The sequence below is a fragment of the Nicotiana tomentosiformis genome, chromosome 8 (genome assembly GCF_000390325.3).
Source record: "Nicotiana tomentosiformis chromosome 8, ASM39032v3, whole genome shotgun sequence".
NCBI lineage: Eukaryota > Viridiplantae > Streptophyta > Magnoliopsida > Solanales > Solanaceae > Nicotiana > Nicotiana tomentosiformis.
In genome coordinates this window covers 75,823,647-75,895,735 of record NC_090819.1, presented here as the reverse complement: position 1 = coordinate 75,895,735, position 72,089 = coordinate 75,823,647, and the positions used below count along the sequence as shown (strand labels likewise).

Here is a 72,089-nt window from a genome sequence, read left to right as displayed (position 1 = left end):
CAGAATTACTCGTGTTTGATCTTATTGGCATGCTTTCTAAGTGAATAGCGATATTTTATAGCTAGGTTCTAATAGTCGGCAGTTGAAGACAGATTCTGTAACACTTCATACCTATAGGTATGTTTTCTAGGCGATTGATAGATATAACAGTAGCTGATGAATCAATTAAGAACATATGGACATGATATCTAGACGAGGACCAGTAGAGCATAAGCTAGTATAATCCTATAGGCATGGTATCTAATGAACATGCTGTCGTTATGCAAATTGATGGATGGTTATAGGCATTTGTTTCCTATAGGCATGTTGTCTAGTGACACATAGCAGTAGACATGGGAATAAATAGAGTAGTTAAGCTCATGCTTTCATAGTAAACAAGTATTGTGAGTGTGTGATTCCCTTAATGGCATGATTTCTACTAGTGTACATGGAAATTTAAATAGCGTATATGGCAGGTTGGATAAAATAACAAGTAAATCATAAGAACCCTATAGGCATGTTTCGACTGTTTCATGCAAACATTAGAATATACCGTTTCCCCAATTTCACTAATACCCCAATTGTTTATTACAAAATTATTACACACCAGATGAGGAATATAAGTACAAATTTAACACAAGAAATTATAGTAGGCCTACAGGAGGCCCAAAAGGAGATATCCAATATTGCCTGGGCCTTCAACAAACTCATTCTTCGCAAACAGCATGCCCAGATCCAAACAGGGGACTATGCCCATCAGCACAGCCCAAAAGACATAGAGAAACTCAAGCCAAACCAAACAGTCACTAATTGACCATATAACCCAAATATTGAATTACACAAAAATCACTTACACAACCCAGTTTGCAGATTATACAAATAATGCGAGGAAGAAAAGCTAAATGTTAGAGCCAACTCAAGTTCCAGCAACAAAGAGAGTGATCAACGAATCCCAAATTCTAGTGTGTCAGAGTTCACAAGGGTCTCAAATGGACCCCGAGCAGTGCTCACACTAGGGAGGTCAATAGAGAGAGCTTTGGTGGCCTTGGCTTTCAGTCGGCCAAGAGTTATAGATTCAGAATAGTATAGGTAACAAATGAGAGTGAGAGAATAGTGATCAAGTGATAGAATTTGAAGAGGTGCACTTATATTTTAAAAGCATACATAGCAGGTGTGATTAAAAAAAGAACATAGAAGCAGAGAGAATCAACAAAAACTCAAAGGACATGTTGATATCACAAGTTCAAACACTTAGCATATTGGACAGAAAACATTTTGTAATAAGCAAGGGAATCGGGTTTTCTGAGACTTCAAAATTAACATACAAAGGTGCGCAATGCCAAACGAGTCTAAAGTAGAGCACTAACTTAAAAGATTTAAAGCCTATGGGTCCAAATTTATCTATCACAACACCAGAAAGTAGACATGCCAACTTATATCACTAAGACAAAACAGTATCAAACATTATAAGGCAACACACGTAAGATGGCTACTCTAAAGGTCCCAACTAATCACCAGGGGATACATGATTAGGCAAACCGAAGACATAATGAGTGACAAAATAACATGGTAGAAGGTCTTAGCTAGAGTAAAGGTCTTAACATAGTTTAGGACACATTATAGATACGAGTCAGTCATTAGAGGAACCCAAAACAAAGCAGGGAAGCAAACTCATGCCAAGCAGCAAATGTATACATTCAGGTACCAACACATTAGTCCAAACAAACTTAAGAGAGTCCAAATTATTCAAGTTAAGCATAAACATATCTCAGAACTGGCAATTTTAGGTAAAATCAAATACTAAAGAAGTTCAGATCATAAAACGAGTGCCAACAAGGTTGCACATAGAGATGGTCTAGAAACACATTAGGTCATGAAATTTCAGAGTTATGAATATGAAAATCATGAACACAGAAGAATAAAATTGCAAAAGCTAAGGAACTTATCAGTTATCACTTGACAAACAGACAAACAAGAAAGTATAAACTCCACAATACTCTGAACGTCAGCAAAGAGCAATAGAACCTAGAATCATAGTGTGTTAGTGTTCCCAAATTCTTCAAACGAACCCCGGGCAGCGCTCGCACCAAAGAAAAGCTCAAAAATCGAATTCCGGCGGCCTTGACTTTCAGCAGGCCAAGAGCCAAAGTATAGAACAAGAGAATGAGAGAATAATAGAGTGACAACCTTTAGTTTTTAGTGAATGTCGTGATTAAAAGTCTGTTTCAAAGGGGAATGGGGAGGGATTTATATAGTAGTAAAGATCAACACATGCAATAAGGAAATACAGTAGATTAAACACAAATAAGGAAAATATTGCATGCAAAAATCAATTAGAATCAGTTTTAGGGAAAATCCAAGAAACCCTAGTTCAGTCGAGGAACAAAAAATGGTAAAACTCTCACTGAATTGAAGTCATGGGGTCTGATAGTGAGTGTATCGGGTCAGAAACATAAAGATGATACAGAGTTGGAGTCAAACAAACACCAATGACTCAGCTTCCATAAATAATCAAGTACCGAGTACTTGTAACGTTCAAAATATGATAAGTATCTCCGTGTGTGCAAGAAAGGAAAGGAATCATAAATGATTTTCATGTAATATCGGATTGGGGCTGGGATTTGAGTTTGGCGGCTAGGGTTTAGGTATGAGAGATGAGAGAGTGTGAGGGTGGCTGGGGAAAGGGAATGGTCTCTAGGGATTTGGGGTAGGAATATAAGGAAAGGGAGTGGAGTGTTGTGAGTCGCTGATCGCTTTTGATCAATGGCTGACATTTGAGGAGAGCTGGGTCGGATTTTGGACTGGGTAGGATTATTAGGGTTTCTTGGGTCTGGGATTGAGGATTGGGCCAGGGGTTTGGGTATGTTTAGTCCGAAAATAGTTCAAAACATTTGGCCAACTTTTTAAATAAGAGATTAAAAAGGAAATAATTTAATAAATAGTTCAATAAATATATAAAAAATGCTATTCATGAAAATTAATACCATAAAACAATAGTAAAATATTATAAAAATATAAAATATTATAAAAATATAAAATATTATTTTGACCTTGAATAAATGACAAATGCAATAAAGTTGTAAAATATAGGCTATTATTGCAAGGTTGTGCAAATAGCATAAAATACTAGTGTAAAAAATGAAGTAAAAATATTTGAAACAATGTATTATGGATGCAAATAATAATTTTAGATGATAAAGTCATCACAAAATGATTTGAAGCAGTAACTAATAAATATTCAAGTAATTTAAATGTATGAAAATCAATTTTAAAGATCTAAAAATTATGAAAAATTATAGAAAATGCTTGTATAGATTTTTTAAACTAAATAATGATGCGAAATGATATTTTAAAAGTATATATACTATTTGAGAACATATGAGGGCAAAATTGGGTATCAATAGTCGGGACACCATGGCCGATCTCATTGAATTGGGGATGGTTGATTTTTGATGTAATAATGGGGATGGATTGGCTTTATTCATATTTCATTAAGCTTGACTGTCAAACCAGAACCGTTAGGTTTGAATTTCCAACTGAGTTAGTGATTGAATGTAAGGGGATAATGTGGTGCCGAAGGATAGGTTTATTTCTTACTTAATGCCACGAAGATGATTAACAAGGGGTGTATCTACCATTTGGTGAGGGTTACGGACACCGATGTTGAGGCACCTACACTTGAGTCTATGCCTGTTGTGAATGAATTTTCGGAGGTCTTTCTGGATGAGCTACTTGGGATCCCGCCAGATAGGGAGATTGATGCCAGGCACACAACCTATATCTATTCCACCATACAGAATGGCACCAACAGAATTGAATGAGATAAAAGAACAATTGAAAGAGTTGTTAGAGAAGGGTTTCATCCGAACGAGTGTGTCGCCTTGGGGCGCACCAGTTCTATTTGTAAGAAAGAATGATGGGTCGCTAAGAATATGAATTGACTATCGGCAGCTCAACAAGGTTACAATAAAAAATAAGTACCCACTGCCGAGGATATATGATTTGCTTGACCAATTGCAAGGTGCTATGTACTTATCCAAGATCTATTTAAAATTCGGGTATCACCAATTGAAGATCACGGAGCAGGATATTCGGAAAACAGCTTGCAGGACCTTGTATGAGCACTTTGAAATTCTTGTAATGTCTTTTGGGCTAACAAATGCCCTCGCAACTTTCATGGATCTTAAGAACCGAGTTTTCAAGACTTTTCTTGACTCATTTGTGATAGTGTTTATTGACGATATCCTTTTATATTTGTGAAGTCAAGAGGACCATGCCGATCATCTCAGGGAAGTTCTACAGACCCAATATCAACACAAGTTGTATGCGAAGTTTTTGAAATGTTAATTTTAGCTAGAATCTGTCACATTCTTGGGTCATATTGTCTCCAGATAAGGAATTGATGTTGACCCCTAGAAAATTTCAGCTTTGAAGAATTGGCCTAATACCCCAATAGAGATTTACAGTTTCTTGGGCTTAGCTTGATATTACAAGAAGTTTGTGGAGGGGTTTTCTACTCTTGTCTCCCCGTTGACTAAATTGACGCAGAAGGCGGTTAGGTTCCAATGGTCATATGCTTGTGAAAGGAGCTTCCAAGATTTGAAATCAAGATTAACTACGACACCGGTGTTGACTATACCAGAGGGTACGGATAGGTTTGTGGTATATTATGATGCTTCGAGGATCGAACTCGGGTGTGTATTAATGCAACATGGAAAGGTGATAGATTATGCTTCTAGGAAACTCAAGAATCATTAAAAGAACTATCCAACACATGACTTAGAGCTTGGGGCGGTGGTATTTGCATTGAAGATTTGACGTTATTATCTGTATGGGGTCCATGTATATATATTCACGGACCATAAGAGTCTTAATACATTTTCAAACAGAATTAATTGAACCTGAGGCAGAGAAGATGGCTTGAGTTACTTAATGATTACGACATCAATATCTTATATCATCCGGGGAAGGCTAATGTTGTAGCGGATGCTCAAATCTATGGGCAGTTTGGCTCACTTGGCGGCATACCAAAGGCAGTTGGCCTTATGATGGAAGTCAAGGAGAAGCGTTACAACGATCCAGTGTTGGTACAATTGAAGGAGGGGATTCATAAGCATAAGACCATGGCCTTTTCTCTTGGCATGGAGGATGGTACGGTAAGGTACCAAGGGTGACTATGTGTTCCAGTGGATAGTCACCGGGAAAGAACCATGACCGAGGCTCACACTTCTAAGTATTTCATTCACCGGGGTCCACAAAGATGTATCATGATCTTAGGGAAGTCTATTGGTGGAACGATATGAAGAGGAATGTAGTGGAATTTGTGGCAAGATGTCTGAACACCAAAGGCCTGGTGGGTTGGCACAGAACATAGAGATTTCGATGTGGAAATGGGAAATGATCAATATGGAATTTGTGGGAGGTCTACCTCTCACTCCTCGCAAGTTCGACTCGATTTGGGTGATTGTGGATCGACTCACGAAATCAGCACATTTCTTACCTATTAAGGCTACTAACACAGTAGAACAATATGCTCAGTTGTACATCAAGTAAATAGTCAGGTTGCATGGCACTCCAGTTTCTATTATTTTAGATAGAGGGGCACAGTTCATGGCTTATTTTTAGAAGAAATTTCAGCAAGGTTTGGGTACTCAGGTGAATCTTAGTACAACCTTTCACCCGCAAACTGACAGGCAGGCAGAGCAGACTATATAGACACTTGAGGATATGTTGCGCGCTTGTGTTTTGACTTCAAAGGTTGCTGGGATGATCATTTGCCGCTAATAGAGTTTGCCTACAACAACAGTTATCATGCTAGAATTCAGATGGCACCGTTCGAGGCATTATATGGTACGAGATATATATCTCCCATTGGGTGGTTTGAAATAGGGCCAGACCTCATGCATCAGGCTATGGAAAAGGTTAAGATCATTAAGGAGTGATTGAAATTTGCCCAGAGTCGTCAGAAGTCCTATTCAGATGTTCGTTGTAGGAATTTGGAGTTCAAAGAAGATGATTGGTACTCTTGAAGGTTTCCCCTATGAAGGGCATAATGTGGTTCGGTAAGAAAGGGAAATTGAGTCTGAGGTATGTCGGACCGTATAGAATTATTCAAAAGATTGGTCAGGTGGCTTACATGCTAGAACTACCTTTAGAGATGTCTTTAATGCACCCGGTATTCAACGTGTCCATGTTGAATAAGGTGGTTGGAGATCTATCACTTATTGTTCCGGTTGAGACCATTGAGGTTAATGAAGAATTGACTTATGAAGAAATTCCAGTTTCCATCCTTTATGGGCAAGTCACAAAGCTGAGGAACAAAGATGTTGCCTCTGTGAAAGTACTATGGCAGAACCATTAGGTTAAAGAGGCCACATGGGAGGCCGAGGAAGAAATGAAGAAAAAGTACCCTTATTTGTTTGGATAGCCATGTATCTATGAAAATGCTAAGAGTTACCTTCTATGAATTATGTATCATTTATACAGTTGATGTTAAAAGTGTTCCTTTTTGGTAGTAGACTGCTCGTGAGGCCACGGTTGGCATTGTTTTAATGTTATGTTGCGTCATTGGTTCATGTACATGTTGTTAGGGCTGGTTTTGGGATTGTTTGGCAGGTGAACCCAATTACAGGGGAGACTAGCGATTGTTTGGGAAATTTAGGGAGTTAGTAAAAAAAATTGGGACTATTAGTGTGTGTTGTAGCAACTGAGTCACATTAGGTGCTAATGGTGAATTTCGACCCTCATTTTGCTATATCTCGAAATGGATCAAAGTTGATAGGATTCTGAGACTGTGTAGTGAGTTAAAGAAAGCTAGAGGCAAGGTATGTTAGATAAACTCTTCTCTTAGAATTGAACCCCACGATGTCCTTGTAAGTCCCGTGATGCTCATTATAAATTGAGTTTTCCAAATAAGAATTGTGTCAAAATAATTATGCGTTCAATATGTATTCCAAAGATTCTTGTTATGTTGAGTTAATGTTTGAGAATATGGCTTAAGTATGGTCTGTGTGTTATTATGATATGATTTGAAAGCGTGATTCTAATGAAAGCTATCATGTCAAATTGTGTAATAAATAACACGTGCCTAAGACCCTAAATTGCTCAAGTATATGTTTAAAGTCGTAATTTGAAGGGTCTTGTTGTTTATTATTCATGATGATGTGGAAAGTGAAATAGTGGACATGAATTATGATATACGGCCAACGTGCCGAGGATGATATTGCACTATGGCCAATGCCGCCAATAAAGCGAACGACATGTAAAAGAATATGAAATACGTGGTAAATCCTTTTAGTAGTAAATGTCTTGGGAGTATCAATTAGCCACCGAGAAAGGGTAGGTCGAAATAACCTAACCCTGAAACTACACGTGTCGGTGTTGGAGTGATTGAGGGGTAAATCCCTGTGACAATGTGATAAGGTTTTTTCCCTTTTATGTGATGAGATTGATGTGCTGAGTTGTTTCCCCTCAAATGGGATGAGATTATTGCTAGCGAGATGTGATGTGATATCGACCCACACGTCATTGTGGTGAGACGACTTAGCCAGTCGGGCTGAGATCGGATGCCATGACACGCACATGGTGGTATTGCGAGTGCATGTCTAGGGGTGAGATGGCTTAGCCGGTCAGGTTGAGATCGGACTCCGTGCTTAAACACGGTGGTTTATCAGTGCTAAATATCTTCCAACTTAAAATACCGAAATTTACTTTTCCATAACTTGACACCTTGTTACCATTTGATCCTCTTATTAATCTCCTCTTTCCTTCTCTGTTTACTATTATTCGTTCTATTGAGAGGGTGCTTAGTTTTACATACTAGTACTATTTCATATGTACTAACATCCATTTTTGTCGTCGATGCTGCATCTTTAATGGATGCAGGTGGTCCCATAGCAGGTGGTATTGATCCGTGATAGCAGCACACCCTCTCATTAGCTGACTTGGTGAGCCAACTTCATTTCAGGGTCATGTATTTCTTATCCTTTGTACATAGCATTATGAGGTATAGACGGGGCCTTATTGCCGGAATTGTCATAGAACTCTTTTGTTCCTCTTAGAGGCTCCGTAGACATAGTGTGGATTGTATATATTTTTTGGGGAAGGTTAAACTAAAAATATTATAATCGTGTCATTTGTTCCACTTTAACTATGATTGTACAGTGTAATATTTTTGAGATTTGTTAATGGCGTAACTAATTGAAATGAACTGGTGTTATTCACATGAATCTTACTGTCAAATTAATGGAATGTATTCTTCTTTTTATTCATGGATGAGTTGGGTAGAAGGTATTGTAAAGGCTTGTTTGTCCGGAGTATCTCGGTTGAGCGCCAATCGTGCTCCCCAAGGTCGGGGCGTGACAGATTTATGGATGGAATTAGTTGAAAATAGCATGGTTGGACTTGTAATTGAATGGGTGTTCGGAATGTTTTAATTTTGTCGGGTTTCGGGGTGCATGCCTGAGGTTGACTTTTTGTGTTAACTTTGCATATTTGATTCAAAAATTATTTCCAATAGCTATTATTGATGGTATTAAGTTACTTTGGCTAGATCTGAGTCGCTCGAAGGCCGATTCGCGAGGCAAGGGAGTTTTGGAGCATTGATTGGCGCGTTTTGATGTAATAATACATCTAAGCTTGGATTTGAGGGTATGTAACCCTGAGAATTACGTTATATGAAAGGTATTGGGGTGAAGTACGCGGTAGGTGATGGGCGTTTGTACGTACACCAGTCTGTTCATGATTTTAGATGACTTTTAGTCTATTATGGGATTTGTTGGCCATCATGCCTCATTATATCCATGTTTCTAAACATATATGTTTATTTGAGTTCTGATTCATGTTAAAAATCATGTCTTGTCCATGTACTATTCGTTTGAGACTCGATAAGGCTATTTTACTGTCTCTGAGATATTTGCCTTATTTGTATCTATATTCCCAGTCATGATGCAAAATTCGTGTATGATTTCTCTGACTCAGTACTTCTTATTTGATTCCTCACATGTCGTTGATGCCTTATATGTGTAATACTGTAAAATAGAGTATTGTGAGATGTGTTTATCTGATACTTGAATGGTAAGTGACTAAGTTTGATCCATAGCGCCGATTTGGTATTGAATTTGACATGACATGTACTCCAGGACCATATTGGGCTAAGTGTTATAGATTTGGGGCGACGTGTGCACCAGGCCTCACTTTTGGGCTATATGATTATGATTAGCGCTTGGGTAGTATCCGCCCCTCCGGAGTTTGACATGCCATTAGTGGGCGCAAGCACAGTGTTTTATATACGTGCTTGATGATGGGGAGTTATGCCAGAAACATGTACAGTGCTAAGTGTGATTATTCTTGATAGATCCACAATGATATCTGTTGATTTGACATCTATATTTGACATGTAGGCATAGAGATGTACTTTCCTCATGCTAGTAGATAAATAAAATGTTTTATCTCTGTTGGGTTTTGACTAATATAAATGAAAAACATGTCTATATTTCAAAAATGTGAACAGAATGAACATAATATCATTGAACTACCTGTTTCTACGGTTTCCTTCATATTCTGAAATATTTCTTGTTATTGATATGTTTATCAGACTATTGTTGCCAAGCTCGTCACTGCTTTTAGCCAAAGGTTATTTTTGTTACTTATTGAGTACCCGGGGTCAGTGTTAGCAGATTCTTCACATAACGGGTATTTTGGAGACCAACGGAGTTGCATTTACCACTTTTCATCTGGCAGGGGCAGCTTACAGATGGTGGAAGGCATATGGGTTGAGCAGGGTAGTTGGCATAGTGCCACTTATGTGTCATGAGTTCTTAGTTCTCTTTTAAGAGAAGTTTGTTCCACATACTCGTAGAGAGGAGATGTGTAGAGATTTTGAGCAGCTATTTTAGGGGGATATGACTATGACTCTGTACGAGATGATATTCGTGGATATGGCCCGTCATGCTATATGGTTGGTTTCCACTAAGAGAGAGAGAGAGGATCAGGAGGTTCATTGATGGCCTCAACTATGGTCTATATTACAATTTGCTCGAGACGCTGAAATAGATGCTAAGTTTGACTAGGTAGTCGAGATTGCTAGGCTTTTAGAGTAAGTTCACAGCCTTGAGCGTGAGGAGAGAGAGGACAAGAAGACTCACAGCTCGGGTGGTTTTAGTGGTACCTCACTTAGAGGCCAGTCACATTACAATTGAGGTTATCCTTTCGGGCCCGCTCAGATGGCTCACCCAGATGATCGTGGTGCATCAGCTAGCCACGGTTCACATAGCACTCACCTGGTTCAATCATCTTTCTGTGCACTTCCATCTCAAAGCTCGTACCATGCTCCATCAGTTCAGGGCTCGTCAATACCGAGTTCTTCCAATAGTTATTCGAGCTCTCGGGGTCTAATTTAGGCCCACATACATTTCTAGTTCGAGGTTGCTACGATTGTGGAGAGTTGGGGCATGTTAGGAAGTATTGTCCCCATCATTACAGAGGTCCAGTGCAGCAGGGAGGCCAGTCTATGACCCCTACATCAGTCGCTACACCAAACGCTCAACCAGCTCGGGGTGGAGGTCATGCGGGTCGAGGTCGCCTTAGAGGGGGAGGTTAGTTAGGTGGTTGTCATGCTCGTTTCTATACATTTCCCGCTAGACCAGAAGCAGTTGCTTCTGATGTTGTGATCAAATGTATTGTTTCTGTGTGCTACTGAGATACTTCAGTATTATTTGACCCACATTCCACTTATTCATATGTGTCATCATACTTTGCTTGTTATTTGGCTATGCCTCGTGATTCCTTAGCTATGCATATTCATGTATCAATGTCGATGGGTGATTCTATTATTGTGGATCATGTATATCGCTCGTATATGGTGACTATTTGGTGATTTGAGACGAGAGTCAATCTTTTATTGCTTAGTATGGTTGATTTTGATGTAATTTTGGGCATGAACTCGTTGTTTCCATGTAACACTATTCTTGTTTGTCACGCTAAGACTATGATGTTGGCGATTCCAAGGGGTGCCGAGGTTAGAGTGGAGAGGTTCCCCAGATTATGTTCCTAGTATAGTGACTTTAAATTTGAAGGCTCAAAGGATGGTTGAGAAGGGATGTTTGGCATATTTGTCCTTCATGAGAGATGTTAGTGCTGATAATCCTACCATCGAGTCAGTTCCGATAGTGAGAGATTTCCCAGATGTATTTGCAGCAGACCTGTTGGTTATGTCACCTGACAGGGACATTAATTTTGGCATTGATCTGGTACCGGGCACTCAGCCCATCTCTATTTCAATGTATCGCATGGAACCTTTTAAGTTGAAAGAGTTGAAGGAACAGTTGCAGGAATTACTTGATAAGGGCTTCATCAGGCTTAGTGTGTCACTTTGGCGTGTACCAGTTCTATTTGTGAAGCAGGATGATGGGACTATGAGGGTTTGTATAGACGACAAGCAGTTGAACAAGGTTACTATTAACAACGGGTACCCACAACTGTGCTTTGATGATTTATTTGATCAACTTCAGGGTTCTAGAGTGTTCTCGAAGATTGATTTGAGGTCTTTGTATCATTATTTCAAATTCACATAAACTAGGTATAATAATCAATGGGTAATCAATGTCTAATGGTCACACCTGCAATGCCGCTTCGGCGGTCGAAATTCCTCTTCTTCGACAATCACTTACTCCCCAACCTTACGCACCCGCAGGACCGCATGTGCGCTCCATCATCCGCATCCATGAAAACCCAGACTCTGACCAAACTCCGATTCAGCGCACACTCGTCCGCATCTGCGGGCTTGAACATATGAAAACTCCTTGCACATGTGAAAACTCCTCGCACATGTGAAAACTCCTCGCACCCGTCCACACTCGCTCCAGCCTATCCCGCATCTGCACTTACCTGTCCGCTTCTATGACCTCGCACCTGTGGCCAAAATTTTGCGCGTGCGATATCACCAGACCTAAAACCATCAATTATTACTCTAAGTCAAAACATGATTCGTCAACAACCCGAAACATCCCCGAGGCCCATGAGACCCTATCAAAACATACAAACAAGTCCTAATATACGATACAAACTTACTCGATGCCTCAAATCTCATCAAACAACATCCAAATCATGAATCACACCCCAATTCAAGCCTAATGAAACTAATGAATCAAACAACATCCAAATCATGAATCACACCCTAATTCAAGCATAATGAAACTAATGAACTTCCAACTTCTAAAACTAATGCCGAACCATATCAAATCAACTCCGAATGACCACAAGTTTGGCACTTTAGTCCCGAATGACAAAACAGACCTATTCCAACTCTCGGAACCAAAGTTCGAACCTGATATGAACAAAGTCAACTCGGTCAAACCTCTCAACCTTCCAAACCTTCAACTTTCCAACATTTTCCAAAGAGCCTTAAACCAAACTATGGACCTCCAAATCAACATCCAGACATACTCCTAAGTCTAAAATCACCATACGAAGCTATTGCAACCATAAAAACTCCATTCTAGAGTCGTCAATACAAAACTCAAACTCCGATTAACTATTTCAACTTAAGCTTTCAACCTTAAGACTAAGTGTCCCAATTCATCCCAATACTTCCCCAAAACCAATCCAACCACTCCGGCAAGTCACATAGCCACAACTGAACATAGAAGAAGCAATAAATAGGGGAACGAGGCTACAATACACAAAATGACCGGCCGGATCGTTATATTCTCCCTCTTAAACAAACATTAGTCGTCGAACATGTATAGAATCATATCTGGAGCCACAAATAGGTGTGGATATCTGCTCCTCATTGCATGCCCTATCTCCCAATAAGTCTCCTCGATCGGTTGACATCTCCAATGAACTTTCATTGATGCTATATTCTTCGACCTCAACTTTCGAACCTGCCGGTCCAAATTGGCCACAGACTCTATCTAATCTTACCGTGTTTTAAAGTCCAAAACATGTGAATGGTCACCATAATACCGACGGAGCATCGAAACATGAAACACTAGGTGAACACCCGATAGACTAGGTGGAAAGGCAAGTCTGTAGGCCACCTTTCTAATCTTCTCAAGTACCTCAAAAGGGGCAATATATTGACGACTTAACTTTCCCTTCTTCCCAAACCTCATCACACCCAAGGGTGAAATTCTATGCAAAACCTTCTAACCCACCATATGTGCAACATCACGAACCTTCGTATCGACATAACTCTTCTGTTTGGACTGTGTTGTACGGAGCCACTCCAGAATCACCTTACCCTTCTCTATAACATCATGGACCAAATGAATGCCCAACAACCTATCCTCCCCAGGCTCACAACAACCAACCGGAGAATGAAATCTTCTCCCATACAATGCTTCATAAGGAGCCTTCTGGATACTTGACTAAAAGTTTTTGCTGTAGGCGAAATTTGCTAATGGAAGAAATGGATCCCATAAACCTCCGAAATCCATAGCAGACACACGTAACATGTCCTCCAAGATCTGAATGGTCCGCTCAGACTATTCGTCCATCTAGGATGGAATGTTGTACTCAACTCAACCCATGTGCCCAACTCTCGCTGCACTGCTCTCCAAAACTCCTATGTGAACTGTGTGCCTCGATAAAAAATTATGGAAATGGGCACTCCATGCAAACGGATAATCTCCCAGATGTAAATCTGAGCCAGCTACTCTGAAGAATAAGAAGTCACCACCAGAATGAAGTGTCAGGACTTAGTAAACCGGTCCAAAATAACCCAGATTGCATAATATTTCTTCAAGGTTTGTGGCAAGCCTACCACAAAATCCATAGTGACGCTCCCACTTCCACATAGATATCTCCAATATCTTAGTCAACCCTCCCAGTTTATGATGCTCATACTTCACCCGTTGACAATTCAAACACCGAAAGACATACGCAATAATATATCTCTTCATTATCTGCCAACAATAGTGCAATTTCAAGTCACGATACATCTTCATAACACCTGAGTGAATGGAATAGCGCGAGTTGTGAACCTCCTCAAGGATCAAATCTCTCAACCCATTAAAATTTGGAACACAAATCGCCTTTAAGTGGCATAACTCCATCATCACCAATTACAACCTCCTTAGTGCTACCCCACTGAACTATGTCTCTCAACACCATCAAGTGAGGATCATCAAACTGGCGTGCCTTGATACGCTCCAACAACGATGACTGAGCCACAACGTAAGAAAGAACCCGGTGGGGCTTCAAAATATCCAATCTCACAAACTAATTTGCCAAAGACTGAACATCGATGGCTAGTGGCCTCTCTGCAATCGATAAATATGCCAAACTGCCCATACTCTCAGTTTTCCTACTCAATGCATCGGTCACTACATTGGCCTTCCACATATGATATAATATAGTGATATCATAGTCTTTCAGCAACTCTAACCATTTCCGTTGCCACAAATTAAGGTCCTTCTACTTGAATAGATGCTGGAGACTCCGATGGTTAGTAAAGACCTCACATGGAATGTCGTACAGATAATGTGTCAAATTCTTCAGCGCATAAACAATCGCTGCCAACTCTAAGTCATGCATATGGTAATTCTTCTCATGAACCTTCAATTGCTAAGGTGCGTAGGCAATCACCCTATTGTCCTGCATCAATAATGTGCCAAGCCCAATACGCGATGCATCACAATACACAGTGTAAGACCCCGAACTTGTAGGAAACACCAACACTGGGGGTTGTAGTTAATGCAGTCTTGAGCTTCTAAAATCTCTCCTCACACTCCTCAAAGCATATGAAAGGAGAACTCTTCTGGGCCAATCTAGTAAAACGTGCAGCAATGGACGAGAAACCCTCCAATAAATGGCGATAATAACTTGCCAAAACTAAGAAGCTCCGAATCTATGTAGTTGAAGACGGTCTAGGCCACTTTTGAACTGCCTTTGTTTTCTTTGAATCTACCTTGATCTTATCACTAGACACCACAATATACAACACGTTCTCCGCACCGGTAGAAAATATCCGGTTCAAACCATGGTAGAAACTATAAAGAACACTTTGAAATCCATTTGCACATAACCAAGCTATCAGACTGAATTTCTCTAACTCGACCAAGCCACACATGTCACCAAACCCAAGAATATTTCAACCAAAACATCTGTAAAGTCTCATCACATCATAATTAACCTCCATAAATACCGCAACCGAAACACCCACTCTGAAAATACCTTATGTGAATTTAAAATTATTCTGTTTACCTTTCTTATACTGAAATGTAGAATCCATAGTCATACAGAATTACCGCAAGTCCCAGAACCATCTAGTGTAAATAACTGATTCTAGCGATATACAAATTCCGAAAATTTTTCAAGAAAAGCTCAATCGAGGTATGTTGGCTAAACTCTTTCCATAGAATCGAATTCCATGAATTTCCTATAAATTCCAAGTACGGGTTGACCAAGCTCCCATCCTTATTATCCTAAACGTCACAAATGTTTTGATGTATCAAATGTCTAAATATTAATGAAGTTACTACAAGTAATGAGACTTGGTACTTTACATTCTATCCTTATGTGCCCAAAGAGCGCCACTGAATCAATACAAAACTCACGTTTGGTAATTTAGCATATATCGTCTTCTCCCTCAAAATCTGCAGTACGATCCTCAGATGCTACTCATGATTCCCCTGGTTGCGTGAGTACACCAATATATCATCAATGAATACTATGATAAAATAATCATGATATGGCTGGTACACGCTGTTCATCAATTGCATAAAGGGTGATGGGGCATTGGTCAGCCCAAAACACATCAGTAGAAACTTGTAGTGACCATAGCGTGTCTTGAAACCCGCCTTCGGAATTTTTTGCAAGATCATTACTACTTTCAGCTCAAGGTTAGTTTTGTTACTTATTGAGTACATGTGGTTGGTTGCACTCATACTACACTCTATACTTTATGTGTAGATATAGGTACTTTCGGACGAGGTGATCGCTAAAGTTATGTTGCTACCAATTTTTGGGAGACTACGAGGTAGCTGCTATACCGACTGCAGAGCTTGAAGTTCTCTTTCAATTTTCTATTATTACTGTTTTACTATTCAGATAGTTGTATTTATAATTTGGCCTTGTATTTTGATACTCGGTAGTGCACATGTACTCGTTGATACCAAATCTTTGGGATGGTTGTAGTAGTATTCTAGTTATTTGTCACAACTCAACCCCCACCGAAGCCATGACGACGCCGAAAACTATTTGCCAGGCAAGCCAACAGTCACATAGTAACTAAGCATTCGAACAAGCATGGTTTAATAAACTCAACAACGGAAAATATCATAATTATCTAATTAAACCAACAACAATATTTCTACAACCATCCCAAAATCTGGTGTCAACGATTACCTGATCACTACTGAGTATCAAAAATACAAACCAAATCCTTTGTAGAACTATCTGGACACTAGAAGAGTAATAAAGAAAATATAAAAAGAGATCCAAGGTATGTGGACGACATAGCACCTACCTCAAAGTCTGCAAACAATGATACCGACGCGGATCTAGCAATCACCATGTCCATATGTACCTGGATCTGCACACAAAATATAGAGTATAGTGTGAGTACAACCTACCCCATGTACTAAAAAAGTAACAGAACTAACCTTGGGCTGAAATTAGTGGCGATCTCAAAAGAAGACAGTTAGAAGCCAATATTAAGAATGACTCAGATATAATGAGGACAATAAAATAAGTAATTCAATTAAATTATCATTATCAGCTCGTTCACATTACAAGAATTTAGACATGCTTTTATGTTTAATAGTTAAAGCCCAACACTGATAAGAATATTTCATTTAACAGCTAGCATGAGGAACAATACATTCTATGCCTACATGTTAATTGTGCATGTCAAATGAATGATTTCGCGGTGATATCCCCAGGTACTCTCACTCTCAACATACTTAAGCCGTCTGTCTCAAATGCCTATCTTATCACACACAAAATCACTAAACATTGTACGGGTGCCTGGCATCAATGCCCTCACCAAAGCACGTGTATGTATATCATTGTGTCTGCGCTCACTACTGGTATGTCCGATTCCGGAGGGGCGAATCTTGCCCAAGAGGTAATATAAAGCCAATATGGCCTACTACAACGTGCAACCCGATCCAAACAATAATAATAATAATAATAAAGCGAATATAGCCTATTGCGACGTGCATCCCGATCCAAATAACACCCTCAACACGGCTCTAAGGCACACCTCAGTCATCAACCTCTCAAGTCTCAAGGGCTCACAATCTCATGTCACTCAGCCCAATAGTACCACATATGGAAAAACAATGATAACATGCGACGTGACAATGAATGATGAACAGAGGTTGAGATATGATCTGCAAATGAACAATCATCACTGAGTGAATAATTACAGTTAAGTCAGATAACCCAAAACAACATAAATAGCTTTATGAAGACTCAATCAAATAACCACATAGACTAAATATGATTTCTAACATGGATTATTGCTCAGTAAATCTACCAAGTAGTGCAAACACAGATAAAACAAGGCATGATAGCAACATAATCCAAAAGTCAACTTGGATCATGATTACACTGGTGTACGCCCACACGCCCGTCACCTAGCATGTGCCTCACCCCAAAACATTACAAATAACATGGTTCCCATGGAAAATTACCCTCAATTCCAAGTTTAGAAATGCTACTTGCCATAAAACGCGCAACTCAATACTCCAACAATCCCTTACCTCGCGAATCGTCCGCCAAGAGACTCGCATATAGTCAAAGCAACATAATACCATCAATAATATCCATAGGAAACAAATCCCAAATGACAAAGCTAAAGTCTTGAATCAAATATGAAAAGTCAATATATATAGTCAAGCCCAGGTCCATACCCTAGAGCCCGACAAAATTCACAAATTCCGAACACCTATTTACTAGTTCAACCATACTAATATTATCCAATTCCATCCACAAAGCGACCACCAAATCACCAAATCTCACTCTCCAATAGCATAGTCTAAAATCCCCAATCATCACTTCAAATACACATAAACTAGATGTAATAATCAATGGGTAATCAAAATCTAACATCAAAAGTGATTAAACTTCACTTACCTCTTCAATTGAAGCAAAATGTCTCCCAAACATCGCCCTTAGCCGATCTCCAAAATCCAAAATGAGAACAAAATGACCAAACCCTCATTTATAAGCGCTACCCAGCGATTACGCACATGCGGCTCACTTAACCGCATCAGCTATTCCACTTCTGTGGAAAGGTGGCCGCATCGGAAGCTTCCTCCAAAAGATGACCTTCTACTTCTACGAATGATAACTTGCATCTGCAGACTCCATCTGCACATGCGGATATGCACCTCCAGTATCACATTCGCACCTGCGACCCTAAGGCTGCATCTGCGGCTCCCCATCCGTATCTACGATCCCGTACTTGTCCAGTTTTCTTTACTTCTCTGATACTTCAGCCACACTTGCGGTTCCACATCTGCGTCCACGCCCACCGCAGATGCGAGCACACTAGAAATTAGTTTTTCTTCAACTGTCCTTCCTAGTCCAAAATGAATCTGAATTCATTCCAAATCGCACCCGAAGCCCCCGGGACCCCATCCAAACATAACAACATATACTTAGACACAATACGAACTTACTAGAAGCTTCAAAACACACCAAATAATATCAAAACCACGAATCACACCCCAATTCAAGCCTACTGAAACTAATGAACTTCCAACTTTTAAAACTAATGCCGAAATATATCAAATCAACTCTGAATGACCTCAAATTTTGCACATTAGTTCCAAATGACACAATGGACCTATACAAATGCCCCGAACAAAAGTCTAAAGCCGATATCAACAAAGTCAACTGTCGGTCAAATCTCTAAATCTTCCAAACCTTCAATTTTCCAACATTTGCCAACTCAAGCCAAAATAACCTATGGACCTCCAAATCTAAATTCAGACATACGCCTAAGCCTAAAATCACCATATAAAACTATTGGAACCATCAAAACTCCATTCCGGAGTCATCTACACAAATGTCAAACTCCAGTCAATTCTTTCAATTTAAGCCTTCAACCATGGGATTAAGTGTCCAAATTCACTCTAAAATATCCCCGCTAACTATTCCGGCAAGTCACACAACCACAAATGAACATATAAGAGGCAATAAATGGGGGACGGGGATACAACACACAAAATGACTAGTCGGGACGTTACATTATTTTTATTAGATATTTCATGATATTTTCCGTTGTTGAGTTTGTATACAATGTTAATCGATTTAATAGCTATTTTGTGACTATTGGCTTGCCTTGTAATTAGTGTTAGGCGTCGTCATGGCTCCGGAGGGAGTTGGTTTGTTGCAACTAATACAAGTATTCATAAAGCCACAAAATATTAAAGATTAATCACAAAGTGTATATAAGTCAAGAAAATGAGACATAGGCGTAACAAGACATACAATCCAATTAAACACGACATCATGAATAATTTCAAAACATAGGGAAGATACTACACATGCAAAAGCCTAAATATTCTAATATCAAACAAGTTAAGGGCGCCTTGGAATCTCATCTTTCTTCCTCGATTTGTTTCCTAAGTCCTACTGTAAAAAATAAAAAAAACTACTACCCGATTCTACTACATCCCATGGAAAAGAATCGAGGCACAAAGAAAAACCAAGAGGGGCTGGTTCTACTACATCCCAGTTGACATTGATTTTTTGAAAGTCGTGCAACGTGAATTGGGAACGCGGGTTGAGCTGAGCACAGTGTTTCATCCTTAGATGAATGGACAGTCCGAGCGCACCATTCAGAACTTGGAGAACATGTTACATGCTTGTGTTATGGATTTTAGAGGTTCATGGGAGCAGTTATTACCTCTTAGAGAGTTCGCCTACAACAACAGTTACCAGTCAAGTTTCATATGGCGTCGTATAAGGTCTTATATGGGAGGCGATGTCGTTCGCCAATAGTTTGGTTTGAGTCCAGAGAGGCTAGGTTGTTGGGCACTAATTTGGTCCGTGATGCTATGGAAAAGGTTAAGGTGATTTAGGAACGAGTTCATACAGCTCCGTCCAGTCCAGACGGAAGAGTTATGCGGATCAAAAGTTTTGGATGTGGCTTATATGGTGGGTGAGAAGGTTATTCTTCGAGTGTCTCCTATGAAGGGCATGATGCGGTTTGGAAAGAAGGGAAAGTTGAGCTCGAGATTTATTGGGCCATTTAATATCTTGGATAAAGTTGGGGAGGTTTCCTAAAGGCTTGCATTACCACCTAGCCTCTCATTAGTACATCTAGTATTCCATGTTTCCATTCTTCGGAAGTACTATAAGGATAGCTCTCATATTCTAGACTACATCACGGTTCAGCTTGATGAGAATTTAGCCTATGAGGGAAGCCGATGGACTATTATAGCTTGATAGGTTCGAAAGTTGAGTTCTAAGCGTTTTGCTTCTGTGAAAGTGCAATGGAGAGGTTAGTCGATCGACGCAACTCTGTGGGAGTCCGAGTCCGATATGCGGAGTAGATTCCCATAGCTTTTCACCAGTCCAAGTACTTTTCTATTTATTTTCAAGGACGAACATTACGTTTAGAGGTAGAGAATGTGATAACCCGATATGTTGTTTGAGTACTAGCCTTGATTTTCAAGATTCGAGACATTCCGTAGCTTCATTTGGTGTTTCTTGGTTTGTATGCATGGTATGTGTCTCTTTTCAAAAAGCTTTGGGTAAACGGCCCTGTAGTAGTGTTTTGACGATTTTGATAGGCCCATACTACGATTTTGAACTTGGGAGTATGCCTGACATTAAATTCGATGGTCCCTAGGTTGATTTGACTTGTTTTGCCGAAAGTTGGCAATTTAGATGTTTGCAAATTTCCTAGGTCTGATCGTAGTTTAACTTTATGGTTATCGGGTTTGAATTTTGGTTTTGGGACTTGGAATAGGTCCATTGTACTATTTGAAACTTGTCTGCAAATGTTGGTTCAATTCGGAGTTGGTTTGAAAGGATACGAACGCGTGGTTCTAATTCTAGAGGTTCTTGAGTTTTCTGTTGAGTTTTATTCATTTTGGTGTCTGATTAGTGGTTCTCAATGTTATTTTTGGTGCTTTAATTGCACGAGTGTGTTTATATGATGTTATTATACTTGTGTGCATGTTTGGTTTGGAGCCCGATGGGCTTGGGTGAGTTTCGGATACGTTATGGTTGAGATTGGTTAGTTTGAGTACTACTGGTGCAGTTCATGTATCTTGTCTCTAATGCAGATCTCACAATTACGAGGTCTGGCTCACATTTGCAAGCCTCGTTTTTGTGAACAATAATTCACATTTGCGAGCAGGGGCCTACGCTGGGTGACATCGCATTTGTGAGGAAATGGCTCGCATTTGCGAACAGGCTGGGATCGCTTTTGCGATCATCTTGGTCACATTTGCGACCCTTGGCTACTCAGGACAGTTTCGCATTTGCGAAGCTTTGGGCGCATTTGCAATGGGATTAGAATTTGCAATTGTGAAGTCAAGATCGCATTTGTGACTTCCCTTTTGGCTGACAGGCGCCACAATTGTGAGTCATTCTTCGCAATTGCGAGGGTTCGCACTTGAGAACCTAGTGTGACAATTGCAACATCTGCACCTGAACATAAGGTTTGGAAATTGGGATATGAGTCTCATTCTCTCATTTTAGAATCCTAGACTTAGTATGAGATGATTTAGAGAGAAGAATTTCACCTACAATCATTGGGTAAGTGATTATTATCTATTTTCAATTATATTACATGATTATACATGATATTTAACATCAAATTCATGAAAATCTAAGAGAATATTTGGGGATTTTTGTCTATATTTTGAAAAATAAAATTTTGGGATTTGAGAGTCAAATTGTACTCGGATTTTGAAATAAAACACATCAATAGACTCGTGGGGTTATGGGTAGTCGAGATCTACCCTTGGAATCGGGATTTCACCAGGCGAGCCTGGAATTGACTTTTGTTGATTTTTTCCAAATTCATTAAATATTGAATATTTTCACTCGTGGGTAGTTTCTAATGCTTATTTTGAGTTATTTGAACTATATTTGACTGGTTTAGAGGCGAATTCTAAAGGAAAGGTCGTAGTTTAGTATTGATTTGATTGCGAAAAGAGGTAAGTATTGTGTCTAACCTTGACTTGAGGGCATTAGGACTAGTTGAACTATTGTTTATATGAATTATATGGCAAAACAATGTATATGCGAGGTGACGAGTGTATATGCGCTATCGTGGAGTTTAGCATGCGGGATTCGTCTATTAAATTATATGTCTTTGTTGTTCCATGTTATCTCTTGTTATATGCTTTAATTGTTGCATGTTCCTACTTGGCATCTATGCTTTAGTGGTTAAAATGTTACCTAATTGTCACTTGCTTGATTTGTTCATTTCTCACTCAATAATCTGCTTACCTGCTACTTGTTCCTACTTGCCTTAATTGTATATTCTCATTGCCACATGTTTTACCTGCTTTCATTGTCCCTATATTACTCGATGCACTTTATTATATTATTTCGCCTAAGTGAGCCGTTTAGCTATTCTTGTATTGATGAATCGAGGTTTGGATTTCGAAGTGTTGGATATTCTCTGTTGCATCGGTCGATCTTAAATGTTACATATGTTTCATCTTCTTTCATGTTGATATTTTGTAAATATTGGTGTTGAGTCAATTGTGTTAATAATTTAAAATTTATGGGATCGGGTTGTGCGCCGCAACGGTATTGAAATGAATTGATATGGTTGCATCGGTATTGTAATGATATGATATGAAGAGATAAGGACGGAATATGATATGAATATATGATATAGTGGGATCGGGTTGCGCGCCGCAACAGATTTCATTTGTTGTAATTGTTTGCGGATGCAGAGGTTGTACCCGGTATTGTGATGTGAAATTTGAGGTTTTGTTATTCTGGGACCCTCTGGTAATTGACCTACGTGTCCGGTTATCTTAGGTTAATATTTTTTTTATTTATTCATTTTTTTATATTATTTCGTACAAGTTATTATGTGAGTGACTTGCCATAGCCTCGTCACTACTTCGTCGAGGTTAGGCTCGACACTTACAGAGTACATGGGGTTGGTTGTACTCATGCTACACTTCTGCACTTCTTGTACAAATACTGGTGTTAGTCTAGCATCGCGTAGTTGAGACTGCTCGGTTTGACAGCTATACCCAAGCCCGATTCTTGAAGCATCACAATATACCACAAATCCATCTATACCCTCTGGTAGAGTCAACACCGGTGCCATAGTCAATCTTGCTTTCAATTCCTGGAAACTCTTTTCACAAGCATCTGACCATTGGAACTTAATTGCCGTCTGCATCAATTTAGTCAATGGAGAGGCAAGAGTAGAAAACCCCTCCACAAACTTTCTGTAATATCCAGCCATGACTAAGAAACTGCGAATTTTTGTTGGAGTTGTAGGCCTCGGCCAATTCTTCACAGCTGAAATTTTCTGAGGATCAACCTTAATTCCTTCACTAGGAGACTTGAGGTAGAGTTGCTGGCATTCGCAGTCCCTAAAGTCTCTTTCTTCCATGCTTTACTGTTATCCTGGTTTCAGACAGTACTATTTTTTACTTCATACAATGTTTGTAGTATTCTAGACGTTCATATACTTATGACTCCGGATTTCTAGGAGTAGTTTGGTACCGCGTTATTTATAATAGCATTGTGTCCATTGATGATATTAACTATTAATTATCACTACCTTGTTGTAATTGCTAAAATTGGTTAATTAATCACCTAATGTTGGCTTGAATAACAAGTAGTTTTTAGGCTCCATCAGGGCCCCGATGATGGGATTCCGGGTCGTGACAGTATCCTACATCGTAAAAGACATTTAAAAATAAATTATACAATGCACCTAATTTTGTTTCACGTATGACAATTTACATTTATGTATGATGCACTTGGATGCGTTATTCTCATATGATCAATATTTTACTTGAATACTTGATCAGTGGATCAATTAAAAAATCAATTATATTCGATTAATTATTTCAAGATACATTTTTGATCACTTTATTTAACGTTGCATCATTCTTGATTTTAACATACTATTTACTCTGGCATACTAAGTGCCTCAGTAAATCTTGAGTTTTAATGTGTGATCAATCGAGCCGATGTATCCATATCCAACACGATACAACTGTGATGACCCAAAATGTCATCTTTAATTTAAACATTCACTTATGTGTTCTAAGACCTGAAAAAGTACTATTTATCATTCCTCGACTTGCGTGCGTAATCCGCAAAATAGATTAAAATATGAAATAGTGCTTTAAAACTCATCAGAGTTAACTTTGGTCAATATTTTTAGCAAACGGACTCGGATTCGTATTTTATTTCCAGTAGGTCCGTATCGTGATTTGGGACTTGGGCGTATTCCCGGAATTGAATTCGGAGGTCCTTATATCTAATTATTATCATTTAACGGAAACTAGAAATCTAAAGGCTAAAGATTTCCAATGTTTAACTGCGGAGTTGAATTTATTGATATCGTGGTCGGAACCCGATTCTGGAAATTGGAATAGTTCCATTATGTCATTTATGACTTGTGCGACAAATTTGAATTTCTATTTTTAGTCATTTCAAGCCCAATTCAACTACTGACTTTCAAATAATTTTCCGGACTCGTTCCTAAGTCCAAAATCACCATACGGAACTATTGGAATCATCAAAACTCCATTACGGGGTCGTTTACATGTACATCAACATCCGGTCCACCTTTTCAACATAAGCTTTAAACCTTAAATTTCATTCTTCTAAACTAACTCGGAATTACCTGAAAACCAAAACCGGCAATTCATACAAGTCATAATACATCGTATGAATCTATTCAAGACTTTAAATAGTAGAAAGGATCATAAATGCCCAAAACGATCGGTCATGTCATTATAATTAATTGGCTGTTACGTGATACTTCTCCTGCTGAAATTGCTATATCATTCCCCTTCGCATGTTCCCTCCCAAATTTATTAATTGTTATTTATTGTGTTATTGTTGTTTCATATTTGTATATACTTGTACATGTTATTTATGTATGTGTCTTGTCATAGCCTCGTCACTATTTCGTCGAGGTTAGGCTCGATACTTACGGAGTACATGAGGTCGGTTGTACTCATACTATACTTTGCACTTTTTGTATAGATTTTGGAGTTGGTCCCAGCGGCGTACCATAGACTTGCTCGAAATCAGCTACCCAGAGGAGACCTGAGGTATAACTGCACAGCATCCGCAGTTCTGAAGTCCCTTTCTATCTTATCTTAGTTATGTATTATCTTTCAAATAGCTTGAATTTTATTCATATCTTTATTTGTATTATCCTAGTAGCTCGTGCAGTTGTGACACCAGATTCGGGGATGAATTTTGATGATTCGGTTGTTGTGGTCTTCCGCACATTATTTCAGCAATTGACTTCTGCTTAAATTGATTTGTTTAAAAATGGTTAAGATTTTTCTAACATTGGCTTGCCTAGAAAGTGAAATATTAGGCGTCATCATGGTCCCGAAGGTAAGAATTTTGGATCATGACAACAATATATTTAAAAATAAAATGTATAGTGCTAAAAGATGTAGCACTATAATATAATAGAACTTAAGTTGTAGTGCTATATAAATATATATTATAATATAGGATATTACCTATATATAGATTGTAAATACCAATGTTCTATAAATGTTTGACCAAAATACTGTTCGACTTCGGTCGGTATACCAATTATTATTATAATTTATTATGAAAAAAATAACTGTTGAAAGTGAAATGAAAATAAAAATTACAAATTCTGACCGATATTGGTCGGAATGAGGAACTTTTTTTAAATAAACTTTTTTTTCCTACATAATATGCAAGTCTGACCAGCTTTTAGTCAAAGTTGACAATATTCCAGTTGACATCGGTCGCTATTTTTAAATGTGTCAGATAAAACAGTATCTCAGTATTATGGGACCACGTTTACCGACCGATGGTGGTCGATATATTTATTTGGAATTGGTTGTTTGACTATTGCTACCATTCTTGGTTGCAATAGTCATTCATATCGTAAAATATTGACATGCTTGTTGGGATTCCCAAAGCTTGTTTAGTTTTTCAGCTTGAGAATAGCTGGTTTGATGGTACCAATAGGCATTTCCTTAAACCAAAATTACTGAGTTTTGTTTGCTTAAAGGTCCCAAGCAAATTTGACTTCTCCGCAAGTCCTTTATAAAGAAAAATAATGTTGTTGTGGGTTCTCTGGAAAGATTACAATAAAAAGAGAGTAAATTTCATAGGTCACGTATCAATAAAAGAGAACCATTCTTTATGTGACTTTATTTTCACCAAAGTCACGTAATTTTGTTCTATACTAACAAAACCACAAGACTTTCGCCATTTCACACAACAATCACAATGCGAAAAACAGAACTTTCTGATACCAATTTGTCACGATTCAAAATCCTAACTTGTCGTGATGGCGCCTATCTCAATACTAGGCAAGCCGATAACCTCAATAAATCACAATAATCTCTTAAGTTTGAAAATATAATATTTAAATTCCATAGAAAACCTCATAATTTCAGATACAAAATACTCCTAACATACGGTGTCACTGAGTAAATGAGCATCTAAATAATAACAAAGTCTGACGGAAAAGAACATTGTCTGAAAATATAGAACAGTACAATAACTGAAACGAAAGAGAGTCAAGGTCTGCAGACGCCAAGCAACTACCTTGATAGTCTCCAACTATCAAATCCTCAAGTCTGGCAACCACCGTATCCGGAAGTATCTGGATCTGCACACGATGTGCAGATTGTAGTATGAGTACAACCAACTCAATAAGTAACAACACTAACCTCTGGGCTGAAAGTAGTGATGAGCTCAACAGGTACAGTCCGGTACAGAAATAACAGTACAGAAATATAGGCATGCTTTACAGTTCAACAGTTAAACTCAGTACAGGAAAAATAGATAAAATCTGCATGATATGAGGAATATGACATCACTATATCTACATGCCAAAGTATATGTTGTATGTGATGTACCACAATGGAAACCTCATGTACTCACACTCTCAGAATACTCAATCAGTCAGTACTGTATATGGCCAATCCATCCCAGGAAAGATCCATCCTAAGTATATATGTATAACCATCAACTGACAATCAATCACTCAGTACTGTATAAGGCCAATCCAGCCCAGGGAAAGATCCATCCCCAAATATCAAGGATTCGGACAAGATCCATGTCCAGGGAAAATCCATCCCTCAATATAAATTCTTTGGGCAAGATCCATGCCCAGGGAAGATCCATCCCTCAATATATATATATATATATATATATCAACTGTCCTTACTGTGGGGGGTACAAACTCCGGAAGGGCTCCTTCCGCCCAAGCGCTATAATAGCCAAATCTAGGCATAAATAAATAAACATAAATATCACTCAGAATCTCCAGTCTCTCGGGCTCTCAATGACACGAAAATCAACCCGACATAATGATATGATGTATCAATAAGTGACAATAGAGACTAAGATATGATATACAAGTGACAGGTGTGACTGAGTACAAAATTATATTTTAAAACAAATAGTTCAATAACAATACGACCCATGTGGGTCCCAAAATATATTGACGTGTAACCTAAACATGATCTTTAATATAAGTCTCAGCTCAATTTCTCTAACAGGTGGAGGTTATGCGAATAATGACATTTACTTAATTATGCAACTCTGCGGAATCAATTAAGTTGCAATTCTTATGATGCACGCCCACGCGCCCGTCACCTACCATGTTCGTCATCTCCAAACAATTCATACAACACGTAATTCAGGGATTCATACCCTCATAACCAAGTTTAGAAGTGTTACTTAGCTTAAACCGTGTAATTCTTTACTCTGCTATGCCTTTGATTAGCAAATTTATCTCCGAAAGCCTCGTGTCTAATCACAATTAATTTGATTCAGTCAATACAAATCATACGAATTTATTACATATGAAAATACTAATTTTCTAACAAAATCTGAAATTTAACTCAAAAATTGTCTGTGGGGCCCATACCACGGAGTCTGACGAAACTCAAAAAATTTGACAACCCATTCAGTTATGAGTCCGTTGATACTAGTTTCACTCAAATCCGACTTCGAATCGATATTCAAATCCCAAAAAATTATTTTATGAAATTTTTACAATTTTCCCCGAAATTTCCATCTCCAAATACTGCTTAAATGATGAAAATAATGATATATTCATGTATGTTAACCAAATCCGAGTTAGAATCACTTAACCCAATGAATTTCTTGAAAATCCCACGAAACATCACCACAAACCGAGCTCCCAAAGTCCAAAAATGTAAAATGAAATGAAATCCTCGTTCATATAGTACAAAATCTGATCCCCGTTGTGCTGACCACACTTTTTCTTATGCGGTCGCACATCCCAGGTGCTGTGGTCGCACTCCAAATTGTGCGGCTGCATTTCAGCAACTCTGCACTACCAGGATTCAGTAAAATGACTATAACTTTCTGTACAAATGTCTAAATTATTAATGCGATACATTTCTGGAAACTAGATTCAAAAGGGTACAACTTTCATTTGTGAATCATCTCTAAATTCGTTGTAAAGTAAAGGATATAAGCCTCCGAAGTCGAACCATCGAACCTGCAGAACCCCCTAAAGTGCGGCCGCGAGAAGAATTTTTCGGTCCGCACTTTTCCTTTGCCTCAGCTCTCATAAATGTGCCCCCGCACTTCCAAAAGTTCCAGAATACCATCAGAGTGCCGAAATGCCCGGACTCGCTCAAAACTCACCTTGGAACTCATTCGAGCCACTCGGGACCCCTTCCAAATATACCAACAAGTCCTAAAATATGATACAAACTTAGTCGAGCCCTCAAATCAGATCAAACAACATCAAAAACATAAATCACACTCCAATTCAAGCCTAATGAAAAACTAAAAATTTCTAACTTCTACTTTCAACGCCTAAATCTATCAAATCAAGTCTGATTGACCTCAAATTTTACACATATGTCATAAATGACATAATTGAGGTATTCCAATTTTCAGAATCAGATTCTGTCACCGATATCAAAAAGTCAACTCCCCGGTCAAACTTCCAAACTTAAATTTCTATTTTAGTCATTTCAAGCCTAATTTAGCTACGGGCTTCCAAATAATTTTTTGGACGCGCTCCTGAGTCCAAAATCACCATACAGAGCTATTGGAATCATCAAAACTCTATTCCGGGGTCGTTCGCACATAATTCGACATCCGGTCACTATTTTAACCTAAACTTTAAACCTTGGAACTAAATGTTCCAATTCATTCAAAAACATCACCGGACCCGAACCAATCACTCCAGCGAGTCACATAACAACTTTAAAGCACAAATTGAGTAATAGATGTGGAAACGGGGTTGTAATACTCAAAACGACCTTCCGGGTCGTTACATTCTCCCCCACTTAAACATACATTCATCCTCGAACGTTCCAAGAGTTGTTTCCAAGCCATCATATCACTATTCCATCTTACCACACACATACCTAGGGGTGATTCCATGCCATCCTATTCCATATATGCCTGACAATACAACATAATTTAAGATCCTTACTTTAACTTTACTCCGTAAAACTTAGAACCCAAATATCCAACATCCAGAATTCTTTTCAAGACAAGAATCTCACATCTACATACTGTATAAGTCTAAACAAGCAGTATCAGGTCATAACCATAACCCCAGATATAATCACGTAATATATTACACAACTCACATGCTTGCAGCACCATTATCGATCACAATAACTACTCCAAACTATCCCGGTACTAGTATTACACCTCATATCAAGCCAAACCTCATTCCAAAACCTTCGTACACTGCTAATATTAAAAGAAACATGCAGAATATCATAACCACTTATTATATCAATAAGTCATGGATCCCCCTCGCCCCAACCCGAATCATAATCACTTTCTAAGCCGACTTTCGATGTCATCCTCCCAAATATATAGTAATCAAATCTGATAGTACACATTCTAGACCCAATGACCTTATATTATTAAACACAACTATCCCACAAGAATGCCACACCAATATAACTCAAGCCACAACTGCGCAATCTGTGTACCCAATAATGGAAAATGCCTCAAAGAAAAGAACTGCCTTGCGAGTTCAACATGCACCACCACAACTGCAATGCTATAAGCTCATTACATATAGTAGAACCAAGACATCTAAATTTAATAACACGTAACCAGCTCTTCTAGATCTCACATTAACATCACTCGCACGGACAACTCACGTGCTATAGTATCGATATCTGGACTCGCACGGACAACTCACGTGCCAATAATATCAATATATGAATCTGCACGGACAACTCACGTGCCAATAATATACTCTGTCTAGAATTGTCACATGTCTCCAATCCAAGCATCTCATACAGGAGCAATCAAATAAGTACACATGTATATGATAAACTAAATAAAATTCACATGCTCTTGGACTAGCATAAATAACACGCCATAGAGTAGGCATGTGCAAAGTGTGCTATCACAACTCGAAGGGGCAAGTTAACGCATAAATAGAATTACCAGATTTACTCAGGGTATTAGCCTTTTTGTAACCTGATAGTTATCAACAAAGGTACAAATACGAGAACATTGTAACTTTACGCTTAACCGTCAACTATAGGCATATCATAACCCAAACATTTTCCCGAGTATGAATGCTTGCCCCGATGGCCACACGTGGGCTCAAACCTCACATATATACGCACTCGTAGCGCATAGTCATCACGCGTAGCCCTTGATGACTAGTTTTTAGAAAGGTAACATTTGTCATTTGGATTTGTGTACAAAAGGTTATGGTGGTTACATTATATGCTATCTGGGAAGAGTTTGGAAATCTCTATTGCGCAGGGCTGAATTTGGAAGCTTATATCTAGCAATCTATAAGGAATTGGGAGATAAGAAACAAATGAAAGTTATAGCCCTTGGTGTCTAGTTTTCAGAATGTTAAACCATTTGTAATGTGGAGTTTTGTACAAAATGTTATGACCATTATACTAGAGATTGTCTGGAAGAGTTGGGGAGTTTGTTATAGCACGAGAGTTGTCTGTGCGGATACAGATATTGATACTATAGCACATGAGTTGTCCATGCAGCACGTGAGTTGTCCGTGCAGATTATAGTACATGGGCTGAAGGAGCCCCTCCAGAGTCTGTACACACCCCTAGTGAGTGTAGGCACCTACTGAGTGCGAATGCTGAGCGATTGGGAGGACTGAGAGGCTGTGAGGACTAACTGACTAGGAGGACTAAGTGAAATGATACTCTAAGAGTATGCATATGATTTTATCACTGAGTTGCATCGCATTGACATGCACACATGACATACAGGCATAGAGATGTATTTTTCTCATGCTGTACAGTATCACATCATTCATGATTTCTCACACATGTTGACAGATGGGCAAATTGATGCATTTGTTTTACACGGGTTATCTGAAAATAAAATGAAACGTCTCATTTATCATTGAAAGGATTTATGAAAAAATTATTATTTTCAAACTTATTCATATTTTTGGTAACTTCGGTAAACGATTTGGGTTTTCACTGATGTACTTTAAAGGAAGAACTATTTTTTTTGAAATCATGATTTAGCTGAGCATTTTATCTCTGAGTTATTTCTTGTATTATTTGCTTTACGTGGTTATAAACTGTTATGGACTATTCATTTTTGACCCGACCTTGGTACAAGCTCGTCACTACTTTCAACCTAAGGCTAGGTTTGTTACTTATTGAGTACATGGGTCGGTTGTACTCATATTACACTTTTGCACCTTGCATGCAGATATTGGCTGCTGATGTTGTTATGTTCGTTGGGAGCTGGATCTGAAGATATACCTGTGTTCCGGTTGTAGCTGCCTCTTGTTCATGGTAGCCTTAGATTTATAACAATATGTTCATGTATATTTCGAATAGATGATGTATTATTTCATACCAGTTTTGTAAATTCTATTCTTAGAAGCTCATGATTTGTACTACCAGTTCTTGGGAAAAGGTATTGGTTTCATATATTTTCTTTAAGAATTGTTATTGGAATTGGATAGTTGATAATTGGCTTACCTAGTGGGTTGGGTTAGGTGCCATCACGACTAATTGGATTTTGGGTCGTGACAAGGTGGTATCACAGCTCTAGGTTCATAGGTTCTACAAGTCATGAGCAAGTGTCTAGTAGAATCTTGCGGATCGGTATGATGACATCCATACTTATCTTTGAGAGGCTACAGGGCATTTAGGATAATTTCCCATGTTTATTTCTTTATCATGCGGAATTGATTCAGCTTGAAATATAAGTCTTTGAATTCCTTCCACGCATTTGTATGCGCACATGAGCGCTCGGTATTAGTTATGCATCGCCGGCTTATGATTCCATGGACGAGGTTCGAGGCGAGTATTCTATTTTATGGTGATGGGCCAGTCTGGAGGACTTGAGGTCATGGTTAGACCGCAGCTTAAGCTTGGTAGCTTTAGTTGTAATTTGTACAATTAGACTCAAATGTCCGGTAATGACCCTACGAGTGGAATTTGTGGCTCGATGAGCGGTGGAATGGCTGTGTGATGGGTATGATGTGACCGCGGGATGTGTTTAGATAATTTGAATATGATGAGAAGTGTTTCTTTGAAATATAAAGGAAAGGCCATTGTGTGCTTGATTTTCTATTTGATGTGACGTACAGTCTCGAGTATGAATGCTTTGAAGGATCTTTCACGTTGTTAAATTTTGGGACAAAATAAATTCTCATGTCTTGTTAATAAGTTTGAACTTGGAAAGATTAAGTGATTGCGTAGTAATTGTGACTGCGAAAGGGTATAATAAGATATCAATTTGAGGCTAAGCAGGTGGGTTATCCCCTGCGGAGTAATCTACGTAGGTATGTTCCTTATATGTGAGTAGAGAGTTTCTTTTCTTCCAGCAGGGCGTATGTGTGGAGATTTGAATTTGAATCTGGCTAAGAAAGTTGTCCTGAGTGTCAAGAGAATGATTGCAAGTTTAGCGGATGATTTGGGGTATTTTTATGGTTGGCGTTGCATGAGTTTGAGAAGAAGATTCGTTGAACTGACTGTGGCATTATGGCAGTAATAGAGTATTGGTATTGTGAGTTATGGAATGTTTTAATCTATGGCTTTGAGCCAAGTGGGGGAGCCTGCTATTGATAATTCAATTTCATGGTTATATGTAAAGGTTTAGTTTTGGGTTGAGGCATACTGGTGGGTTAGTTATGACTTGCAGAAGTTGAGATCGAGGATGACTCGAATAAGGAAATTCCTGGATACGGGTTATATTGCACTTATGAGTATTTGAAAATCGTGGGATAAGTGAGTTATTATTTGTGAATGATGTATTGTGCACGGAGTATGAATTTGATAGGTTGTATTAAAGTAGAGTTACTTCTTTGAGTGTTGTTATGCTAATGGGGCATGTGTCTTTTGGCCCATTTGGGCGGTGTAATGTGGATTTGAACAAAGGGGGTGACTCTCGAGAAAGTTCTAATGGATTTGAGATTAATATGTAATAATTGAGAATTTTTGGCGGATTTGTTTATGGTTAAAATCTGAGATTTAAGTTAGATGGTGTCAAAACTTGTGGCATTTTTGTATATCATTATGGATTTTATATTTCGGTATCAGGAAGGTGAATGAAACGGCCTTAGACTCAAATAAGGTATTTTCATAGTTGGGGTTTCGGTTGTGAAATTTATAGGGGTAATTATGATGTGGTGAGACTCTACAGATGTTTTGGTGGCAATATTCTTGGGTTTGGTGACCTACGTGGTTTGGTCGAATTAGAGGAATTTAGTTCTAATAGCTTGGTTATGTGTAGATGGATTCAAAGTGTTCTTGATGGTTTCTACCATGGTCTGAACCGGATATTTTCTACTGGTGTGGGAAACGTGTTATGTATTGTGATTTCCTCCTTGAAGGAAGCAAGAGGAAGGTTTCTAACTAACCAGGTATGTAATTTGCTGGTGACTCAGAGTTGATAATGGGACTTTTGTGCTTTTCACATGATGGCATAATAGATGTGGTGTGTTGTGCGGGATTAGGATTTACATGTACAAGGTGACAATTCAGTCTTGAAGAGAAGGTAACGAATGTTGGGCTGCATGGTCAGTTTAAAATATTTCGATGAATGTTAAAACTGCTCGGTAATTCCTGATAAGGGTGCGCATTTCAGAAGGCGCGTTGTGTTTTGACTTACGGATATTCATCGGTATTGCAGTACTCACATGGTTGATGGGCTGCTGATATTCAAATTATTGCTATGTGGCACAGAAGAATTATGAAAGTATTCCTCATGGGATTATCATGAATGGAACATGTGTTAGTCATTTTAGTGTTGGAGTTGAGATCAGCTACGGTGATTCATGTGTTCGATGAATTTGGAGACTGGGAGTTCTCAAAAGTATATTGTTTCGGGGTCGCGACCTATTTGAGGTGACTATTTTATTTAAAACTCGGTGGAGGCACTAGTTGCGTTAATTATTTGTGATAGGTATGTGCTATGAGTGCGAATATATGTGAGGTTTGAGCCCATGTGCGGTCATTAGAGCAAGTATGCATACTCCGAAGAATGCTTAGGCTATTATATGCCTAGAGTTGGCTGTTAAGCGTGAAGTTATAACGTTTTCTGTATTCGTACCTTTGTTGAGAACTATCTGGGCTATACGTGAGGTTACAAAGAAGATGATTCCCTAAATAAACTGGGTAGTTACTAATTCTGCGTTAAAAAATATTTGCCGATTTGAAGTGTGATAGCAGACTTTGCATGTGCTTACACTATGGCGTGCTATTTCTACTAGTCTAGGAGCATGAGAATCTTATTTCATTATTATATACAATTGTACTTGTTTAATTGCTCCTGTATGATATGTTGGGACTAGAGGCCTGTGACCATGCCGGGCGATTCATATTATTGGCACGTGAGTTGTCCTTGCCGTGTATGGGAATTCTATTTCTATAATAATTTATCGGATCTATTAATTTCCTTCCTCTACAATTGTGCACATGCACCTACGGTTATCCTCTTCACAAAATTTGAGGAGTTGGTTGTAACATTAGGGTTGTGGTGATGCTTGTTGAACTTGCAATATGGTTCTCTTTCTTGAGACATCTCCCATATTCGGGTACACAGATTGCGCAGTTGTGGCTTGAGTTATATTGATGTAGCGTGTCTGTGGAATAGTTTTATTTAATAATATAAGGTCATTGGACCTAGAATGGGTACTATCAGGCTTGATTGTGGTATATTCGGGAGGATAATATTGAAAGTCAGCTTAGGAGAGGATTATGGTTCTGGTTGGGGCGAGAGAGCTCCATGGCTAGTTGATCTGATGAGTGGTTTTGAGTTTTTGATTGTTTCTTTCATCATTGGCAGTGTACAAAGGTTTCGGAATGGGGTTCTGTTGAATGCGGGATTTTATACTAGTACTTGGTTGGCTTTGAGTAGTTAATATGATCAGAAATGGTGCTACGAGTATGGGAGTTGTGTAGTATGTTATGTGATTATATCTGGGATTATGATTATGGCTGGATACAACTTGTTCAGGCTTATACAGTGTGTAGATGTGAGATTCGGGTCTTGAAAAGAATTCTGAATGTTAGAAATTTGGCTCCATGGTTTTTGGGCTAAGGTTAAATTAATAATTTTCAGTTATGTTGTGTGGTCAGGCCTATATAGAATAGGGTGACGTGAGATCACCCCCGGGTATGTGTATGGTAAGGTGGAATAGAGAATGGAAGGTTAAGAACAACTCTTGGCACGTTCGAGGACGAATATATGTTTAAGTGGAAGAGAATGTAATGACCCGACCGGCTGTTTTGAGTATCACAACACTGTTCCCCCATTTACTGCTCAATTTATGCCTTACAATTGATTTATGACTTATCGGGTTAGTTGGTTCGGGTCCGGAAGGATTTCAGATTGAAATGAGACACTTAGTCTCATAATTGAAAACTTACGTTGGAAAAGTTTACCGTATATTCACTTATGTGTAAACGACTATGGTGATTTTGGACTTAGGAGCGTGTCCGAAAAATTATGTGGAGGTCCGTAGTAGAATTAGACTTGAAATGGCAAAAGTTGAATTTTTGGGAAGTTTGACCGGGGAATTGACTTTTTGATATCAGGGTCGTAATCCGATTCTGGAAATTGGAATAGCTTCGTTATGTCATTTATGACTTGTGTGCAAAATTTGAAGTCATTCTGGATTGATTTGATGTATTTCGGCACAAGATATAGAATTTAAAAGTTCAAAGTTCATTAGGCTTGAATTGGGATGCAATTTGTGATTTTAGCGTTGTTTGATGTGATTCGAGGCTTCGACTAAGTTCGTATGATGTTTTAGGACATGTTGGTATATTTGGTTGAGGTCCCGAGGAGCTCGGGTGAGTTTTGCGGTGGTCTCGAACCATTTATAGGCCATTTTTAATTGTTGGTTTCTGCCTACAGAGGTGTGCATCGCGATCGCGAACATTTGGTCGCGTTCGCGAAGAGCAAACAGCAGTTTGGGGCCTTGTGAATCGCGATCGCGGAAGTTCTTTCACGATCGTGTAGAACAAAATCTCTGCTGCACTGACTCAAATTTGGAATCTTATATCTCGCAATATATAAAGCATTTGGAGATGATCCAAGAAAGAAAGTTGTAGTCCTTGATGTCTAGTATTCAGAAAGGTAAACCATTTGTCATTTGGAGTTGCGTACAAAACGTTATGGTGGTTATACTATAGGTTGTCTGGGAAGCATTTGGAAATATCTGTTGCACAGGGCTGACTTTGGAAGCTTATATCTAGCAATCTATAAGGAATTGGGAGATTACCAACAAATGAAAGTTATATCCCTTGGTGTCTAGGCTTCAGAAAGTTAAACCATTTGTAATTTGGAGTTTTGTACAAAAAGTTATGACCATTGAACTAGAGGTTGTCTGGAACAGTTGGGGAGTTTGTTCTTCGCGATCGCGATTGGTTTTCCGCGATCGCGAAGAGCAATTTTGGGTATGAAAAATATTGTGCTTCGCGATCGCGGAGAGTAAATACCTGGACAGAAGATATATTTTGAGGTTTCTGCCATTTTAACACATTTGGAGCTATGGAGCTCGAATTGAAGCGATTTTTGAGGCGATTTTCACCATATGGATTGGAGTAAGTGATTCTAACTCGGTTTTGGTTAAATTATACGAATCTATTGTTGTTTTTATCAACAAATTAGTGTTTTGGGTTGAAAATAGTAGAAAATTTCATAGACTTTAATTCAGGATTTAAAGGCAGAGTTGGTCGAATTTGAGTAATTTTGGTATGGTTGGACTCGTAGTTGGATAGGCGTTCATATTTTGTAACTTTTGTCGGATTCCGAGACGTGGGCCCCACGGGCGATTTTTGAGTGTAATTTTGAATTTTGTAGAAAAAGTAGTATTTTGATATGGAATAAATTTCTATAATTTGGGTTCACTGAATCAAATTAATTGTGACTAGATTCGAGCCGTTCGGAAATTGTTACGCGCAGAATGGAATTTCTGGAGCATTGTTTAGCTTGCTCGACATTGGATTCGACTTGTTCGAGGTAAGTAACTCTTCTAATCTTGGAGCTGAGGGTATGAACCCTGAATATACGTATTATGTGAATTGTTTGGAGGTGACACACATACTAGGTGACGGGCGTGTGGGCGTGCACCATAGAAATTGTGATGTAATTGTTTCGTGGAATTTTGTAGTCAAATAATCTTGGCATTTTCCATGCAGTTTTATGTCTTAAAGAAATTGAGCTGACAATCATATTAAAAATCATGTTGAGGCTATGTGCCAGTGTTATTGGGACCCACAAAGGTCATATTATTGTGAATTATTTGTTTTAAATTGAAAATTCATACTCAGTCATATTCATTTCATTGCATATCATATCTCAGTCTCTATTGTTATTTATTGATACATCATATCATCATTTTCGAACTAATTATGGGATCGGGCTGCACGTCGCAGCAGGCCATATTGGCTTTATTATAGCACATGAGTTGTCCGTGCGGATACATATATTGATACTATGGCACGTGAGTTTTCCGTGCAGCACGTGAGTTGTCCGTGCAGATTATAGCGCTTGGGCTGAAGGAGCCCCTCCGGAGTTTGTACACACCCCCAGTGAGTGCAGGTACCTATTGAGTGTGACTGCCGAGTGTCGAGCTATTAGGATGAGTGACTGTGAGGACTGAGTGACTGGGAGGACTGAGTGAAATGATATTCTGAGAGTATGCATATGATTTTATCACTGAGTTGCATCGCATTGACTTGCACACATAACATACAGGCATAGAGATGTATTTTTCTCATGCTGTACAGTATCACATCATTCATGATTTCTCACATATATTGACAGATGGGGATAGTGATACATTTATTTTACACAGGTTATCTGGAAAGAATATGAAACGTCTCATTTATTATTGAAAGGATTTTTGGGAAAATTATTGTTTTTAAACTTATTCATATTTTTGGTAACTTCGGTAAACGATTTAGGTTTTCACTAATGTACTTGAAAGGAAGAACTATTATTTTTTGAAATCATGATTTGGCTGAGCATTTTATCTCTGAGTTACTTCTTGTATTATTTGCTTTATGTGGTTATGAACTATTATGGACTATTGGTTTTGGACCCGACCTTGGTACAAGCTCGTCACTACTTTCAACCTAAGGCTAGGTTTGTTACTTATTGAGTACATGGGGTCGGTTGTACTCATATTACAATTCTGCACCTTGCGTGCAGATGTTGCCTGCTGATGTTGCTGTGTTCGTTGGGAGCTGGATCTGAATATGTACCTGCGTTCCGGTTGTAGCTGCCTCTTATTCATGGTAGCCTTAGATTTATAACAATTTGTTCATGTACATTTCGAATAGATGATGTATTATTTCATACCAGTTTTGTAAATTCTATTCTTAGAAGCTCATGATTACCAGTTCTTGGGTAAAAGTATTGGTTTCATATATTTTCTTTAATAATTGTTATTGGAATTGAATAGTTGATAATTGGCTTACCTAGCGGGTTGGGTTAGGTGTTATCACGACTAGTTGGATATTGGGTCGTGACAAAGGAAAAGGACAGTGCGGTGCACTAAGCTCTCGTTATGTGCGAGTTCTGAGAAGGGCAAACATACATTTTCATATATTTCTACTTCTGATTTCTTTCCGAAAGCTCGCGTGTGGAGTATTGCTACCCCATTTTTTTAACCTTTGTAATAAATAAAAAATTACTTAAGATACTGTTCCATCTATTATGTAGGATTTGTATTTGGATATTTGAAAGGTAGTCGGAGTTCTTTTTTATCTCGCAGTTTGATATGGTATGAACTTACATGTGATTCCTTTTGCTATGAGCTGAATTCTTTCTCGGGGTAGTATCTAAAACATAAGATAGGGTGGCAATGTAACCAATTGCTCTAAATATTGAAGTGTTTCTTACTTAAACGAGCTTGAGTATGACTAAGGCTGTCCAACGGGACGGGACGTCCCGCGTCCTGTCTCGTCCCACTTAATTCTAAACGGGATGGCCCCATGTTAAACGGGACACGGGATGGGACGGGATGGCCATGTCATCCCATTTGTACCGTCTCATTTCGTCCCGTCCCGTCCCGCCTGTCCCGCGTTCGTTTTTTGTTTTTTTGAATTCTAGCCGTTGGACAACGGCTCCAATTGCTTACTAAATTTTAGAAAAATTTTATTATGCTACAAAATAATTTTCTGGTATATATTATCCTACTGTTACACAAATATTATGGTATATTTATGGAATTTCTGTTGTATTTGGTAAGTATAAAATAAATCCAACTAATGCACCAGTCATTAATGAAATAATTGTAAAATTTAAAAAGTATTTTTTCCCTATTCCCCCAATTTATTTAATTTCTACTATACTTAACCCATCTTTAAAATTAAGAGGTGCAAAGGGATTTGTTCGTAAAATTTATGAGAATTTAGCAATTCAAGAAAATGAACAACTATCTCTTGAATACTGCCAAGCTAACATATACTCTTATATTAGATCAATGTTTGATAAATATAAATATATGAAAACAATAGGTGGTGAAACTGCTCCTTCTACTTCTAAGTCTAGAGTAGAAGTTCTATGGGAAGATATGGATGATATAACAGGTTTTGATTCCTCTATTGATGATTAACTTAATTCTTATCTTAATCAAGGATTGGAAAGTATTAAAGACGAAGAAGGCAACGAACAACTTTTGGCATAGTGGAGGGAGCGTGGCAATACTTTTGGCTCTAAGGGTTGAATTTTTTTAATGAATTGTCTTACACTCTTACTTAGTTACTTAATGGCTTGAAATTTTATTAAATAAATTATAACTCTATTATAAATTTATAATTACTAGAATAATTCATGACAAGTCTTTTGTTTTAATATTTTATAATTCTTTACTTAGTTTTCTAATTTTTATTTAATTTTTAAGTTTATTAAATAAGTCAAAAAACTAGCTGTTGCAAACTTTAAAAACTTAGTCATTGTCAAAAGAATAGCCGTTGCCAAACTCAATGCTTAAATAATTTTTTTTTTAAAACGACACTTAAGGCCCGCGAACCCGTCCCGTCCCGTCCCATCCCATTTGTTAGCGGGACGGGATGGACCTACCGTCCGTCCCGTCCCGTCCCGTTCCATCACGTTTGTTAGCGGGACGGAATGGGCCTACCGTTTCGTTCCGTTTGTCCCGTCTCGTTTCGTCCCGTCCCGTCCCGTCTTGTTCCATTGGACAGCTATAAGTATGACATCGTAAGATACATAATGAATAAAGATAAAAATAAACACTACTACAAGTACGACCAACAATTACTTTTTTCATTTATTTATAACTGAGACATGATGCAAACAAGGGTAGGTTAAGTGGAAATCATTTTCTAATACTAGGCTTAACTAGAAAAACATAGTACATTGTCATTAATTTATTTGTTAGAACTAGGTCCCAAAAAAGACCGTATGTCTAAAAGCCTTATTGGTAATTGGTTCATCAAGAACCCGATAGAGTGCATGAGCATCTTCAAACTCGGATACAATATGCATCTTTATTGGTATTTACAAGTCCAGGAAAATGACCAGAACCCATTGGAGGGAAAGTAGGGACTGAACTAAATGCCTCTCCAACCCATGCCGCCTGTGATGCAAAACCCTTTAATACCGTGAAAAGCTCTGGAGGCCAAAAACATATTTGTTTGAAATCACGACCAACACGCAGCCACCATCTTCCATTCTTCAGATCCTGCGTTGGATATATATATATAGACACACACACACAAAAGATTATGTATGTTCATACATTGTACGTTATAGTGAAAAATAATTATATATGCTCTTAATTTCTTTTCGAATATGATGAAATTTCAGTATGGCATTTATCTAACCCTTTGAATGAAGAATGTCTGATCGAATATGTGTCCAGGTGTAGAAGTCAGATATACCGTGTCCAAAGGTATTTGCGTATTCACAATTACGAATCTAGGGCAACGTGTGTTGAAGAATTGAGTTGTGCATGCCTGTGTCATGATGTAACAAATTTAACTAATCGTGAGTAATTAAGGATATTTTGTTAAAGCATGACTCACTAATATGTGAATAAACCAAAAAAAAAAGACTTACTTTAAATAATGAAAAAAATCGAGTACGAGTATCACCATAAAGAATTGGATCCACCTAGATCAATACACCATTCATTGTCAACTTTTGATGCTCCTATCTATAGAATTAAAGCAAGAAAAGGGGATTGAATTTTACTTAGCAAAGTTAATTAACAGTAATACTTACACGCCACCCAACTTGTATTTGGTCACGGCCATTTTGTACCTTCACGACGGATGCACTACACTGGTTCGAAAGAACCTTTGGATTATAAATACTACTTGTTGTTCCAGCTCCCAACTAGTGTTTGTCCTAGAGCAAACTAAATGTTCAAAGCAGAATAAATAACAAGATATGCTCACATTGGTTAATAATAAAAATATCCCTTTCTTGAAAAAAATTGCAAGTTCTTAACGAGGTATAGAAACAAATATAAAGGCAAGTCGCATTGAGATTAACGTCCATATGTACCACAAATCCAAAATCATAGAAAGAGCTCCAGTAAAAATGATAAGTGATGACAATAGTGAAGTTACCACTTGGAACATGTTTAATTTGTTGTTGTATATAATTATTTCAATTACAAATCTTAGTAAACTAGAATAAACAAAAACAATTTACAAAGGAGCAGCTTACGTGAAAGATGCCCCCAGCATAACTAGCATTAAATCTTCTTTCTCTAATGAGATCTTCTTTGGTAGTTCTTCTAATAGGAACTGTTCCCATTGGACAACTTCCATGTCTCAGCCTGATTTTGCAGGATCTATTGGATGTTGCGGATTCTTTGTCTCTCTTTAATAGGGAGAAAGACGGTTTCATCTGCATGCATCATGTACATAATTTTAAGAATGAAAGTCATTCTTACTTTCACAATACAAGTACAACAGTAACAGTGAATAAGGATCTATTTACCAAATAGACATACCTGAGGATGATAAGTATGATTCTTCGGTAAAGGATGATCAAATGCAGGTTATAGATAGAAATTTATAGAGTCATAAATATCTCCATATTCGGTCTACAAAACAATAGAACTTATTACTGATTTTAAGTATAAATATTTATGGGTAACATCTTTTTTAGCTCCATGAAAAATGACATATATAATTGAAAATAAAACAGATAGATCAATTATTTCGAGAATGGACCAAAACAAAGAATAAGAATCTACTTTAATAGTTTTGACTGATGGCTTATTTAAAAGCTTTAGTTGCCTCTCCAATTCTTCATGGTCCTTCTTTAAAAAGCCCTCAACTTCATCATGGTTGAGAAAAACCATAACTGCAATCAAAAGTTGTACAACGCTTAGATGCATTCTTGTGATCTTCATCCTATAATAATTTTAAAATAAATTATTAGATACAAATAATAACATAAAATTAAACATAAAAGCTAATAAGAGGAATGAAAAATTATGACTTCTGTGCAAATGGCACATGATAATCCATCATATCAAGGATGAAGTTTAAGAAATAAGAGATGAAGTACCTGATTCTTTTTTATGGACAGGGATAGTGAATGGTCCTACAAGAATAACACACTTTATATAGGAATCATCGGGCATTTCATATTCCCGTAATTTTATGTTTGCATTGCTTTACTTTTATTCGATTGATTCTTACAATCATTCTGTCCATAAATTAACATATATGTGATTTTCTCCCTAATTTCTTACATATTTATGACAATTATGGCTAACAAAAATCACCTATTCAATATTTGATATCGAACATTTAAATTGAATCTGCAAAATCTTACTCTTTTAAATGTCAATTATAGATACCTTCCTTGAGTTAACTATAGGCTATAACGCATATGTCTGGTGGTTCTAACTCTATAATAAAATTATACTCCGTAGTACTGTGTAATTAACGTTGACACTTGATGCTGATTACGTTTATATTACATCATTGGCTAATATCAATTTTTAATAACTTATAACATCATGATGTTGATACTATCGTATAATATTATATTCTGCAACTGCAAAGATAAGAGGAAGAAAATCATAACGAATAAAAGGACAACAAAATAAACCAGGAAAAAAAGGTTGGATGGGAATGAATGTAATATTTAGCTTGTCTTTTATTGTTTATTTTGGTACTCCTTTTATTTTAGATACTATTAATCTTTATGAGTGCACGCGAAAATCAAAAGAAATTAAATTGGAATTGTAGAATTAATTCGTCGCCTAGTAATACCGAAAAATATGGTACACCACGCTTATTCATTTTTTAATTTTGTAGTATTTATTTTTTTATATAACTTTTAATCATTGTCAGCGTACAAAATCAACGGGGATTGGAGAAGTTGAATGATACTTTAAGATTGAATTCATAATCATGTAGAAAAGAATAAAAAAGATGGTAGCAAGGTCATTTTAGTTCTGCCAAATTGTTGTGTTTTGTTACTTCGTGCCAAAGAATCAGAATGATTCCAAAATATTCATTATTTAATTTTATTTTTTGCGTTGATTTCCTTTCACTTTATCAGATTGACTCTTCTTACCATTCCATCCTTAAATTAATAAATATTATTCTTATATTTTGGAAAAATTAAATCTTTCATACTATATTTATTTTTGATATCTGGGTTCTTAATTATTCTTCCTCTTTTAGAGGAGTTAAAATCTTATTCTTATGAGTAACTTATGTTAATATATTTTCTGGATATTTTCGAGTAGTTGATGTATGCTATATCATTTAATAAAATAAAATATTAGAGATCTCAAACGTAACCTTCTCATTCAGAAAACATGGCAATTCAGATACGTTGACAAAGCAAAAAGAACAAAAATCATATCAGCATTTATAGATACTTATATCAAGTGTTATCTCCTTATGATTCGAGATATCACGCACCCTTCTTAGTTTAGTTTTTCTTTTTATGTCAAATATTATAACCTACTCCTCAACCAATCAATAAATCGGCAATCATATATCAACTTGATTTTTTCTTTCTTTTTTCTTAGATTTATAGGACTTTTACTGTGATGACCCAAAATGTCATCTTTAAATTTAATAATTAATTATGTGATCTAAGTACTATTTACCATTACTCGACTTGCGTGTGCAGTCAGTAAAAAATTTTCGGAAAGTTTTAAGGTGAAAAATGGATTAAAATGTAAATTAGATGTTTAAAACACAACTGAGTTGACTTTGGTCAATATTTTGAGTAAACGGATTTGGATCAGTATTTTGATAGTTCTGGTAGGTCCGTATCGTGAATTGGGACTTGGGCGTATGCCCGGAATCAAATTCTGAGGTCCATAGTCTGAGATATGGAATTTTGATGAAAACTTTAAAGTTTAAGTTCAAATAGTGATCGGATGTCAAATTATGTGCAAATGACCCCGGAATAGAATTTTGATGATTCCAACAGCTCCGTATGGTGATTTTGGACTTAGGAGCGTGATCGAAATTTTATTTGGAAGTCCGTAGTGGAATTAGGCTTGAAATGCCGAAAGTTGAATTTTTGGGAAGTTTGACCGAGGGGTTGACTTTTTGATATCGGGGTCGAAATCCAATTCTGAAAATTTTCATAGCTCCGTTATGATATTTATAACTTGCGTGCAAAATCTGAGGTCAATCGGACTTGATTTGATAGGTTCCGGTGTTGTTTGTAGAAATTGAAAGTTTCAAAGTTCATTAGGCTTGAATCTATGTGTGATTCGTAATTTTAGCGTTGTTTGATGTGATTTGAGGTTTCAAATAAGTTCGTATGATATTTTAGGATTTTGTTGGTATATTCGGTTGAGGTTCCGAGGGCCTCGGGTGAGTTTCGAATGGTTAACGGATCAAAAATACGACTTAAACAGCTGCTGAAAAAGCTGCTGCAAATTCTCTTCTGCTGTGCAATCGAGCGCCCAGAAATCGAGCCGAGGATCGAAGGCAACTCGAAGGGCAGTGATCGAAGGCCACTGATCGAAGGCCCAGGATCAAGGGCTATGACCAAGGCCAGTGATCGAAGGCCATAAAGATCGAAGCCATGATTGATAGCCAGGATTGATGGTTGTGATCGAGCTCCAGGGTCGAGGACCATGATCGAAGCTATGATCGAAGGCCATGACCGAGGTCCATGATCGAGGACCATGATCGGACCCCATGATAGGACTCCTCTTAATCGGACTCCCCATGATCGGACTCCTATGATCGAGGTCCAGGATCGGACTCTCATGATCGAGGTCCAGGATCGGACTCCACGATCGAGGTCAGCCTGGACAGATCTGTAAGTTTTAAAAACAGGGGAGTTTTGTCCCATTCGCCATTTTTAACAACTTGGAGCTTGAGCAGAGGCAATTTTTAATATATCTTCAAGGAAAAATATTGGGGTAAGTGTTCATAACTCAATCTTGGTTAGATTACCCGAATCTATCACTGTTTTTAACATTTAATTGGTTATTTAAGTTGGAAAAATTTGAAAACCCTCTTGGTTAGATTTGTGGATTTGAGGGTCGAATCATTATTGGAATTTAGTCATTTTAGTGTGGTTAGACTCGTGGTTGAATGGGCGTTCATATTTCGTAACTTTCGCCGGATTTTGAGACATAGCCCCCACGGGCCATTTTTGAGTTAATTTTGAATTTTTATTGAAAAATGTAGTATTTTCGTATAGAATTAATTCTATAATTTTTATTGACTGTATCGAATTAATTATGACTAGATACAAGTCGATCGGAGCCGGAAAATCAAGAAAAAAGCATAATACTTGATTAAATTGGAGCAAGTCGAGGTAAGTGACTTGTCTAACCTTGTGTGGGGAAAATTTCCCCTACATTGATATTAATGTGATTATTGAAATGTATTGAAAGTCGTGTACACGAGGTAACGAGTGTGTACACGGGCTAAATATGAAAGATTATATTTTTAAAATGTGTAGATCGTTGTTGCAGAGTTATTAAATTCTTTTATCTTTCTATATTCTTCATCATCGATATGTGATATATATTTTTAATTTGTTTACTTTTTTCCCTGCTAATTGTTTTACCTGTTTAATTGAAACTTGGTTTCTTTTATACTGTGCATTATTGAAGGTTGATTTTCTTTAAATTAAATATTATTAATATGAAGTATTTGACATTTTTAAGTTTGATATTGAAGCAACGTATTAAAAATTTGAAATATTATTTTTCTGAATTATTTATTCTTGAATATTTTCGTAAGATCTTTTTTGGATTATTCTGGCATGAGCCGTGAGCTCTTTATTATTGAAAAATATTGTTGTTGATGTTTTTGTGGAAAATTAAAATATTGGGCACTTGAGGTGCAAATTATGATATATTGTGATATTGATACGCATGCGGTGGTATAAGGTCTGGGTGTTGAAACGCATGCGGTGAGATAAGGGTGGCTTGATACGCGTGGCTAGTAGGGGTGACTACTAGAAGTCATGCGGTGTGATAAGGGTGGCTAAAACGCGGGATGCTATTTCGGAAAAAAATACTTTCTTTAAATAAATTGTGAAGGCTCCCGCGGTGGTATAAGGAATTGATATATTGTGAAATTATTTATAATTTGGGACTATGAGGAGGTACCTCGGTAGTGCCCTTATTGATATTGATTTATGGCCATAGTTGCTTTCGATTAATTGTTGTGATTTTCATAAAGTTGAAGGAAATTCTATTTTGATTCCACGAGATATTATTTGCAATTATTTGGTGTCATTAAATGTGACATACTATTTGATTCATTTCCAATGTCATTTTATTTTACTACATTGATAAATATTTTACCATGTCATTATTTTAATCCAGTAGGGCCTCACCTGACCTCGTCACTACTCTACCGAGGTTAGGCTCGGCACTTACTGGGTACCGCTGTGGTGTACTCATACTATGCTTCTGCATATCTTTTTGTGCAGATCCAAGTATATTTTACCAGCCTAGACGTCAGTGAGTTACCTGTGCACGGAGACTTCGAGGTATATCTGCCAGCATCCGCAGACTCCGGAGTCCCCTTCTATCATATTATGTTGCATCCTTTATATTTTATTTAGACCTTGACTTATAGAGACATTGAGAATAAATTCTTAGAAGCTTGTGATTTATTTCTACCGAGTTTTGAGAGTTGAAATTATTTGAATTGTAGTTTATCTATTTCAGATATTATTATTATTCCGCATTGATAGGCTTACCTAGTCTTAGAGACTAGGTGCCATCACGACATCCTACGAAGGGAATTTGGTACGGAGACGTCTGTACTTATTATTCCGCATTGTAGGCTTACCTAGTAGAGTCTTGCGGATCGGTACGGAGACGTCTGTACTTATCTTCGAGAGGCTATGGAACTGTTAGGAAATATTCACTTCTTTGATTCCTTAAACAATTGTCTTTCTATTCTCTCACGGATGGTGAGGAAACGCACAACTGGATCAGATGATCAGACACCCGCATCCCCTGTTGGAGCCGCAAGAGGCCGGGGTCGGGGCAGAGGCCGAGGAAGACCACGTGGTGCATCCAGAGCACCTGCACGAACTGCTGCACCAGAGCTCCAGTAGCTCCAGTTGGAGAGAAAGCACCTGAGACGCCTGCTACTACTCCTGCACTTCAGGAGACTCTTGCCCAGTTTTTGAGCATGTTTGGCACTTTAGCTCAGGCAGGATTAATTCCACTTGCTCCTGCCACATCTCAGGCTGGGGGAGAAGCGCAGACTCCTGCCGCCCGTACTCCAGATCCACGTGCCCAAGTTGACCATGCCCTAGATGTTATACCAGTGCAACTAGTTGTCCCAGTTCGGCCTGATATTAGGACAGCAGTTTCAGAGGGGGAGCAGCTCAGGCTCGAGAGTTATAAGAAGTACCACCCTCCCACTTTCAGCGGTTTAGCTTCAGAGGATGCTCAGGGTTTTCTGGAGGAATGTCACCGTATCCTTCATACTATGGGTATTGTGGATTTCAGTGGGGTTTCTTTCACGGCATTCCAGTTTAGAGGAGCAGCCTACCAGTGGTGGCGGGCATATGAGTTGGATAGTCCCGCTGAGGCATCTTCACTAACTTGGACTCAATTTCTGATATGTTATTAAGGGAGTATGTTCCTCAGAGTCTTAGGGATACATGCCGCGAAGAGTTTCCGATACGTTATTAAGGGAGTATGTTCCTCAGTATGCGGTCCGATTCCGTGATTTGGCTAGGCATGCACCAGGCTTAGTTGCTACTGTTCGAGAGCGGGTTCGCAGATTTATTGAGGGTTTTCACCCTAGTATCAGATACAGTATGGCCCGAGAGCTAGAGATGGACATCACATACAACCAGATGGTGTCAATTGCTAGAAGATTGGAAGGTATGCGTACTCGGGAAAGGGAAGAGAGGGAAGCTAAGAGACCCCGAGATTCTGGAATATATAATAATTCTCGTGCCCCAGTTGCAGCCCATCATGGTAGAGGCTATGTGAGCCATCCTATTCATTCAGCACTTCCATCTTCCAGTGGTATTCCGACTACTTCCAGACCTCAAGTTCCATATTACGCACCGCCAGTGTCTTCTGTACCTCCTGTACGGGGTGCTTTTAGCGGACAATCTAGTCGATCAGGCCTGAGCCAGTCCCAATAGCCATGTCCTCCGAGGGCTTGTTTTGAGTGTGGTGACACTCATCATATCATGAGGGATTGCCCCATAATTAGGAGGGGTGCACCTCCACGGATTTTTGAGGCCCCACTTATTCCATAGGGTCCTCAGACTTCTCAGGCCATGATTACTGCACCAGTTGCCACTCCACCTGCACAGCCAGCTAGAGGTGGAGGTCGAACAGGTAGAGGTCGCCCTAGAGGGGGAGGCCAGGCCAGATATTATGCCCTTCCTGCTAGGACAGATGCCGTTACATCCGATTCTGTTATCACAGGTATTATTCCGGTCTGTCATAGAGATGCATCAGTTTTATTTGATCCAGGCTCAATTTATTCTTATGTGTCATCTTATTTCTCCCCGTATTTGGGCGTATCTTGTGATTACTTGAGTTTTTCTATTTATGTATCTACACCCGTGGGTGAATCCATTATTGTGGACCGTGTGTATCGGTCGTGTTTAATTGTTATCAGTGATTTTGAGACCAGAGATGATTTATAATTGCTCAGTATGGTAGATTTCGATATTATTTTGGGCATGGACTGGTTGTCACCGTATCACACTATTCTTGATTGTTACGCCAAGACAGTGCCATTGGCTATGCCGGGTCTACCACAACTAGAGTGGAGAGGTACCTCGGATCATGTTCCTAGCAGGGTTGTTTCATTTCTTAAAGCTCAACGAATGGTTGAGAAGGGGTGTGATGCGTATCTGCCCTATGTGAGAGATGTTAGTATCGATACTCCTACTATAGAGTCAGTTCCTATAGTAAGGGATTTTCCTGATGTATTTCCAGCAAATCTTCCAGGTATGCCACCCGACAGGGATATTGATTTTGGTATTGATTTATTACCGTGTACTCAACCCATTTCTATTTCACTATACCGTATGGCCCCAACAGAGTTGAAAGAATTAAAAGAACAGTTACAGGAATTGCTTGATAAGGGTTACATTCGGCCTAGTGTATCGCCATGGGGTGCTCCTGTCTTATTTGTAAAGAGGAAGGATGGTTCTATTCGGATGTGTATTGATTATCGCCAGTTGAGCAAGGTTACAGTGAAGAACAGGTATCCATTGCCACGTATTGATGAATTATTTGATGAGCTTCAGGGTGCCAGGGTATTCTCTAAAATTGACTTGCGTTCAGGCTATCATCAGTTGAATATTCGGGAGCCGGATATTCCGAAGACTGCTTTCAGGACTCGGTACAGTCATTACGAATTCCTTCTGATGTCTTTTGGGCTGACCAATGCCCCAACAATATTTATGCATTTAATGAATAGTGTATTTCTGCCCTATCTTGATTCCTTCGTCATTGTGTTTATTGACGACATTTTGGTGTATTACCGAAGTCGGGAAGATCATGAACAACACCTGAGGACTGTGCTTCAGATTTTGAGAGAAAGGAAGTTATATGCAAAATTTTCAAAGTGTGAATTCTGGCTTGATTCAGTTGGATTTTTGGGTCATATAGTTTCATACGAGGGGATCAAGGTAGATCCAAAGAAGATTGAAGCAGTGTAGAGTTGGTCCAGACCGTCCTCAGTTACGGAAATCCGGAGTTTCCTTGGTTTGGCTGGGTATTATCGCAGATTTGTAAAGGGTTTCTCTTCTATTGCTGCATCTATGACCAAATTGACCCAGAAGGGTGCTCCGTTCAGGTGGACCGAGGAATGTGAGGAGACCTTCCAAAGGCTCAAGACAGCTTTGACTACAGCCCCAATATTGGTATTACCTACAGGTACAGGATCTTATACTGTGTATTGTGACGCGTCGCGTATTGGTCTCGACGCAGTGTTAATGCAAGACAGTAGGGTGATTGCCTACGCATCCAGACAGTTAAAGGTGCATGAGAAGAATTATCATGTACATGACCTGGAGTTAGCAGCTATTGTTCATGCCTTAAAAATTTGGCGGCATTATTTGTACGGTGTCCATTGTGACATCTACACCGATCACCGGAGTCTACATCATCTGTTTAAACAGAAGGATCTTAACTTGCGGCAGCGGAGGTGGTTGGAGTTTCTTAAGGATTATGATATCACCATTCTCTATCATCTCGGGAAGGCCAATGTGGTGGCCGATGCCTTGAGTCGTAAGGCAGAGAGTTTGGGTAGCTTAGCATATTTACCGGTAGCAGAGAGGCCTTTGGCCTTGGATGTTCAGGCCTTAGCTAACCAGTTTGTTAGATTGGATGTTTCCGAGCCGAGTCGAGTTTTGTCTTGCGTGGTTTCTCAGTCTTCTCTTTATGATCGTATGAAGGAATGCCAGTATGATGACCCCCATCTACTTGTCCTTAAGAATACAGTTCAGCACGGTGATGCCAAAGAAGTCACTATTGGAGATTATGATGTATTACGGATGCAGGGCAAGCTATATGGGCCTAATATGGATGGCTTGCATGAGTTTATTCTCCAGGAGGCTCACAGTTCGTGGTACTCCATTCACCCGGGTGCTGCAAAGATGTATTAGGACTTGAGACAGCACTATTGGTAGAGGCGGATGAAGAAAGACATAGTAGGGTATGTATCTCGGTGTCTAAATTGTCAATAGGTGAAATATAAGCATCAGCGACCGGGTGGATTACTTCAGAAGTTAGAGATTCCAGAATGAAAATGGGAGCGGATCACTATGGATTTCGTTGTTGGGCTCCCACGGACTCAGCGGAAGTTTGATGCAATTTGGGTGATTGTGGATAGGCTGACCAAATCAACTCATTTCATTCCTGTGATTACTACTTACTCTTCAGAGCAGCTGGCTCAAGTATAAATTCGCGAGATTGTCAGACTTCACGGTGTACCAATATCTATCACCTCTGACCGGGGTACACAGTTTACCTCACGGTTTCGAAGGGCAGTACAGCGTGAGTTGGGTACTCGGGTAGAGTTGAGTACAACATTTCACCCTCAGACGGACGGGCAGTCCGAATGCACTATTCAGATACTGGAGGATATACTTCGTGCGTATGTGATAGATTTTAGGGGTGCTTGGGATCGGTTCTTACCACTTGCTGAGTTTGCTTACAACAACAGTTACCAGTCAAGAATTTAGATGGCTCCGTATGAGGCCTTGTATGGTAGGCAGTGCCGGTCTCCAGTGGGTTGGTTCGAACCAGGCGAGGCTAGACTTTTGGGTACAGACTTGGTTCAGGATTCCTTGGAAAAGGTTAAGTTAATTCAGGATCGACTTCGTACAGCCCAATCTAGACAGAAGAGTTATGCGGATCGGAAGGTTCGTGATGTTGCTTTCATGGTTGGTGAGCGGGTATTGCTCCGGGTTTCGCCTATGAAGGGTGTGATGAGGTTCGGGAAGAAGGGAAAGTTGAGCCCTAGGTATATTAGGCCTTTTGATATTCTTGAGAGAGTTGGAGAGGTGGCTTACAGACTTGCACTACCACCTAGTCTTTCTGCAGTTCATCTGGTATTCCATGTTTCTATGCTTCAGAAATATAACGGTGATCCGTCTCATGTGTTAGACTTCAGTTCGGTTCAGTTGGACAAAGATCTATCTTATGTTGAGGAACCAGTGGCTATTTTAGATAGGCAGGTTTGAAAGTTGAGGTCAAAGAACATTGCTTCCGTGAAGGTTCAATAGAGGGGTCATCCGGTCGAGGAGGCGACTTGGGAGGCCGAGCATGATATACACAGCTGTTATCCACACTTATTCACCAGCTCATGTACTTTTTCTAACTCCGTTCAAGGATGAACATTTGTTTTAGAGGTGGAGAATGTGATGACCCAAAATTTCATCTTTAAATTTAATGATTAATTATATGATCTAATCACTATTTACAATTACTCGACTTGCGTGTGCAGTCCATAAAAGTTTTCAGGTGAAAAATGGATTAAAATATGAATTAGATGTTTAAAACACAACTGAGTTGACTTTGGCCAATATTTTGAGTAAACGGACTCAGATTAGTATTTTGATAGTTCCGGTAGGTCCGTATCGTGAATTGTGACTTGGGCATATGCCCGGAATCAAATTCTGAGGTCCCTATCCCGAGATATGAAATTTTGATGAAAAATTTAAAGTTTAAGTTCAAATAGTGACCGGATGTCGAATTATGTGCAAATGACCCCGGAATAGAATTTTGATGATTCCAACAGCTCCGTATCGTAATTTTGGACTTAGGAGCGTGATCGGAATTTTATTTGGAAGTCCGTAGTGGAATTAGGCTTGAAATGCCGAAAGTTGAATTTTTGGAAAGTTTGACCGAGTGGTTGACTTTTTGATATCAGGGTCGAAAACCGATTCTGAAAATTTTCATAGCTCTGTTATGTCATTTATGACTTGCGTGTAAAATTTGAGGTCAATCGGACTTGATTTAATAGGTTCCGGTGTTGTTTGTAGAAATTGAAAGTTTCAAAGTTCATTAGGCTTGAATCTATGTGTGATTCGTGATTTTAGCATTGTTTGATGTGATTTGAGGTTTCAAATAAGTTCGTATGATGTTTTAGGACTTGTTGGTGTATTGGGTTGAGGTCCCAAGAGCCTTGGGTGAGTTTCGGATGGTTAACGGATCAAAAATGGGACTTAAACAGTTGCTGCAAAAGCTGCTGCAAATTCTCTTCTGCTCTGCAATCGAGCCCCCAGAAATCGAGCCGAGGATCGAAGACAGGCTCGAGATCCATGATCGAAGGCAAGCTCGAAGGGCTGTGATCGAAGGCCATTGATCGAAGGCCCAGGATCGAGGGCTATGACCAAGGCCAGTGATCGAAGGCCATAAAGATCGAAGCCATGATCGATAGCCAAGATTGATGGTTGTGATCGAGCCCCAGGGTCGAGGGCCATGATCGAAGCTATGATCGAAGGCCATGACAGAGGTCCATGATCGAGGACCATGATCGGACCCCATGATTGGACTCCCCTTAATCGGACTCCCTATGATCGGACTTCCATGATCGAGGTCCAGGATCGGACTCTCATGATCGAGGTCCAGGATCAGACTCCACGATCGAGGTCAGCCTGGACAGATCCGTAAGTTATAAAAACACGGGGGTTTCTTCCCATTCGCCATTTTTAACAACTTGGAGCTTGAGCAGAGGTGATTTTTGATATATCTTCAAGGAAAAATATTGGGGTAAGAGTTCTTAACTCAATCTTGATTAGATTACCCGAATCCATCACTGTTTTTAACATTTAATTGGTGATTTAAGTTGAAACAATTTGAAAACCCTCTTGGTTAGATTTGTGGATTTGAGGGTCGAATCGTTATTGGAATTTAGTCATTTTGGTATGGTTAGACTCGTGGTTGAATGGGCGTTCATATTTCGTAACTTTCGCCGGATTTCGAGACATGGCCCCCACGGGCCATTTTTGAGTTAATTTCAGATTTTTATTGAAAAAAATATAGTATTTTCGTATAAAATTAATTCTTTAATTTTTATTGACGGTATCGAATTAATTATGACTAGATACGAGTTGATCGGAGTCGGAAAATCGAGAAAAAAGCGTAATACTTGATTAAATTGGAGCAAGTCGAGGTAAGTGACTTGTCTAACCTTGTGTGGGGGAAATTTCTCCTAGAATTGATGTACACGGGCTAAATGTGAAAGATTATATTTTTAAATTGTGTAGATCATTGTTGCACAGTTATTAAATTATTTTATCTTGCTATATTCTTCATCATTGATCTGTGATATATATTTTAAATTTCTTTACCTTTTCCCCTGCTAATTGTTTTACCTGTTTAATTGAAACTTGGTTTATTTTATACCGTGTATTATTGAAGGTTGATTTTCTTTAAATTAAATATTATTAATATGAAGTATTTGACATTTTTAAATTTGATATTGAAGCAACGTATTAAAAATTTAAAATATTATTTTCCTGAATTATTTATTCTTGAATATTTTCGTAAGATCTTTTTTGGATTATTCTGGCATGAGCCGTGAGCTCTTTATTATTGAAAAATATTGTTGTTGATTTTTTTTTTGTGGAAAATTGAAATATTTAGCACTTGAGGCGCAAATTGTGATATATTGTGATATTGAAACGCATGCGGTGGTATAAGGTCTGGGTGTTGAAAGGCATGCGGTGATATAAGGGTGGCTTGATACGCGTGGCTAGAAGGGGTGACTACTAGAAGTCATGCGGTGCGATAAGGGTGGCTAAATCGCGGGATGCTATTTCGGAAAAAAAAGGCTTTCTTTAAATAAATTGTGAAGGCTCCCGCGGTGGTATAAGGAAATGAGATATTGTGAAATTATTTATAATTTGGGACTACGAGGCGGTACCTCGGTAGATATGGCCATAGTTGCTTTCGATTAATTGTTGTGATTTTCATAAAGTTGAAAGAAATTCTGTTTTGATTCCACGAGATATTATTTGCAATTATTTGGTGTCATTAAATGTGACATACTATTTGATTCATTTTCAATATCATTTTATTTTACTACATTGATAAACACTTTATCATGTCATTATTTTATTCCAGTAGGGCCTCACCTGACCTTGTAACTACTCTACCGAGGTTAGGCTTGGCACTTACTGGGTACCGCTATGGTGTACTCATACTATGCTTCTACACATCTTTTTGTGCAGATCTAGGTACATTTTACCAGCCTAGACGTCAGTGAGTTACCTGTGCACGGAGACTCCGAGGTATATCTGCCAGCGTCCGCACACTCCGGAGTCCCCTTCTATCATTTTATGTTTCTTCCTTATATTTTATTTAGACCTTGACTTATAGAGACATTGAGAATAAATTCTTAGAAGCTTGTAATTTATTTCTATCGAGTTTTGGGAGTTGAAATTGTTTGAATTGTAGTTTATCTATTTCAGATATTATTATTACTCCGCATTGATAGGTTTACCTAGTCTTAGAGATTATGTGCCATCACGACATCCTACGAAGGGAATTTGGGGTCGTGACATTTACTAATTTAGTAATTCTCTGGCTTTTATTGTACTCCTTTCACAAGTACACTAGTGAATTTTAACGCTTAACATAGTTGTAAATGATGTGAGTAAACTTATACAAAACTATTTGTCATGACCCGAAATTCTCACCTTCGGGACCGCGATGGTGCCTAACATTTCACTTTCTAGGCAAGCCAACGTTAGAATAATTGTAACCATTTTTAAACAATTTAAATTAAACGGAAGTCAATTACTGAAATGAAGTGCGGAAGACCATAACAATTGAATCATCCAAATACATCCCCGAATCTAGTGTCACAAGTGCACGAGCTACTAGAATAATACAAATAAAGGTATGAATAAAATTCAAGATGTTTGAAAGATAATACACATATAAGATAAAGTAGAAGGGGACTTCAGAACTGCGGACGCTGTGAAGTTATACCTCAAGTCTCCTCTAGGTAGCTGAATCTGAGCAAGTCTATGGTACACCGATGGGACCAACTCCAAAATCTGCACAAGAATTGCAGAATGTAGTATGAGTACAACCGACCCCATGTACTCCGTAAGTGTCGAGACTAAACTCGACGAAGTAGTGACGAGGATATGACAAGACACGTACGTAAACAAATTGTGAAATTATATACATATACGAAGCAATAATGAACATATTAATTAATAAATTTTACAAATTTGGGAGGGAACCTCTGAAGGGAAATAGTATAAACATTTTCAGCCAGGGAAGTGTCATGTAGCAGCCAAATAATTCACCAATAACAAATTAGGTAGTTGAAATAATAAAATGGCACGACACCGCCCTTCGTGATTTTACTCCCATTCTTCCCATGAAATAATAAATAAATAATATGAATGTCACGGCATCATCCTCCGTGCTTTAACTCTCTTTCTTGCCACAGTATGATGAATAAATAATTTAAATGGTACGGCATCATCCTTCGTACTTTAACTCTCTTCCTCACTTATAAATCAATAAATAATAGTGGAAAAATGGCACGGGATCACCCTTCGTGCTTTTACACTCTTCGTTACCATGAAAATGATAATATAAATTCGGAAGAGTATTTAAATGCGGGGATCTATACTTATCAACCAATTCAATACCAGAATACCGACCTCACTTTCCAAAATATTCAACAATAATTAAATTAAAAATAATTTCATGAAAAGTGGTCAAATAACCAAAATAAAACTTAAGCAGGAATATCTTAATTAAATAGGCAATTATTCACAATGAAAAAATTCCACATGCATTCTTTCACTCAACCACATCGCATAAGTACACGTCACCTCACATATATGTTGTACCCGCACATTAAATCACATAGCAAATAGACAAACAAGTCTTACTCCCTCAAGTCAAGGTTAACCACGATACTTACCTCGCTTTGCAACCAACTCAAGATTCCAATAAACCTTTGCCTCGCGAATTGGTGTCCGAATGCCTCGAATCTAGTCACAAACAATTCAATATACTTAACATGAATTATAAAAATCAATTCTATATGAAAATACTAAATTTTCCAATAAAAATCCAAAACTCAATTCAAAATTCAACAGTGGGTCCCATATCTCGAAACCAGACAAAAGTTACAAAATGTGAACGCACATTCAACCACGAGTCAAACCATATAAATTTTATCAAATTCCGGCATCAACTCGACCTTAAAATATCCAAATCGTAGTTTCAAATCTCTAGGCCCAAATCTTCGAATTTTACCTCCAAAACACTTAATCTAGTCGAAATACCTGTTGATAATTTAATATTATTGACTAACAATGATTACAAGTGACTTACCTCAAGTTTTCTCGTGAATCCTTGCCCAAATATTGCCCTAACCCATACTTGAAATTTCCAAAAATGATAAAAATCTCGGACCCCTTTGTTTTTAATACTGCCAGTGTTTCTGCATCTGCGATGCACTTGGCTGCATCTGCAGTCTCGCAGATGCGAGGATGGTGGTCGCTTCTGCAGACTCACTTCTGTGGTCCAATGCCCCATTAGCATAGGCCGTATCTGCGACCATTTTCTCGCTTCTGCGAGCTCACACCTACGGTCAAAAATCTGCAGGTGCGATTGCACCACCACCACCAACAACAACAACAACCCAGTAAAATCCCACTAATGGGGTCTGGGGAGGGTAGTGTGTACGCAGACCTTACCCCTACCCCGAAGGAGTAGAGAGGCTCTTTCCAAAAGACCCTCGGCTTAAAAAAAAACAAAAAGACAGAAGGGCAAAAAGGGAGACAATATTAGTATCACAACAACAATCATAGGATAAATCGGAACACCATGAAGTCCAGAAGAAAGATGCAAAGTAAAGGGAGACAATATTAGTAAATATTAGTATCACCACAACAATCATAAGAAAAATAGAAACACCATAAAATCTAGAAGAAAGATGTAAAGCAAAAGCGATAGCTAGTAAATAGGACCTGCACTGAAAAGCGAAATAGTAAGCCACAACATTCCCAGTAGTTATGTTAGACAAAAACCCTACATGGCTAGTCCTACCATGTTACGAAGTAAGGCACGACTCAACTACCTCCTAACCTACAACCCTAATACTCGACCTCCACATCTTCCTATCAAGTATCATGTCCTCAAAAATCTGGAGCCTCGCCATATCCTGCCTGATCACCTCTCCCCAATACTTCTTAGGCCGCCCTCTACCTCTTCTCGTGTCCTCCGTAACCAGCTGCTCACACCTCCGTACCGGAGCATCTAGGCTTCTCCTCTGAACATGTTCGAACTATCTAAGCCTCGCTTCCCGCATCTTGTCATCAATGGGAGCCACATGCACCTTCTCCCGAATATCATTATTCTTAATCTTATCTATCCTAGTGTGCCCGCACATCAACCGCAACATCCTCATTTCTGCTACTTTTATCTTCTGGATATGTGAGTTCTTAACGGGCCAACACTCAGCCCCATACATCATGGGCGGTCTAACCACCACTTTATAAAACTTACCTTTGAGTATCGGTGGCACTCTCTTGTCACACAGGACTCCAGATGCTAACCTCCACTTCATCCATCCTACCCCAATACGGCTTGTGACATCCTCGCCGATCTCCCCTCCTCGTTGATCTCCCCTCCCCCCTGGATAACCGAACCAAGGTACTTGAAGCTGCCTCTACTCGGGATGACCTGTGAATCAAGCCTCACATCCACGCCCACTTCCCCTAGCTCAGCGCTGAACTTACACTCCAGGTATTCCGTCTTCGTCCTGCTCAGCTTGAAACCCTTAGACTCAAGAGCCTGTCTCCAAACCTCTAGCCTCTCGTTAACACCAGCTCGCGACTCATCAATCAGAACTATGTCATCGGCGAATAACATGCACCATGGCACATCCCCTTGAATATGGTGTGTTAACGCGTCCATCACCAGGGCGAATAAGAACGGACTGAGCACAAAACCTTGGTGTAACCCTATTACAACCGAAAAATACTCAGAGTCGCCTCCTACTGTCCTAAACTGAGTCTTAGCCCCATCATACATGTCCTTAATCGCCATAATGTAGGGAACCGATACACCTTTTGCCTCCAGGCATCTCCAGAGAATTTCTCTAGGAACCTTGTCATACGCTTTCTCTAGGTCAATAAACACCATGTGCAGATCCTTCTTCCTCTCTCTGTATAGTTCCACCAACCTTCTAACAAGGTGTATAGCTTCTGTAGTCGAACGACCCGGCATGAACTTGAACTGGTTGTCGGATACAGACACTGTCATCCTCACCCTCGCTTCAACCACCCTCTATTACACTTTCATGGTGTGACTCAGTAATTTGATACCCCTATAATTGTTACAATTCTGGATATCACCTTTTTTCTTATACAATGGAACCACCGTACTCCACCTCCACTCATCCGGCATTTTTTTCCCTTAAAAATAATATTAAATAACCTAGTCAACCACTCCACTCACAGGTGCGATTGCACCAGAAGGCCAAAATTTCAAATTTTTCTGAAGTCAAAATTTTGATCCGTTAACCATCCGGAATCCACCCAAGGCCCCCGAGACCTCAACCAAATACACCAACAAGCCCTAAAATATCATACGAACTTAGTCGAGGCCTCAAATCACATCAAACAATGTCAAAACCACAATTCACACCACAATTCGAACTTAATGAATTTATGAAAATTTCAATTCTAAAATTCGTGCAGAAATACGTCAAAACAGTTCAGAATGACCTAAATTTTTGCATATAAGTCCTAAACGACATAACGGAGCTATCCCAACTTTCGGAATCGAAATACGAGCCCGATATCAATAAAAGTCAATTTGTGATCAAACTTTGAAATCTTTAAGCTTTCAAACTTCTAATTTTCAATAATTGGCGATAACTCAAGTTATGGACCTTCAAATTAAATTTCAGGCAGACACTCAAATCCCAAATTACGATACGGACCCACCGGGACTGTCAAAACACCGATCCGTATCTGTTTGCTAAAAATATTGATCTAAGTCAACTCAGTTGAGTTTTAAAGCATTATTTCTCATTTATATCAATTTTTCATATAAAAGCTTTCCGGAAAAATATACGGACTGCGCACGCAAGTCGAAAAATACTGGATAGTGCAATTCGAAGTCTCAAAACACAGAAATGAAGATAAAATTTAAAGATGACCTCTCGGGTCATCACACTATTATACTCAATCAAGTACATACATATTTAATATTAATATTTTTATTCGCATATAAATATTTACAATATGTATATATTTTAGAAGTTTTTGTTTGCACGGTGCCGTCTAAGAAATCCAAAATTTTTGCTCCAATGAGAGTGCTTTATTATAACAAAACCTTGGGTGGGGTGTGTTTGGGGTAAGCGTAAATACTAATTTAGTCTTTGTAATATGCGACTGTATATTTAACCTTGAGTTAGTTAAACACACACGCACACTCTCCCTCTCTCTATATATATATTTATTTATTTGGCCCCTTTACATATGAAATACAGAGTATATTATATATATTTAAATTATTTTCAGAACACCCACAAATACGAAGTAACATGACAAATTTAACATAAGACATGAGTAAGTAAAATGGTTTGGTAGTTAATAATTTATTAAATCTATGGAGATTCACTCACAGAAGGATTAAAAGTGCATATATCTATTAATTGAAGGTTAATTATGATTAACCAAATATCAAAAGGACCCAAATTAGAAAATATTGAAGTACACGCTAAGAGTCAACAAACATTCTGTACATTGCTTAAGATATTCAGCAAAGTTAAATAAAATCTTCGCCCAAAACTTATAATTTTCAATAATTGGCGATAATTCAAGTCAGGGACCTCCAAATTAAATTCTAGGCATACGCCCCAATCCCAAATTACGATACAGACCCACTGGGACTTTTAAAACACTGATTCGGATCCGTTTGCTAAAAATATTGATCGAAGTCAACTCAATTGATTTTTAAAGCATTATTTCTCATTTTTATCAAATTTTCACATAAAAACTTTTCGAAAAAATATACGTACTGCGCACGCAAGTCTACGAATGCTAAATGGTGCTATTCGAGATCTCAGAATATAAAAATGACAGAAGCGGTCTTTGGCTTCGCAGGTGCGAAAGTCGCATGTGCAGAATGCATAAGTTAGCCAAATCAGGTTTTTTTGCTCATTTTACCTCTTTTCTCTCAATGGAGCCAGCCTTGGGTGCAATTTTGAAGTGTCATTTTGTCATCCTTCATGAGTTAAGTAATTCTCACATATTGTGAGTTAAATACATGGTTTACATATTGATTTAAACATGAAAATTAGTAAAAATTTAGGATTTTGAAGAAAAACCTAGAAATTGGTATTTTTGAAATTTGACCACGAATTTAGGCATGGAATTGAGAGTAAATTATATATTTGAGTTTTTGATGCTATGGGCAGTGTTTATCTTCGAAATTTTTTGAAATTCGGGACCGTGGGGCCGAGAGTTGCTTTATTGATTCTTCGAGTGGAGTTGGAAATTGTTATAAAATAATTTATAAATAGCATTCGAGTATGTATTTATGGAGTTGCACATTGATTGATTAGTTTTGGAGTGTTGGGCATCGGTTTGAGTTGTTAGAAGGTCTTGGGAGCCGGGTATGGAATTTCGGAGCGAGGTATGTCTCCTTTCTACCCTTGTAAGAGGGAATTAATCCCATAGGTGAATCAAATCATTATGTGCTTCTATTTGTGGGGGCTACGTACGTACAAGGTGACGAGAGTCCGTGTGTAGCTACAATTATACTTATGTCCAGGTAGTCTTGGACCCATATCATCTTGTAATTGCGATATTGCGCCCTACTTGTTAATTTAATAGTTTAAAATATTTAGAAACTTGATAAAGGAATTGTAAAAATATTAAACTTCATTTACTTGACCGTTAAATGAGAATTTATAAGTACAGGAATGAAGTCAACAAATGTGCACGATGAGGAATCAAAGAAATGAATATTTTTCTAACACTTTCGTAGCCTCCCGAAGATAAGTACAGACGTCTCCATACCGATCCACGAGACTCTACTAAACCTGCTTGTGACTCATAACACCTATGAACCTAGAGCTCTGATGCCAACTTGTCATGACCCCAAATTCCTTCCGTAGGATGTCGTGATGGCACCTAGTCTCTAAGACTAGGTAAGCCTATCAATGCGGAATATAACTGAATACAAAACTGAAATTTAATCCTTAACAGTCGAATAAATTAAAACTATAATTTAATAATTTTAACTCTCCAAACCCGGTAGAAATATGTCACAAGCTTCTAATAATTTATTCTCTATGTCTCTATACATCTAAGTCTAAAAAAAATAAGGAAGACAACATTATAAGATAGAAGGGGACTCCAGAGTCTGCGGACGTTGGCAGATATACCTCGAAATCTCCTCGTACAGTTAATTCATTAATGCCTGGTCTGATAAGATATACCTGAATCTGCACAAAAAGATGTGCAGAAGCATAGTATGAGTAAACCACAACGGTACCCAGTAAGTCCCAAGCCTAACCTCGGTAGAGTAGTGACGAGGTCAGGTCAGGCCCTATTGGAATAATAAAAGACATGGTAAAATGTTAAATAATATAATAACAATAGAAATGAATCAAGTAAGTAGTATGTCACCATTAAATTACACAGAATAAGGGCAAATAATACCTCGTAGAAAGAAAACAGAAATTTAAAACTTTAGGAAAAATCACAACAATGACTAAAGGCAAATGCATCATTAAAGAAATATCAACAGGGAAACTCCCGAGGTACCGCCTCGTAGTCCCAAATAATAAATAAATTCACAATATCTCATTTTCTTATATCACCGCGGGAGCCCTCACATTTAATTTTAAAGGAAACATTTTTCCCGAAATAGCATCTCGCGTTTTAGCCACCCTTATCACACCGCATGACTTCTAGTAGTTCCCCTACTATCACCGCATGCGTTTAACACCCAGACCTTATACTACCGCATGCATATCATTATCACAATATATCACAATTTACACCTCAAGTGCCCAAATATTTTAGCTTACCAAAATAAATCAACAACAATATTTTTTTACAATAAAGAGCTCACGACTCATGCCAAAATAAATCAACGATAATAATATTTTTTTACAATAAAGAGCTCACAGCTCAATCACAATGGGTACAAAAATCTAACAAAATATTCAGCAAAAATAATATTTCACCAATTTAACACCTTGTCTAAATATCAAAAATTTAAATGTAAAATAATTCATTTTTTAATAATATTTAAATTTAAAAAATTTACCCTTCAAATAATGCACAAAGTAAAAGAAACAGAGTTTCGACTAAACAGGTAACACTTAGCAGGAACAGGTCCGGCAAATTTAAAATAAGAAAATATATTAATGATGAAGAATATAACAGAATAAAATAATTTAATTAATATGCAACAATGCTCTACACAATTTAAAGACATAATATTCCTCATTTATCCCGTGTACACACTCGTCACCTCATGTACACGACTTTCAACACATCAACATTTTCATATCAATACCAATCCTAAGAGAAATTTTCCCCACACAAGGTTAGACAAGCCACTTATCTCAAACCACACTTAATCAGTCAAGTAGTATGCCTTTTCCTCGATTTTTTGACTCCGATCGGCCCGAATCTAATCATAATTAATTCGATTCAATCAATACAATCTATAGGAATAAATTCCATATGAAAATATAATTTTTCTAACAAAATTCGAAATTTAACCAAAAAATTACTTGTGCGGCCCACGTCTTGGAATCCTATAAAACTCACAAAATCCGACAACCCATTCAATTACGAGTCCAACCATACTAGTTTCACTCAAATTCGGCGCCGAATCGACACCGAAATCTCAAAAAATCTTTTTATGAGATTTCAAAATTTTGCCCCAAATTTTCATCTTAAAACACTAATTAAATGATGAAAACAATTATATATTCGTGTGTATTGACCAAAACCGAGTTAGAATTGCTTACCCCAATATTTTTCCTTGAAAATCTCTCAAAAATCGCCTCTCCTAGAGCTCCAATTTGTCAAAAATGTAAAATGTGACGAAGCCTCCGTTTTATAACTTAAAGTCTCTATCCAGGCGCTGCCCTTGATTTTGACCTCGATTTTCTAACTTCGATTTTGACCTCGATTTTGACAGATGAAGGAAAAAACAGATCAGCCAAAAACTAGCAAACTCAACTTCAGCAGTCTCCCAATTTCAATTCTTGATCCGTTAACTATCCGAAACTCACCCGAAGCTCTCGGGACCTCAACAAAATACAACAACAAGTCCTAAAATATCATACGAACTTATTTGAAACCTCAAATCACAGAAAACAATGCTAAAATCACGAATCATACCCCAATTCAAGCTTAAGGAACTTAAGAATTTCCAACTTCTACATTCGATGTCGAAACCTATCAAACCAAGTCCGATTGACCTCAAATTTTTCACACAAGTCATAAATGATATAATGGAGCTATAAAAATTTTCAGAACTAGATTTCGACCCCGATCTCAAAAAGTTAACTCCCCAGTCAAACTTCCCAAAAATTCAACTTTCGCCATTTCAAGACAAATTCCACTACGGACTTCCAAAAGAATTTCCGGACACGCTCCTAAGTCCAAAATCACCATACAGAGCTATTGGAATCATCAAAACTCTATTTCGGGGTCGTTTACACTTAAATCAATATCAGGTCACTATTTCAACTTAAACTTTAAACCTTGGAACTAAGTATTCCACTTCATTCACAAAACCTCACCGGACACAAACTAATTACCCCGACAAGTCACATAACAAATGTAAAGTATAAATTGAGAAGTAAATGGGAGAATAGGGCTACAACTCTCAAAACGATCGGTCGGGTCGTTACCTGAGGTATGTTGTGAGCATCAGATTCGTGGGATTTTGGCTATTATTGTCAAAGGGTGTTATTATGGTCATGTGAATAATGCGGTGCATGGTGTGAATTCAGTGAGAGTATACGATCATGTATTGGTACATCATATAGTGATTGAAATGTTATTCGTATGTTGGAAACATGCCTAGTAGAGAATTTCGAATGTTGGAATTTGGCTCTAAGGCTTATTTGCCTAAATAAAGGGGAGGATCTTCAGATTTGCTCGGGATAATGTTCTCAACTGAGTTGTGGTAGCACGGGTAGGTGCACGAGGTGTTAAACAACGATTTCAAACAACTCCAGAGCAGTTCTTAGCACGTTCGAGGACGAACGTATGTTTAAGTAGGAGAGAATATAATGACTCGACTGGTTGTTTTAAGCTCTAGCACATCGTTTGGCAGTTTGAGGCCATGATCAACTTCACTTCAGGTATTATGACTTGTGCGTATGGTCGGAATTGAAATTCAGGAAGTTCGGAGTTGATTTGGAGAGAAAATTCTAATTTCAGAAGTTGTAAGTTGGAGGAGTTGGCCTGCGAAAATAAAGTCCGAATAAGGAATTCCGTTGACCGGGGAGAAGGTTTAAGGTATTCCCCGAGTCTCGTGGTTCTAGCACAGTCGCTTTATTGACTGAAAATGTCTTGAATTAATTTTGGATAAACTCTGATTTATTAGTTTTCATATTTTATCTATCCGCTTTTAATTGTTAAAATATGAAATTATCTTTGAAACGAATCATGTGTGAGAATCCGTTTTGTTTATTATGCCAAAATTACGTCATGCGTACGTGTACACAATTGATAGCAGTTTATTATATTAAGATTGTTTTGGCCAAAGTTATGCGAATACATACTTTAGTTTTAATTTTGGAAATCACAATTATGTCACGCGAACGTGTACACAATCACGATTGAGCATTGAGCATTTTAAAAAAACTAATATTTAGCAAATCAAACAAAATTCACCGTTGAACATTTTGAACAAAGCAGATTATGTGAAAAATCAATAAATAAAACAAAGCAACAAAAACTACTGATTCATGAACTTCTATTGCAGCTCACTACATTCGATCATGGAAATATGCATCATATTGATATCAACTTAACCAAGTGACAAGATAAAAAGGAACGAACCTTCATTGTTGCCAAATACTTTTCAATATATTGATAAAGAAGAAACTTGTATAATAGCTTGGAACCAGGACAATACCGTCAACCTCAACAGATCCTCAAACTCGAACAAGAATACATTGCCATTGGATGGATTATAGACTGGTTTTAGGTTTTGGAACAGTCATTTTTGGTTGGTTTCTCGCAGCCATTGTTGTTGCGTGTTTTCCTAGCTATTGCAACTGATTCTTTGATGGGGATGAGCTGATTTGGAGCTGATTTTTGCAGCTATTTTCAGGTGGTTTTTAATGTTATTTTAATGGAGTTTTACATGGTTTTGGGGCTGGTTTCGAATCTAGCCTTAGCTATAATTTTGGTGGTTTTTTTTTTGAAGAGATCCCGTTATGGCTGCCCCCTCTTTTTTTAGTTTTCGAAGACCAACTCCCCTCCTTTGCGTGTGTTCTTCAGTGTATGTCTGTGAGGTCAAAATAGGTGGGTATGATTGTAGATGGGAGAGACCAGGAGAGAGGGGGGACCGATTCTTGAAGGAGGGATGTGTGTGTGTGGGGGTGGGGGGGGGGTGTGAGTGGGGACAAATATAGGGGACACGCTTGGGAGATAATGGAAAGTGGAGTGGGGACAAAGTATTGGGAGACAAAGAGTGGGAGACAAGGGAAAGTGGAGTGGGGACACGCGTGGGAAGATAGGTGCTCACAGCATGCCCCTCTTTGCTTGAAAATATGAAAAGTTTTCAGGCAAAGAAAAGATGAGCGATATGACTAATTTTTGGCCATACTATTATTCAAAAGGGAAGAGATAAGAGAAAAGGGTGCAACCAAGTCTTGGTTTGGACAACCTACATATCCCGGGAATAAGGGAATCAAGTCGCGTGTGGTTCAAGAAGAGTGATGGAATAATGAGTTGGGGTGTCGAGTGAGGTTCCGTCGAGGCTCCGGTCTGTAGTTCTGTTATTACATCAAAATCAAAAAAGAAACTAAACAAACCTATCAGCTATGAGTTACAAGATTCATATCTATAAGTCTTATGAAGCTTGAACTTGAATCTTGAATGGAGAATCATGCACGCTTTTGATTTGAACTTTGATGCTCGCTAGCTGCAGGTGCTAGTTCATTCTTTTACGGCTTCTTCTAATCAAAACGAGAAATTCAATGCTCGTGACTTTAGTCATGTCACGAGCCTTTTTATCTAATTCTGTATTCTGGATTCATTTCTTTTTATTTTCTTTTCTTTATTCTGGATTGAGAATTCTTCTTTTGGTCATCTTGAACCCTATGCCTCGAGGTAAAAACCTGCCGAGACACCAAAAACAAACAAACAAACAAAATTTTTTTGCCCCAATTTTTACTAGGAAAACTTCGTGAGTTATTGTAACAAAATTATAAACTACTTCTTTATTAAAAGCACTAGAGTGTCAGGAATTGTGTACCCTCAGAAAACATGAAGATGATTATTTATTTTTTGGAATGATGTACCCTATATTAATAAAGATATCAGGGAGTGGTGTATCCTACATTTAAGCTCAAATCAACTAGGGCGTGGTGTACCCTATGTTACTAAAAGGAAATGTAACCAGGGATTTGCACCTTGTATTACTGAAAATGAAATGTAACCAGGGATTGACGCTATGTATTACTGAAAAGGAAATATAACCAGGGGTTGGCGCCATGTATTACTAAAAAAGGAAATGTAACCAAGGGTTGGCGCCCTGTATTACTGAAAAAGGAAATGTAACCAGGGGTTGGCACCCTATATTACTAAAAAAGAAATGTAACCAGGGGTTGGCGCCTTGTATTACTGAAAAGGAAATGTAACCAAGGGTTGGCGCCCTGTATTACTGAAAAGGAAATGTAACCAGAGGTTGGCACCCGGTATTGCTGAAAAGGAAATGTAACCAGGGGTTGGTGCCCTGTATTACTGAAAAGGAAATGTAACTAGGGGTTGGCGCATGTATTACTGAAAAGGAAATGTAACTAGGGGTTGGCGCCCTGTATTACTAAATAGGAAATGTAACTAGGGGTTGGCGCCTTGTATTACTGAAAAGGAAATGTAACCAGGGGTTGGCGCCCTGTATTACTGAATAGGAAATGTGACTAGGGGTTGGTGCCTTATATTACTGAAAAGGAAACTAGGGAGTAGAGACCCTATGTTGGAAAGAATACTAGGGAGTGGAGACCCTATGTCTAAAATAAAATTACTAGGAAGTGGAGACCCTATGTTAGAAAAGAGACTAGGGAGTGGATACCCTATGTCTAAAATAAAAGCAACTAGGGAGTGAAGACCCTATGTTGGAAAAAAGACTAGGAAGTGGAGACCCTATGTTTAAAATAAAATCAACTAGGGAGTCGAGACCCTATGTTGGAAAAGCAGAAGGTGCCCGTGAGAGTTTTCACCAATAATACCCTATCATTTTAGTTCTCTCATTTGATTGCATCAGATCCAAGTAAATGTATCCTCCTATTTTTAACCTCTTTGCCGATTAATCGGAAGGACTTGAATAGGATTTGGGGTAAAAATAATTTGGTTTGAATTACAACTTTGGAGCCTTTCAGGCGAAACTATCGCCAAACTATTATAACATCTGCCCCAGTTTCACTTTTGGGGAAATTTGAAATTTATTTTGGTGTGACTGAACCCTAGAAAGAGGCTTCCTATGTATCCTTTCGGATTCAAGTCAAACGTAGTTCAATGTAGCTATTTTTTTTTGGTTTTTTGTTTGTTTTTGTTTTGTTTTGTTTTCTCTTTGATTTTCCTTTTTTTTTTAGATTTTCATTCATTTTTTTTCCAATAATAGCTTCCAAGTTCCAAAGAGGGTAATAAAAAAAAAAGGAACCGGCTCAAAGGGTTTGCAAAAGGTAGATAGTACTTGGATAGTGAGAAAGGAAGCCTTCTTCATCCCAACAAGAGAACATTAATATTATATAGAGGATCAAACATAATACCTTTTGACTGCACCTGTGTTGATTGTTGTTTCAGCGATATTTTCTTCGATGTTTCCTAAGTACAACACTCTCTTTTGGCAGTACTTTCGTTACAATGTATGGACCTTTTGAAATTTTTGATTCTTTATTTTATTTAAAATTATCTTCATTGCATTCTAATTTTTGATTCATTATTTCAAAGTCTGACAGCGTTTTAGGATCTGGGCCTAAAGTCCGCAGGCATGTGATGTCATCAAAATATGCATTTAACAGAACTGAAAAGAGAATAAGAAAAATGACAAGATTAAGAAAAGAGACATTCCTAGATAATGAAATATTAGTTTCATTTGATTTAAAAAAAAATATTTTAAAGATAGAAGGGTTTACATCGTAAAGTAAAACAACAATGTTAAACATCTGGATCACACCCTGAAATAATCCGAAAGCGAAAAAGATAGCAAGACCGGCTACCGAGACTCTTGTCTGATAGGGAACTTTCAGGTTTGGCGACCGTTTTTTGGCTTTTCTTCTGTCTCGGCAATGGATGTAATAGCCTTCAGTGCCGGATCAAATTCCTTATCTTCACAAATCATTCCGACTACTGGCCTAGTGTTATGAGCAGGCAAGGGATTGTTTGTTACATCATGAGCCTCCTCGCCCTGAAGAACTATTGCCTTGACTTCGATGAGGTCTTCCACTGCTCTTTTGAGAGTCCAATAATCTTCAGTATCATGTCCCACTACTCCGGAGTGGTATTCACATAAAGCATCAGCTCGGTGCGAGGGGGACTCGGGGTTTGGCTGGTTCGGGGCCACTAGCTACAACATACCTAGCCTGACTAGCTTTTGGAACAAGCTAGAGTATGATTCACCAATAGGGGTGAACTGATTACTTCTGAGGGGATCTCTTGGGCGAGGATTGAATTGGGAAACATTTGGTTGGGATTATATGGAGCTTGGTAGGGACAGGCATTTTCGGGAGGTGGAGCTCGGTCTTGTGTATAATGTTGTGGCCCCATGTAAGATTGTGCGTTCACCACCGCATAGGGAGGCGGTGCCACGACAGAAGGAGCATCTTGATTGGGATAATAGTGTTGTGGGACCTCAGGAAGCATATATGATTGGTTGAATGCACTGCGCCCCCCTCGAGCTGGAAGCCATCATGGATCTCTATTCCCTCCAGTTTCTATTCATCAAACCCCCGGAACTATTCTGAACGGCATGTATTATGGCCTTAAAAGCAGCTCGACTCAAGATTCGGCCCATTTTCAAACCATTTTTGACTATCTCCCCAATTTTGACAGCCTCAGCGAATGGTCTACCCATAGTAGACATCATGTTCTAGAAATAATCAGGCTCTTGAGCCTATAGAAAAACAGTGATCAGCTCATAATTATCCATGGGTGGCTTAAATCTAGCCGATTTCTCCCTTCACTTGATGGCATACTCCCTAAATCTTTCTGTTGGCTTTTTCTTCATATTGGACAGCGAATTGTGATCCGGCGTACTATCAATGTTATATTGAAATTGTTTGATGAAGGCCTGGGCCATGTCATCCCAGACATACCAGTGAGAGATATATTGTTCAATGAACCATTCAGAGGCTACCCCCACAAGACTGTCATGACCCAAAAACCTAACCTGTCGTGATGGCACCTATCGTGAAACTAGGCAAGCCTAAATCCAACATTTTTCTCCATTACAGTAAAATCATCTTATGAAATTAACAGCGAAAGGATTTAACATTAATAAAAGCCCATTTGAACATAGAATCTACCCGATATACAATACAATTGTCTCAATAATCGGGGCGTCACTGAGTACATGAGCGTCTACTAACCGGAACATAGTCCACAAAAAATATGTCTACAGAAATAAACTCAAAAGTACAAATGAACTAAGGAAGAGAATAATCAAGGTCCGCAAACGTCGTGCAGCTACCTCAATAATCCCTGACTCCAAATGCAAAAAAATCAGCAGCCGCTGCCGTGACCAGAAACGCCGGGATCTTCACACAAGGTACAGGGAGTAATGTGAGTACACCAACTCAGTAAGTAACAAGTCCAAACTTTGGACTGAAAGGTAGTGACGAACTCAACCTCAACAGGTATAACAGAAAATAAATGTGCCGAAAACTAGGCATGCTTTCAAGTCAAATATACAGCTCAAAACAGTAAAGGAAATACAGGTATGGACAGAGTAAGGTATACAACTTAGCTATCTCTACATGCCAATGCACAGACTGTATGAAATGCACCATGTGCTCACACTCTCATGTGCTCAACCATTCGGTACTGTATATGGCCATCCGGCCCAGGGAAATCCATCCCGGAATATATATACAACAATAACTGAAAGTCACCCAGTACCGAGTAAAAAGGGCAATCCAACCCTGTGGAGAAATCCATCTCCAGGTATCAAGTACTTTGGGCAAATCCATGTCCAGGGAAATCCATCCCTCAATAATATCATCCGCGCTCACTGTGGGGGGGGGGGGGGGTGTACAGACTCCGGAGGAGCTCCTACAGCCCAAGCGCTATCATAACCAAGCTCTCGACCTTACTCA

At 38.4% G+C, this 72,089-nt stretch overlaps 2 protein-coding genes across 4 annotated transcripts; one reads left to right on the top strand and one right to left on the bottom strand.

The window, feature by feature from the left end:
- The first annotated feature begins 5,027 nt into the window (after window positions 1–5,027).
- LOC138897693 (uncharacterized) lies at window positions 5,028–6,340 on the top strand. The gene is made up of 2 exons (XM_070183697.1): window positions 5,028–5,135; window positions 6,011–6,340. Exons 1-2 carry the CDS (start codon window positions 5,028–5,030, stop codon window positions 6,338–6,340), a joined length of 438 nt encoding a protein of 145 aa, XP_070039798.1.
- Window positions 6,341–40,856: 34,516 nt separating this feature from the next.
- Window positions 40,857–43,412, bottom strand: LOC104112647 (uncharacterized). Of its 3 annotated transcripts, none has more exons than XR_011410061.1 (7): window positions 42,821–43,409; window positions 42,575–42,667; window positions 42,286–42,468; window positions 41,836–41,971; window positions 41,671–41,724; window positions 41,436–41,567; window positions 40,857–41,293 (listed from the first exon to the last, which is right to left on the bottom strand). XR_011410061.1 is itself a non-coding variant. In XM_070181913.1 (6 exons), exons 1-3 carry the CDS (start codon window positions 42,977–42,979, stop codon window positions 41,927–41,929), a joined length of 387 nt encoding a protein of 128 aa, XP_070038014.1. In that variant the 5' UTR covers window positions 42,980–43,412; the 3' UTR covers window positions 40,857–41,293; window positions 41,436–41,567; window positions 41,671–41,724; window positions 41,836–41,926. The 3 variants fall into 3 exon arrangements, 1 of the variants encoding a protein (XP_070038014.1); XR_011410060.1 differs by having other exon boundaries at window positions 42,286–42,412; window positions 42,821–43,119; XM_070181913.1 differs by lacking the exon at window positions 42,575–42,667 and having other exon boundaries at window positions 42,821–43,412.
- Window positions 43,413–72,089: the final 28,677 nt, after the last annotated feature.

Coding starts and splice junctions, on each gene's coding strand:
- LOC138897693 (XM_070183697.1), top strand. CDS start 5,028: ATGGAAGTCAAGGAGAAGCGTTACAACGATCCAGTGTTGGTACAATTG. Junction 5,136..6,010: donor TTGGCATGGAGGATGGTACG/GTAAGGTACCAA, acceptor GTACTCTTGAAG/GTTTCCCCTATGAAGGGCAT.
- LOC104112647 (XM_070181913.1), bottom strand. CDS start 42,979: ATGAAGATCACAAGAATGCATCTAAGCGTTGTACAACTTTTGATTGCA. Junction 42,469..42,820: donor CATCAGTCAAAACTATTAAA/GTAGATTCTTAT, acceptor TGATGCATGCAG/ATGAAACCGTCTTTCTCCCT. Junction 41,972..42,285: donor ATGCTGGGGGCATCTTTCAC/GTAAGCTGCTCC, acceptor TTGAACATTTAG/TTTGCTCTAGGACAAACACT.